A 72,089-nucleotide genomic window follows, 5' to 3' on the forward strand; every position below is an offset into this window, starting at 1 on the left:
CGTGCTCCCGTGACTCAGATTCAGTGGTGGTGTATTTTCCAATATTGCAGATTTTTTTGACTTTATCGTTGGAAATGCATCTACTTTGAGTGTTGCAGGATATCCATACATTCTTGCCATCTCTGTCGTAGCATAGCTGTCGTCGGTAAAGTGTGCGGAACAAACGAGGGACCATTTCGTCGGCTTTCCCCACACAATCATATTTTGAACAAATTTCGTCCAATTTCTTGCCACTTTCGCATCTTTTGGGCACTGTTGCAACTTGAATCCGTCCCTGATCGTGTTGTTACACCCTCTGACAACACACCGCCGAAGGCATGCTGTCTCCAAGGTACGGAAAACAGTCGAAAAAACGGAAAAAAACAGAGCTGATTTGACTTGGTGTGTGTAATGGGACTGAGAAAACGGCGGATTGTTTCCTGTTGTGACGTCACGGGTCAAACGTCATCGCGCTGATAGGCTATCAATTGAAAGGCGTTTAATTCGCCAAATTCACCCTTTTAGAGTTCGGAAATCGGTCAAAAAAACATATGGTCTATTTTCTGCACCATCAAGGTATATATTGACGCTTACATAGGTCTGGTGATAATGTTCCCCTTTAATCTATTGAGGAAACTTGCCCACAGAAACCCATTCCCAAATGAAATATGGGAATGTGTGTATTACTTAAAATTGTATTAATTAAAGATATTTGTTTAAAATAAAAATCATCGATAAATGTCCATCCAAAACGTAACGCTGAGTTGATGGACACTTGAATTGTGCAATGTTTATTATTGTGGTTTTAGTTTGCATCGTATACCAAGCAGTGGTGTGCCGTCAGGGCCAGCCTAACATAACCAGAAATCATGATCATAATTAATCAATCAATCAATCAATCAATGTTTATTTATAGAGACCTAAATCACAAGTGTCTCAAAGGGCTGCACAAGCCACATCGACATCCTCGGTTCAGATCCCACATAAGGGAAAGGGAAAAACTCACAACCCAGTGGGATGTCAATGTGAATGACTATGAGAAACCTTGGAGAGGACCGCAGATGTGGGTGACCCCACCCCTCCTCTAGGGGAAACCGGATGCAATGGACGTCGAGTGGGTCTAGCATAATATTGTGAAAGTCCAGTCCGTAGTGGATCTAACGTAACAGTGAGAGTCCAGTCCATAGTGGATCTAACATAATAGTGAGAGTCCAGTCAATAGTGGATCTAACATAACAGTGAGAGTCCAGTCCATAGTGGATCTAACATAACAGTGAGAATCCAGTCCATAGTGGATCTAACATGATAGTGAGAGTCCAGTCCATAGTGGATCTAACATAATAGTGAGAGTCCAGTCTATAGTGGATCTAACATAATAGTGAGAGTCCAGTCCATAGTGGATCTAACATAACAGTGAGAGTCCAGTCCCTAGTGGATCTAACATAACAGTGAGAGTCCAGTCTATAGTGGATCTAACATAATAGTGAGAGTCCAGTCCATAGTGGATCTAACATAATAGTGAGAGTCCAGTCCATAGTGAATCTAACATAATAGTGAGAGTCCAGTCCGTAGTGGATCTAACATAACAGTGAGAGTCCAGTCCGTAGTGGATCTAACATAACAGTGAGAGTCCAGTCCATAGTGGATCTAACATAGTAGTGAGAGTCCAGTCCATAGTGGATCCAACATAACAGTGAGAGTCCAGTCCATAGTGGATCTAACATAACAATGAGAGTCCAGTCCATAGTGGATCTAACATATTAGTGAGAGTCCAGTCCATAGTGGAATCTAACATAGTAGTGAGAGTCCAGTCCACAGTGGATCTAACATAACAGTGAGAGTCCAGTCCATAGTGGATCTAACAGTGAGAGTCCAGTCCATAGTGGATCTAACATAGTAAATAAATGGGTTGTACTTGTATGGCGCTTTTCTACCTTCAAGGTACTCAAAGCGCTTTGACACTACTTCCACATTTACCCATTCACACACACATTCACACACTGATGGAGGGAGCTGCCATGCAAGGCGCCAACCAGCACCCATCAGGAGCAAGGGTGAAGTGTCTTGCTCAGGACACAACAGGCGTGGCGAGGTTGGTAGAAGGTGGGGATTGAACCAGGGACCCTCGGGTTGCGCACGGCAACTCTCCCACTGTAGTGAGAGTCCAGTCCATAGTGGATCTAACATAACAGTGAGAGTCCAGTCCATAGTGGATCTAACATAGTAGTGAGAGTCCAGTCCATAGTGGATCTAACATAATAGTGAGAGTCCAGTCCATAGTGCGATCTAACATAATAGTGAGAGTCCAGTCCATAGTGGATCTAACATAATAGTGAGAGTCCAGTCCATAGTGGATCTAACATAATAGTGAGAGTAGAGTCCATAGTGGATCTAACATAATAGTGGGAGTACAGTCCATAGTGGATCCAACATAATAGTAGGAGTCCAGTCCATAGGGGATCGAACATAATAGTGAGAGTCCAGTCCATTGTGGATCTAACATAATAGTGAGAGTAGAGTCCATAGTGGATCTAACATAATAGTGGGAGTACAGTCCATAGTGGATCTAACATAATAGCGAGAGTCCAGTCCATAGGGGATCGAACATAATAGTGAGAGGCCAGTCCTTAGTGGATCTGACATAATATTGTGAGAGTCCAGTCCATAGTGGATCAAACATAATAGTGAGAGTCCAGTCCATAGTGGATTTGACATTATAGTCAGAGTCCAGTCCATAGTGGATCCAACATAATAGTGAGAGTCCAGTCCATAGTGGATTTAACATAATAGTGAGAGTCCAGTCCATAGTGGATCTAACATAATAGTGAGAGTCCAGTCCATAGTGGATCTAACATAATAGTGTGAGAGTCCAGTCCATAGTGGATCTAACAGAACAGTGAGAGTTCAGTCCATAGTGGATCTAACATAATAGTGAGAGTCCAGTCCATAGTGGATCTAACATAATAGTGAGAGTCCAGTCCATAGTGGATCTAACATAATAGTGAGAGTCCAGTCCATAGTGGATCCAACATAATAGTGAGAGTCCAGTCCATAGTGCGATCTAACATAATAGTGAGAGTCCAGTCCATAGTGGATCTAACATAATAGTGAGAGTCCAGTCCATAGTGGATCTAACATAATAGTGAGAGTCCAGTCCATAGTGGATCTAACAGAACAGTGAGAGTCCAGTCCATAGTGGATCCAACATAATAGTGAGAGTCCAGTCCATAGTGGATCTAACATAATAGTGAGAGTAGAGTCCATAGTGGATCAAACATAATAGTGGGACTACAGTCCATAGTGGATCTAACATAATAGTGAGAGTCCAGTCCATAGTGGATCTAACATAATAGTGAGAGTCCAGTCCATAGTGGATCTAACATAATAGTGAGAGTCCAGTCCATAGTGGATCTAACATAATAGTGAGAGTCCAGTCCATGGTGGATCTAACATAATAGTGAGAGTCCAGTCCATAGTGGATCCAACAGAACAGTGAGAGTCCAGTCCATAGTGGATCTAACATAATAGTGAGAGTCCAGTCCATAGTGGATCTAACAGAACAGTGAGAGTCCAGTCCATAGTGGATCTAACATAATAGTGAGAGTCCACTCCATAGTGGATCTAACATAATAGTGAGAGTCCAGTCCATAGTGGATCTAACATAATAGTGAGAGTCCAGTCCATAGTGGATCTAAAATAATAGTGAGAGTCCAGTCCATAGTGGATCTAACATAATAGTGAGAGTCCAGTCCATAGTGGATCTAACATAATAGTGAGAGTCCACTCCATAGTGGATCTAACATAATAGTGAGAGTCCAGTCCATAGTGGATCTAACATAATAGTGGGAGTCCAGTCCATAGTGGATCTAACATAATAGTGAGAGTCCACTCCATAGTGGATCTAACATAATAGTGAGACTCCAGTCCATAGTGGATCAAACATATTAGTGAGAACACATAGGGTTGATAGACAATTGCGATAGCCAATCAGATCTTAAGTTGTTGACAGTAGCCTATGTATTCAAGTAGCCTGATGTTAACAAGACTGTGATTGGATACTCACTTGTCATTCACAAGTTGCAATTTAGCAGGAAGCAGGAAGTGCTGTGCCGTAACCCACAAAGAAGGAGAACAAAACGTAGAAAAGGTGGCAGATATATATTTGCAAGGCCATTTTCAAGAAGGATATTTAAAGAGAAACTACATCTTGTGAGACGGTGTCGGCCAACCCCGGAAGCTAGCTCAGCTGTTCCGACGATGAAATGGGGAAATGCTCGCCATTTTCACGGTATCATTTCCTCATACGGCGTCGAATGGATGCTACAGATTCGAAGTTCAAATATTGTATTTCTTAATTTTTTTCACGTTTAATATGTTTTGTGCAATTTTATTTTTTACAGTACCACGTTTTAATTGTTGATGCGGATTTATTGATTTTTAAATGGGCATTAAAATAACCCGTTTTGTCACCTGTTTATGTGCTTCAATGCCCAGTAGTGCATAAATGTATTTCTTTTTTTGTATTTCTCCAGCAATGGTCATGTGGTGACATCAATGATGGTATTTTGGGAGGTAATCTTTGAAGTTGGACATCACTGAATGCCTAGGTGGGAAATGCACGGCCCGCCACTCATACCGAGAACCTTTTTTAATTCATTTAATCCTCTTATTTAACTAAATGTATCCAAAATATTTGAGTATGATGGAGAACTAAAATAACACATTTAAATAAACAAATCAAAAAGCTATTTTTTTAGGGGTAATTATGATAAAACATTTACTAAGTTATACAAAATGGAATAAAAATTTACAAAAGTACAGAAAAAGTCCTGTATACTTTATTTAAATAATTAAAAAATGCCCCCCAAAACATTGACTTGTGCATAAAAAAAATTGCAAAAGAAAAATATAAAGTAAGCTCATAAATATCAATTGTGAATAATTAAAAGAAAATATGTGAAAATTGTGTTCTGTATTATCGTTTTTTTCAAATGTTTACATTATCGGTAGAAAATGGATGGATGTTGCATAAAAACAAAATATGCATTGACGCCAAAAAAAAAATTAACTCTGTGAATGATTGCACTTGTGACTTTAGGAGGAACTGCACTTTTTTTTGGAATTTTCTAACTAGTACAATTATAGCAATAGTAACAATTTTACATTATGTGTGTGAATGTGAGTGTGAATGTTGTCTGTGTTGGCCCTGCGATGAGGTGGCGACTTGTCCAGGGTGTACCCCGCCTTCTGCCCGATTGTAGCTGAGATAGGCGCCAGCGCCCCCCGCGACCCCGAAAGGGAATAAGCGGTAGAAAATGGATGGATGGATGGAATTTTTAAAAAAAAAGGAATTTTTATAGTGATTTTTTAAATATTTTTTTTCTCTATTGTGTTGACAGCCCTAAATAAAATTTGATTTTCTCTCTATGAAAATAGTAAATCCCAGTTAATTGTGCAAGCTTCTGTAAGATTTAAGTCCTCTTAAAATATTTCAAAAATAATTTTAAATTCATAAAAATGACAGTTGGTTTAAAAAAATTTCACAAAGCATACAATTCCTTACAAAAACTTTTCTTTCCCTTGGAATTTTCAGTTTTGTATGGCTTTTACAGCTATCAGATTGTATAATGTATATGTCCCTTCTTAAATGTAGAATATATTTATATTATTCATAAATATTATTTATCATTATTATTATTGTCTATTGTGAGTGAACTGTGGTGCTGAATTTCCGCCAGGGATCAATAAAGTACTTTCTATTCAATTTTACCCTATTCTATTATAAATAATCATAGTCAAATTAAAAATGTAAAGCTTTCGCAAAAATATTTCACTCACAAATATTTTTTGAAGTGATTGAGCAAATTCAGCTCGTTAGATCAAAGTTAACGAGCTGGTAGTAAGAAGAAAAAGACAAATTCAAAAAATCATAATTTTATTGTGACCAAAACCGTGTGAATCGCCAACAAATAAATAACAGGCCTCACTTCCTGTTTAAAGTGCATCAGTGATAACGCTGCCATTCTGACACCTGCCATGTCCATGTGCTCTCGTGTGTGCTGGCGCCACCATCAGGCCTTCAAAGGCAACTAAACAGAAGACTGTCTTCTTTCATGGTGCGTTTGTGTCCCCAACACCTGCTGAGCATCCTGGCTGCTGCAGGACGTGACACCTCACCTCACCGCACCAGCACAAAACTTCGCATGTGAAGCTCCAAAACATTCCCGTGGCCGCCGTAGACCACCTGTAGCTCCGCCCTCTCCCGCAGTCCTCCCCGTCACACGGAGGTCACGGTCCTGACCTTGGCTGACAGCGCCTGCTTGAAGCGCCTCTTCAGGTCCTGCATGTTGGGCGACTTGGGCCTGGGGATGAGTGGCGAGCGTTTCTTTTCGGCGGGGGCGGGTGGCGGCGCGGCCAGCGGCTGCTTGGCGAGCTGGCAGCACAGCCGGTGGAAGGCGCCGTGCACCTGGCTGTAGTCCTCGCTGGCCGACACCTCGTAGAAGGCGCAGTCCAGCGTGGCGGCCAGCAGGGGGCCCTCCTGGGGGTCCACACGCCTAAGGTGCAGGAGGTCGGTCTTGTTGGCCAGCAGGATGACGGGCGGGGCGCCTTCTCCCCTGCCGGTGGCGGTTTGGGCCACCAGCTGGTGCAACTGGGGCAACAAGTCGAAGCTGCGGCGGTCGGTCACGGAGTACACCAGCACCACAGCGTCGGCCCATTGGATGGACCAGGTCACGTGATCAGGAAGCACGATGCCTTGGTCGGTCAACTGGAAAACAATTGGTGAGACATTTAATCCCGTTTTTTTAATTCAGTTATTCTCAAAACTGGTACAAGTACCACTAGTGGTTCGCCAAAGATAACACTTGATTTAAGTACAGTGTTTTATATTCCCATAATCTAACTTGTTTTTAACGACTACATAGGCCAGGGGTGAGTTTAGTGTAAAAATTAGCAAACATTTTTTAATGAAAGAAACTGCTGTTCTAAATGTGTCCACTAGATGTCACAACAGCAATTTTTTGTATCTTTGTGGATTGTTACAAATGTATAAAAAACAAAAAACAAATAAGCAAACTACATAAATAACATCCTGTAATTTAATTTTGATGTTATTTTGTTATCTTGACATAGATGGAAAATTCACACATTTATTCAGAAAGTATAAATAGCGACAAATAAAGATATAATACTATTAACCGCGCCCTGCGATGAGATGGCGACTTGTCCAGGGTGTACCCTGCCTTCCGCCCGATTGTAGCTGAGATAGGCGCCAGCGCCCCCCGCGACCCCAAAAGGGAATAAGCGGTAGAAAATGGATGGATGGATGGACTATTAACCGCAATTTAAGTGTAAAAAAAAATATATATACATGATTTGTTCATTGACAGAATGTGCTTGCTCTATTTTTAAACAAAGAAAACAATCTGAAGTTGTCTTTATTTTTAAGTTATTGTGCCGTGATTTTACCACTTGGGTGTAGATTTTCTTCAATGTGGCCCCCCTGATTTAAAATGAGTTTAACTCCCTTGACATAGGCCTCCCACCGCCACCGGGGACTGTTTTCACTGCTGGACTCTAGAAAGAGGTTCCGCAGCCTCCGAAGCAAAACCTTCAGATTCTTTAACAGCTTCTTCCCTCAGGCCATAAGATTCCTGAACGTATCATAATAATCCCCTCAATTCCTCCCGAAAATGGACTAACTCGCTGGAATATAAAGACAATGTAACATACACCCATAAACCTGGATGCATATGCAAAAGTGCAATATATTTATTTGTACAGTAACGTATTTATTTATATACATCTGCACCTTATTGCTTTTTTTTTTATCCTGCACTACAATGAGCTAATGCAGCAAAGTTTTGTTATTTGTGCTGACAGTCATACCAAAGACTATAAAGATGTAACCCATTACCTCCCCTGCTTGGCACTCAGCATTAAGGGTTGGAAATGGGGGTTGAATCACCAAAAATGATTCCCGGGCATGGCCACCACTGCTGCTCACTGCTCCCCTCACCTCCCAGGGGGTGATCAAGGGTGATTGGTCAAATGCAGAGAATTATTTCGCCACATCTAGTATGTGAGACAATCATTGTTACTTTAACGTTCATATTTGAATGACAATAAAAAGTAAGTCTACTACGCTACTGCATTTTAATGTTGCCCACTAGAGCAAAGTGTTTTCTGAGTTGAGACTTGGTGGGGGAAAAAAGTAATACATTTTCCCACTTTGTCCTCATAGGGTCACTAGTAAACTGGAGCCTATCCCAGCACGAGGAGAACATGCGACCCGGAGCTGTGTAAGGTTACGCCATTAACCTAAATGGACCATTAGACTCGATTCTTCTCCCAGACACACGCTGTCTGGCTTTGGTCTTGGACCGCTTCCCGGCCCGTTTGATCCGAGCCTTCCAGACAAGCTCTGGGGAGACATTTTTCCCCACAATGTTGGATGTGTTGCATCACAGAGTGCTCTGCACAAGTCATCATGGCCAACAGACAAAAAGAAGGGGGGGGAAAAAGGGAGGATGTGAATTATTACCTCTGCACCTGGGGTGTCTTGGACCTGCAGGCTGACTTGGTTGTCTCCATCCACCTGGATGTCCCTGGAGTACAGGTTACCTACACACACACACACACTTTTTAAAAACTTGTTCCACGTTCCTACTTATGGTTCCTTGTAGTTTTAAGAGACGTTCTAGTGCAGTGGTTCTCAACCTTTTTTCAGTGATTTACCCCCTGTGAACATTTTTTTTTATTCAAGTACCCCGTAATCAGAGCAAAGCATTTTTGATTGAAGAAAATAGATAAAGAAGTAAAATACAGCACTATGTCATCAGTTTCTGATTTATTAAATTGTAAAACACTATTGCTCATTTGTAGTGGTCTTTCTTGAAGTATTTGGGGAAAAAAGATATAAAAATAACTAAGAACTTGTTGAAAAATAAACAAGTGATTCAATTATAAATAAAGATTTCTACACATAGAAGTAACTTAAAGTGCCCTCTTTGGGGATTGTAATAGAGATCCATGTGGATTCATGAACTTAATTCAAAACATTTCTTCACAAAAAAAAAATCTTTAACATCAATTTTTATGGAACATGTCCACAAAAAATCCAGCTGTCAACACTGAATATTGCATTGTTGCTTTTCTTTTCACAGTTTATGAACTTACATTCATATATTGTTGATTATTCAATAAGTATATTTATAAAGGATTTTTGAATTGTTGCTTTTTTTAGAATATTTTCAAAAAAATCTCACGTACCCCTTGGCATACCTTCAAGTACCCCCAGGGGTACGCGTACCCCCATTTGAAAACCACTGTTCTAGTGCACCTTTTTTATTGCAACACCGGCATTTTTATTTTTTTTAAATAAACTTTTGTTTACAATATGCAACATTTACTTACAAGCAAATAAATAATAATAATAATAATAATTAAACTCACCGGCATTTCTCTCATAGTCTCCAATGAAGCGCCTTGTCAGAAACCTCACCACCAGCGCTGAAAGGGAGCAAAGCAACAGGTTTAACGTCGTCCTTTCTGCACTTAAATGTTATATTTTCACTAAAAACTGGTTATTTTTTTTACCTGTTTTCCCCACTCCACTGCCCCCTATGACTGCTATCTTGATAGCCCGGTTTGCAAGCGAGAACTGCGGTGCGGCACACTCCGCAATGGTGGTCATATTCTGGATGAGACGCATTTTTTTTTCTTCTCCTTTTCGGTCCTAAAGCTAAGCTCCAAGTATTTTAAAAAGTAGCAGAGATGTGTGGGTGAAGAAAAAAACCAATCCTTTTCTTTGTGTCTTGTCTGTCTGGAGAAGCAGAGTCTTGTTCGACTGAGAGTCGAGCACGGCTTTTATAAGGCAGCAGCAGTGCCGTCTTCTGATTGGCTGAAGGCGACCTGTCTGTCCGAGCTGACCACGCCCAACAGGCTTCAGCCGCGCCTCTTCTTCCGGCAACAGGTGGGAGCTTTCTTTTACAATTATTACAATTATTTTGACTCAGGGGGCCAAATTTAGAGAAAAAAATGTGTCTATTTTAAGGAAAGCTAATAAAAAAATAATAATAATAATAATTTCTGATTGAATGCGAGGTGAAGTGAAGTGAATTATATTTTTATAGCGCTTTTTCTCTAGTGACTCAAAGCACTTTACATAGTGAAACCCAATACCTAAGTTACATTTAAACCAGTGTGGGTGGCGCTGGGAGCAGGTGGGTAAAGTGTCTTGCCCAAGGATTGATTGATTGAAACTTTTATTATTATTCCGTACAATTGACCACTAAATGGTAACACCCGAATAAGGTTTTCAACTTGTTTAAGTTGGGGTCCACGTTAATCAATTCATGGTACAAATATATCAATCAATCAATGTTTATTTATTAGGGGCGGTATAGCTCGGTTGGTAGAGTGGCCGTGCCAGCAACTTGAGGTTTGCAGGTTCGATCCCTGCTTCCGCCATCCTAGTCACTGCCGTTGTGTCCTTGGACAAGACACTTTACCCACCTGCTCCCAGTGCCACCCACACTGGTTTAAATTTAAACATTAGATATTGGGTTTCATTATGTTATGCGCTTTGAGTCACTAGAGAAAAAGCGCTATACAAATATAATTCACTTCACTTATATAGCCCTAAATCACAAGTGTCTCAAAGGGCTGCACAAACCACAACGACATCCTCGGTAGAGCCCACATAAGGGCAAGGAAAAACTCACACCCAATGGGACGTCGGTGACAGTGACAATCATGACTATGAGAAACCTTGGAGAGGATTGCATATGTGGGCAACCCTGCGGCAATTCAAGGAAATACGGTAATCATCATAGTATATACATTGATTTATTTACATTATTTACAATCCGACACAACGGCAGTGACTAGGATGGCGGAAGCGGGGATCGAACCTGGAACCCTCAAGTTGCTGGCCACTCTACCAACCGAGCAATACCGCCCCAAAATAGGTTGAAAAGGATTTGCAAATCATTGTGTGAATGTGAGTGTGAATGTTGTCTGTCTATCTGTGTTGGCCCTGCGATGAGGTAGCGACTTGTCCAGGGTGTACCCGCCTTCTGCCCGATTGTAGCTAAGATAGGCACCAGCGACCCCAAAGGGAATAAGCGGTACAAAATGGATGGATGGATGTATTTTACGCGCCAACTTTTCACTGGTTTTGGGGTTTGTACATCAGACTAAACAGCTCTACCTAGTGGTGAAGTTTGGGAATTACAATTTTCGCACGCTTCTTACACTAAATGCCATTAATTCATTCGGACCGAGACTAGAGTACGGTTATAAACACAGAAAATGTTCAGAATAAACTGACTCGCCTGCTCTTAGACCGAAGTAGCGGATATACGCGTTTGACAATGACCTTCTTTGTTACACAGCAGCACCTACATGAGTTAAAATAGAGCCATCAAAACAAAATGTAACAAAAATGGCAGTTAAATAAATAACAGTAGCAATATTTTTTTTGTATAAATACCCATTCCTCGTTTTGCATGACCCAAACCTCCCTAGGTGACACGTTCAACTCAATCGATCCAGCTGTGAGTCACAGGAGGACATTGTCATTGGCATTATCTTGCTGAAATAAGCAGGGGCGTCCATGAAAAAGACCTTGCTTGGATGGCAACATATGTTGCTCCAAAACCTGCATATACCTTTCAATATTAGGGGGGAAACCAAAAAAAAGTGTTTTTTCTCAGTACCTGTAATATGATTTCCCTATCAAATGAATAAATAAATATTATGGAAAAAAAACAAAAAACATAGTGGTGAACTTCGCTCCATCATGATGTGTGAATGACTGAGCATTTCATAGAAGCTTCTTTTATACCCAATCATGGCACCCACCTGTTCCCAATTAGCCTGTTTACCTGTGGGATTTTCAAAACAACTTGAAATGTGGACTCTTCAGACCACAAAACACTATTTCACTTTGCATAAGTTCATCTTAAATGAGCTCGGGCCCAGTGAAGCCGGCAGCATTTCTGGGTGTTGTTGATAAATGGCTTTCGCTTTGCATAGTAGAGTTTTAACTTGCACTTACAGATGTGGCGACAAACTGTAATTATTGATAGTGGTGATATCCCTTACACACCGATTTCGATTTTTGATGCAGTACCGCCTAAGGGATTGAAGTTCCGTAATATCATCGCTTACGTGCAGTGATTTCTCCAGATTCTCTGAACCTTTTGATGATTTTACGGACCGTAGATGGTGAAATCCCTAAATTCTTTGCAATAGCTTGTTGAGAAATGTTGTTCTTAAATTGTTCAACAATTTGCTCACGCATTTGTTCACAGAAGTGGTGACCCTCGCCCCATCCTTGTTTGTGAATGACTGAAGATTTCATGGCAGCTGCTTTTATACCCAATCATGGCACCCACCTGTTCACATGTGGGATGTTCCAAATACGTTTTTGAAGAGTATTCCTCAAATTTCTCAGTATTTTTTGCTACTTGTGCCAGCTTTTTTGAAACATGTTGCAGGCATCAAATTCCAAATCAGCTACTATTTGCAAAAAATAACAAAGTTTACCAGTTTGGATGTTAAGTATCTTGTCTTTGCAGTCTATTCAATTGAATATAGGTTGAAAAGGATTTGCAAATCATTGTAATCTGTTTTTATTTACGATTTACTAAATGTGCCAACTTCACTGGTTTGGGGTTTTGTACATAGAGGGTTGTCATCCAACATATAAAAGAAGACAATACACCAAACTAAATCGTAATTGACGTATTTGAATTACATTTTAACTATTTACATTGTAGGACTTATACATTGTACCGTAGGTGTTTTGCACTGTGATTGTACTTCATCTATGTATATTCTGCTGCAAAATATGTATGCTATATCATCTATTATTAGTAGTATTATAGTCTACATGATAAAATATGCATTGCCAAATTCCGTAGGTTTCACTGTTGATGATGTTCGCTTTATATGCAAAACCCAAAACCAGTAAACTTGGCACGTTGTGTAAATGGTAAATAAAAACAGAATACAATAATTTACAAATCCTTTTCAACCTATATTCAGTTAAATAGACAGCAAAAAACAAGATATTTAATGTTCAAACTGGAAAACATTTGTTATTTTTTGCAAATAGTAGCTCATTTGGAATAAAATGCCTGCAACATGTTTCAAAAAAGCTGGCACGAGTGGCAAAAAAGACTGAGAAAGTTGAGGAATGCTCTTCAAAAACGTATTTGGAACATCCCACAGGTGAACAGGTGGGTGCCATGATTGGGTATAAAAGCAGCTGCCATTAAAATGCTCAGTCATTCACAAACAAGGATGGGGCGAGGGTCACCAATTTGTGAACAAATGTGCGAGCAAATTGTTGAACAGTTTAAGAACAATATTTCTCAACAAGCTATTGCAAAGAATTTAGGGATATTACCATCTACGGTCCGTAAAATAATCAAAAGGTTCAGAGAATCTGGAGAAATCACTGCACGTAAGCGATGATATTACGGAACTTCAATCCCTCAGGCGGTACTGCATCAAAAATCGACATCAATGTGTAAAGGATAACACCACATGGGCTCAGTAACTACAGTTTGTCGCCACAACTGTAAGTGCAAGTTAAACATCTACTATGTAAAGCATAACACATTTATCAACAACACCCAGAAATGCTGCCGGCTTCGGTGGGCCCGAGCTCATCTAATATGGACTGATGCAAAGTGGAAAAGTGTTTTGTGGTCTGAAGAGTCCACATTTCAAATAGTTTTTGGAAAATGTGGACCTCGTGTCCTCTGTACCAAAGAGGAAAAGAACCATCCAGATTGTTCCAGGCGCAAAGTTCAAAAGCCAGCATCTGTGATGGTATGGGGGTGTATTAGTGCCCAAGGCATGGGTAACTTACACATCTGTGAAGGCACCATTAATGCTGAAAGGTCCATACAGGTTATGGAGCAACATATGTTACCATTCAAGCAACGTTATCTTGGACTCCCCTGCTTATTTCAGCGGGACGTGTTACAACATGTTTGTAATCCGCTTTTCTCATTATACAGACTCACAGGTCACATCATTAGGTAAACCTGTTTTGGCGCATTTTGCCACATAAAAAACAAATAAAGCCAATGCTAAAATTTAATGAAAAATGATACTTTATCGTACCTTCTCTGTCTTTCCTCAAACCAAGTAGTTATATCGCAATGGCGGTCCATGTTGAAAAATATACCGCGGACAAATGAACACATGATTAAACATTTTTTCATTGACATCAGAACAGACGGAAAGCATGAAACGAGAAGAAAATGACATGGCAGGCAGATGAGCAGGTTAGCCGATAGCATATCGGGACGGCGTGGCGCAGTGGGAGAGTGGCCGTGCGCAACCCAAGGATCCCTGGTTCAATCGCCACCTAGTACCAACCTCGTCGCGTCCGTTGTGTCCTGAGCAAGACACTTCACCCTTGCTCCTGATGGGTGCTGGTTAGCGCCTTGAATGGCAGCTCCCTCCATCAGTGTGTGAATGTGTGTGTGAATGAGTGAATGTGGAAATAGTGTCAAAGTGCTTTGAGTACCTTGAAGGTAGAAAAGCACTATACAAGTATAACCCATTTATCATTTATCATATAGTATAAATGCCCACATAAGTACGTCAGACGCACTTCAGAAAACCATTGTAACTACAGTTTGTTGCTACATTTTAAGTGCAAGTTGAAACTCCATTTATCCATCCATTTTCGACCGCTTTTACCTTTGGGATCGCGGGGGGCGCTGGTGCCTATCTCAGCTACAATCGGGCGGAAGGCGGGGTACACCCTGGACTAGTCGCCACAAGTTAAAACTCTACTATGCAAAGTGAAAGCCATTTATCAACAACACCCAGAAATGTTGCCGGCTTCAGTGAGCCCGAGCTCACTGTGACATCACACTGTACCCACTGTTAGAAGAAAAAAAAAGACTGTTGTTGTTGTTATTGTTATTGTTGTGTTTGTTGTTGTTGTTGTTGTTGTTGTTGTCTGTCTTATCCACCACTTGTCCCTGCAATTTCCCCCTCTTTGTATCCCCTCCTGCTCCGGTCCGACTGCGCCAAACATTTATAAAAATTCATTTAATAAAGGTAAATACAAATAAGGCGACAAGAGAAGTATCCCATACTTCTCTTTTGCAAAGTAAATCTGTATAGCAAATATGGGCATCTACATCAACGATATGATTTCCCTGAATAGCTGGACAGGAAATAAATTGAAAAAAAAAGACTGCAAAACACAGGGTTAGGGATCCAAAATTGCGTGAAGTGCATGAGCCTTTTACCTAATGGAGACAAAATCTGCGGTGCAACACACGGTAAGGTAACGTTTTTAGTGTAATTCCATGTGTGGCATGTTATTCTACCTTTTCTTTCCTTCTTCTTAAGCGTGCCCTTGTTGTGTTGCTGCAGGCGACTTGTCCTGACAAGTCCTTCCACACGGGGGGTTGCATAGGAAGGGGGTTAACGGCTGCTTAATACCCCCCCTTCCTAAAGCATCCAAACATGCCGCACATGAGCTGATGAGTGACACTGCATGTGTTCATGTCACCCATGACCAGCTAATTCTTATTTAACCTCAGCCTGTGTCCCACTTTTTCATTTTTTTTTTCTTGGCCTGCGCGGTCAACCTCCGCATGCCTGCGTAGGCCATCTTTCGTTGGAGCTCTGAGCTATGTTGGCATCTTTCGTTGGAGCTCTGAGCTATGTTGGCATGCCCGTCGTCACTCATTACGCTCTGGTATGTATTTCTGATAAGAGCGCTGGCGACAGCGAGCATGGAGATTTAATTTGTACGCCGCGTTGAACTCATCCACCTCGGCAGCGCTGATGACGAGGCAGGCGCGTGCACATACATGTGTAACAATAATGGATATGCAGAGTTCATTATTTACGCTTTTTATTGAGTTTTATCCAACACTCTCAAATATGACTTTGAATGCGGAATAAAAAGAAGGTTTTTATAATCAAAAATGCGTACAAAGGTACACTGATTTTCCACAAATATTTTTGTCAATATTTTTCACTTGTTATTCACTTGTAAGTATGACTGCTAATGGGGCCAATGAAAGTTGTAAGTGAGAGAGGACTTATGAGAAAAAAAACACAATCTCGTAGCAAAGTAAGAAGATGGCATCCGTTTGGTTTCTCTTCTCCCCTGCCCTCTCTGCTCATCGCCATCCTCGCCAACAAAATTTGCCATAAAAGTAACAGTTACGGTAAGATTTGATTTATCGATTTGATTTATCATATATATGTATTTAAATTAGTTTTATACATGTAAAACTATGATTATTCTCTATAAAATGTGTTGGTGTTCATTTGTTTGGGTGTCTGCAACACATTGATTGGATTTAAATCACCGTATTTATACTTGAAAAAATGGCTTCTTTTTTTTAATTTATTACAATTCAGTTTTCATTGCACCATTTTTGAAGGGTTTATTCACGAAAACGGAGGTACTACTGTACTGTTTTCTTTTTGCTTTTTATTTTTCCATCATGTTTACTTTCTGTCATTATATATATTATTTTGATAATGATAATGATCTTTTTTCCAAAAGTATTTGATTTCTTTACTGATTGTTGAGTTAAAGTTAAAGTACCAAGGATTGTCACACACAGATTAGGTGTGGTGAAATTATTCTCTGCATTTGACCCATCACCCTTGATCACCCCATGGGAGGTGAGGGGAGCAGTAAGCAGCAGCGAGAATCATTTTTGGTGATTCAACCCCCAATTCCAGCCCTTGATGCTGAGTGCCAAGCAGGGAAGTAATGGGTCCTATTTTTTATAGTCTTTGGTATGACTCAGCCGGGGTTTGAACTCACAACCTACCGATCTCAGGGCGGACACTCTAACCACTAGGCCACTGTGTGTGTTTATGATATATGTATATATAGGTATATATATATGTATATATATGTATATATATATATATATATATATATATATATATATATATATTCTCTTTTTTCTCCAAAAGAAAAATAGAAAAAAATATTTAGTTAAAATTTTTTGTCATCTTTTTCTTGTTTTAGGCAAAAATTAATGAGAAATCATTTTCTTAGTAGTTTTTTCCTCTTATTGTAATATTTTTTTGCCTTCTAAATTGAAAACTTATAATGAAAAAAATACGTGTTTCCGTGTCTTTTTTTCAAGACAGGGAAAAACATATGTGCTTTATATATATATATATATATATATATATATATATATATATATATATATATATACATATATATATATATATGTATATTTGTATGTATAGCGACCCCAAAAGTGACAAGCAGTAGGAAACGAATGGATATATATATATATATATATATATATATATATATATATATATATATATATATATATATATATATATATATATATATATATATATATATATATATATATGTAATTATGTATGTATGTTTTTCCCCCCAGTTTTCTCCAAAAGAAAAATACAAACAAAAAAAACGTTTTGTTTTAATTTTTTTTAAATCGTCTTTTTTCTTATTCAACATTTGTAAATTATAAATCAAAAACATATAAAGGAAAAAGCAATTACATTTTTCCATGTCTTTTTTTTTTTTTCTTTTTCCCCCACAAGCAACATCAAGAGAAGGACAAAAGAGGAATAAGTACATTCAATTCAACAGAATGACGGAATTACCGTGCAGAACATTTTGCTGTTGCGCGCTTGTAGTGCGGAGGGATGAAAGGCATGAAAGTGTAGCAACAGGCTGAGATAATAGTAAGTGGCTGCAGATCTTAAAAAGAAGGGATGCTTTTCAGCCTCCTGGCAGCTGAGGAATCAGTCATTTGCTGTACAAAGGACACACAAGTGACTCATCAGAGCTCGTCTGTGTCAATTAGAATAATGATAGGTTTGTACAACACAGCGGTACCTCCATTTTCTTACCCCCCACTTTCCGTGTGATTGAGTATGACTACTAAATGAGATGCTTTGTGTCCAAAGAAAGTTGCTGAAGAAGGTGAAAACACTATTGAATTCAAGAAGGAAATCGTAGCACGCACACACTAACACACATATATATATATATATATATATATATATATATATATATATATATATATATATATATATATATGTAGGTGCGCTCTACCACGGTATCGAGCACTATTCTCTGGATAATCCAATCAAGACACATATATATATACATATATATATATATATATATCCATCCATCCATTTTCTACCGCTTATTCCCTTTCGGGGTCGCAGGGGGCACTGGCGCCTATCTCAGCTACAATCGGGCGGAAGGCAGGGTACACCCTGGACAAGTCGCCACCTCATCGCAGGGCCAACACAGATAGACAGACAACATTCACACTCACATCCACACACTAGGGCCAATTTAGTGTTGCCAATCAACCTATCCCCAGGTGCATGTCTTTGGAAGTGGGAGGAAGCCGGAGTACCCGGAGGGAACCCACGCATTCACGGGGAGAACATGCAAACTCCACACAGAAAGATCCCGAGCCTGGATTTGAACCCAGGACTGCAGGACCTTCGTATTGTGAGGCAGACGCACTAACCCCTCTTCCACCGTGAAGCCCTATATATATATATATATATATATATATATATATATATATATATATATATATATATATATATATATCCATTTTCTACCGCTTGTCCCGTTCGGGGTCACGGGGGTGGGGGGTCGCTGGAGCTTATCTCAGCTGCATTCGGACGGAAGGCGGTGTACACCCTGGACAAGTTGCCATCGCATCTAAAAGAATGTGTGATTTACAAAATTAACTATGAACGATAAAACACTGAATACTGACAACATATGGATGTCACATCCCCTCTCCATCCACATATTTTACAAACAACAAAAATGCATAAAACACACTGAAATAAAAATGCGAAGGGTAAAAAAAAAAATACAGACAATCCGATATATCACTAAGCTTTAGAACTTTGTTGTAAAAATCTGCTTCCGCGTCCCTGACACACACATTTCAGGCTCTGTAAACACTGTGGAAATGCTCCCCACCCACACTGCTTAGTGCCTCGTTTGAGCTGCTTTGACTTGGATGACCATAGTAACTATTTAGATGACCACAGTGACGGTTTACATTACCATAGTAACTAGTATATCTTTGCAAAAGTGCAAATTCCAACCATTGAAATACTTTGTATAGTTCAAGACCTACGGTCATTAGGAAACAAGACTGCACATCATAATGGCAGCTACGCTTTCCAGCTTAAAGATTTAAAAAAATATTTTCCGGAATGTCCGGTGGGCCAGATTAATTTGCCCAGGTTCGGGCTAGAGCAGGGGTCCGCAACCTTTACCACTCAAAGAGCCATTTTGACCCGTTTCAAAAAATAAAGAAAACTATGGGAGCCACAAGACTCTTTTGAAATTTAAAATAAAATAAAAGCGTACAAAGTTTTTTTTTTGCTTTGTGCTATGTATTGACCAGGGTCTTAGTGCGGCCCGCGAGTTTTATTTGAATGCCGCTTGACAACATCACATTTGCCAACCATCTCAATTTATCCGGAAGACTACCGAGTTTCAGAGCAACTACTCTCTCGACTGTCTGCTGGTTGTCACCCAAACAATAATAACAAGGGCATGTTATGATGACAAAGCGTTTAGCGCCCTCTATAACCGTAACAAACAGCTTACCAGCCCATTCACATGTTGTATTAGACATCTGCAGACAAACATAAGCGACTGCAAGGCATACTTGGTCAACAGCCATACAGGTTACACTGAGGGTTGTGATATAAACAACTTTAACACTCTTACTAATATGCACCACACTGTGAAACCACACCAAACAAGAATAACAAACACATTTCGGGAGAACATCTGCACTGTAACACAACACACACACAACAGAACAAATACGCAGAATTCCATGCATCCCTAACGTGGTGGGTAGAGCGGCCGGCCAGAAAACTGAGGGTTGCAGGTTCCCATGCCACCTATTGACATCCAAAAAATCGCTGCCGTTGTGTCCTTGGGCAGGACACTTCACCCTTTGCCCCCGGTGCCGCTCACACTGGTGAATGAATGAGGAATGAATGATTGGTGGTGGTCGGAGGGGCCCTAGGCGCAAACTGGCAGCCACGCTTCCGTCAGTCTACCCTAGGGCAGCTGTGGCTATTGATGTAGCTTACCACCACTGGGTGTGAATGAATGATGAGTTACCACGTCTCTGTGAGCGCTTTGAGTGTCTGGAAAATATATAAATCTAAGTTGTTGTTTTTTTGTTTTTTAACTCTTCCGGGCTACATTATACACCCCCGCTACCACCAAACCCTGCCCCCCCCCCATCCCCGCCCACCTCAACCGATGCACGGAGGGTGGGGTGGTAGTGGGGGTGTATAATGTAGCCCGGAATAGTTAGGGATGCATGGGATTCTGGGTAATTGTTCTGTTGTGTTTATGTTGTGTTACAGCGCGGATGTTCTCCCGAAATGCGTTTGTCATTCTTGTTTGGTGTGGGTTCACAGTGTGGCGCATATTAGTACGAGTGTTAAAGTTGTTTATATCACAACCCTCAGTGTAACCTGTATGGCTGTTGAACAAGTATGCCTTGCAGTCGCTTGAACGTTGAGTCAGCAGCCGCACACTAGATGTGGCCGGCCCGCACTCAGATAGCATAGTATTAAAGCGGACGCGACGACACGATCAGGAGGACGTGTTTAAGGCATTGCCATCGCGACACACCCCCAATATTGATGTGCGGGGGAAAATCTGAGAATGTTAGCGTGGGGAGATTTTTTGGAGGGGCACTGAAATCCGGAAAACCTCCCGGATAAATGGGGGGGTCGACAAGTATGCAGCCGAGCCACATCGGAGTGATCCAAGAGCCCCATGTGGCTTCGGAGCCTCGGGTCGCCGACCACTGGGCTAGAATATACAAATTAGTTTTAGGACGGTACTTAAAGGGGAACATTATCACAATTTCAGAAGGGTTAAAACCAATAAAAATCAGTTCCCAGTTGCTGATTTAAATTTTCGAAGTTTCTTTCAAAATTTTACCCATCATGGAATATCCAGAAAAAAGGCTTAAAAGTGCCTGATTTTCGCTATCTGTAAATCCACCCGTCTATTTTCCTGTGACGTCACATAGTGACGCCAATACAAACACACATGGCGGATAGAACAGCAAGCTATAGCGAAATTAGCTTGGATTCAGACTCGGATTTCAGCGGCTTAAGCGATTCAACAGATTACACATGTATTGAAACGGATGGTTGGAGTATGGAGGCAGATAGCGAAAACGAAATTGAAGAAAAAACTGAAGCTATTGAGCGAATAGCTATTGAAGCCATTCGGCGATCGCCTTCTTACCAACGATTGCGTCTTTTGACCACTGGAGCAACTTAAATCCGTCGATTGGTAAGTGTTTGTTTGGCATTAAATGTGGGTGGAGGGAAAAGCTGGATGGAAATGTAGCTACAAATGTACATACAGCTAACCTAAATAGCATGTTGGCATTGATTAGCTGGCAGTTATGCTGCGACCAAATATGTCTGATTAGCACATAAGTCAGTAACATCCACAAAAATCACCTTTGTGATTTCGTCGACTTTATCGTTGGAAATGCATCTGCTTTGAGTGTCGCAGGATAGCCACACATTCTTGCCATTTCTGCCATGTTAGCATCGATTAACATGCCGTGCTAATCGATGCAGACTCCACGTAAGACAACTTGAATCCGTCCCTGATCGTGTTGTTACACCCTCCGACAACACACCGACGAGGCATGATGTCTCCAAGGTACGGAAAACTGTCGAAAACACGGAAAATAACAGAGCTGAATGACTTGGTGTGTGTAATGTGTTTGAGAAAATGGTGGATTGTTTCCCATTGTTTCCCATTGACAGCGAACAATTGAAAGGCATTTAAATCGCCAAATTCACCCTTTTAGAGTTTGGAAATCAGTTGAAAAAACATATGGTCTTTTTTCTGCAACGTCAAGGTATAAAATGACGCTTACATAGGTCTGGTGATAATGTTCCCCTTTAAATCCCCTCAGAAATAGTTCTGTCACGTATCAGGGACACACGCCTATAACGTCTTCTTATGTTTGCGTGACAATCCCGGCTGCTGTTTGCAAGACAGCTGCCTAGATAGAGGGCACTAACTTTTGCGGGGTACTTGGCTGGATTGAGGGCAATTGTCAGGCATCGTTGGGGGTATTCACGGCACGTGGAATGTGGGGATAATTAGGGTGAAATCCAAAGTATTCACAGAAGGATGTCCTTGTTGACACACTCGTGAGTAACTTCCCGAGGTGCCCTGGCCCACAAAAAGAGCTATACCTCTTTGCCCCCCAAGGCCGGGTTCTTTTGTAGGATCAAACCTTATGATCCGACCGTCAAAGCCTGCTCATGAGATTGGTATCATTGTCATTAATGGGGAGTCCATTGCTGGGTATGTTTGTGTACGGCCGCCATCAATTAGCATTCCCAATGAGCACTGGTATTGGCCGTCATATTGAAATGTAAACCCCAATGCACCGCATTTGCATACTTCTGAATGTCAACAATGTGTGTGTGTCTGAATGACAATAGTCCCACACACACACCTCCTCCCACCTGAGGAATGCCAGCCTTAAGCCTCCACACACACACACACACACACACACACACACACACACACACCCTCCCCTGTCCTCCGAGCCACGAGTCAAAGCTGTGAGAGAACTTGATGGAAAATATCTGAATCTAGATTCAATCTCCACTCATGTTGCTCCTGTTTACATTCCACGGCTGATCTCTGGCACGGCGTCAGGATCATTGGCCCGTGCGCTTATTTTGCACACGTGTGTGTGTGTGTGCGTGCGTGTGTGTGTGTGTGTATGTGTGTGTGTGTGTGTGTGTGTGTGTGTATGTGTGTGTGTGTGTACAGTGCCAGATTAAAAGCACTTAGTGTTGCAGACATAGACAGTGTGCATGTGACCGTGGACACGTATGTTTGCGCTAAGACGTTTAACTGCAGGATAAACCTCTTTTCACTCTCTGCTTGTGCTTCTTCTCACGTGCAGCGCTGCTCAATGAACGACTGCAGGTCTTTATTCTATTATTCTGCTCAATATGACAAAATGACAATTTTGAATTACATTTAGAATTGTCAGATCTACTCTAAATTACATTTAGATTGGTCAGTTCTAGTGTAAATCCGACTTCCATTGGACAGATGAAATCTAAATCCACCTTTGATTGGTCAAATCTAATCTAAATCCGACTTTGACTGGTCAGTTCTCGTCTAAAACAGACTTAGATTTATCAGATCTAGTCTAAATCAGATTTGAATTGGTCAGATCCGGTCAAAATCAGTCTTTTGATTGGTGAGATCTATTCTAAAGCGGACTTGGATTGGTCAGATCTATTCTAAATTAGTCTTTTGGTTGGTCAGATCTAGTCTAAATCAGATTTTGATTGGTCATATCTAGTCTAAATCAGACTTATATTAGTCAGATCCTGTCTGAATCAGACTTGGATGAGTCATTTTTAGTCTAAATCAGACTTTGATTGTCAAGATCTAGTCTAAATCAATCTTGGATTGGTCATATCTAGTCTAAATCAGACTTTGATTAGCTGGATCTAGTCTAAATCAATCTTGGATTGGTCATACAAAGTCTTAATCAGACTTGTGTTGGTCAGATCTAGTCTAAATCAATCTTGGATTGGTCAGATCTAGTCTAAATCAGACTTATATTGGTCAGATCTAGTCTAAATCAATCTTTAATTGGTCATATCTAGTCTAAATCAGACTTGGATTGGTGATACAAAGTCTTAATCAGACTTGTGTTGGTCAGATCTAGTCTAAATCAATCTTGGATTGGTCAGATCTAGTCTAAATCAGACTTATATTGGTCAGATCTAGTCTAAATCAATCTTTGATTGGTCATATCTAGTCTAAATCAGACTTGGATTTGTCACACTAAATCTTAATCAGACTTGTGTTGTTCAGATCTTGTCTAAATTAGACTTGGATTGGTCATATCTACTCTAAATCAGACTTGGATTGCCCAAATATAGTCTAAATCAGACTTTGGTTGGTCAGATCTAGTCTAAATCAGTCTTTTGATTGGTCATATCTAGTCTAAATCCGACTTGGATTGCCCAGGTATAGTCTAAATCAGACTTCGGTTGGTCAGATGTAGTCTAAATCAGACTTGGATTAGTCAGATTTAGCCTAAATCAGACTTTGATTGGCCAGATCTAGTCTAAATCAATATTGGATTGGTCATATCTTGTCTAAATCAGACTTGTGTTGGTCAGATCTAGTCTAAATCAGACTTGGATTGGTCAGACCTAGTCTAAATCAGACTTAGATTGGTCATATCTAGTCTAAATCAGATTTGGATTGCCCAGATATAGTCTAAATCAGACTTTGGTTCGTCAAATATAGTCTAAATCAGATTTGAATTGGTCATATCTAGTCTAAATCCGACTTGGATTGGTCATATCTAGTCTAAATCCGACTTGGATTGGTCATATCTAGTCTGAATCAGACTTGGATTGGCCAGATCTAGTCTAAATCAGACTTTTATTGGTCATATCTAGTCTAAATCAGACTTGGATTGGCCAGATCTTGTCTAAATCAGACTTTTATTGGTCAGACCTAGTCTAAATCAGACTTTGGTTCTAGTCTAAATCAGACTTGGATTAGCCAGATTTAGTCTGAATCAGATTTGCCTTGGTCATATCTAGTCTAAATCCGACTTGGATTGGTCATATCTAGTCTAAATCCGATTTGGATTGGTCATATCTTGTCTAAATCCGAACTGGATATGTCATATCTAGTCTAAATCAGACTTGGATTGGCCGGATCTAGTCTAAATCAGACTTGGACTGGCCAGATCTTGTTTAAATCAGACTTTTATTGGTCAGACCTAGTCTAAATCAGACTTTGGTTCGTCAGATCTAGTCTAAATCAGACTTGGATTAGCCAAATTTAGTCTAAATCAGATTTGGATTGGTCATATCTAGTCTAAATCGGACTTGGATTGGTAATATCTTGTCTAAATCAGACCTGGATTTGTCATATGTAGTCTGAATCAGACTTGGATTGACCAGATCTAGTCTAAATCAGACTTTTATTGGTCATATCTAGTCTAAATCCGACTTGGATTGGCCAGATCTTGTCTAAATCAGACTTTTATTGGTCAGACCTAGTCTAAATCAGACTTTGGTACGTCAGATCTAGTCTAAATTAGACTTGGATTTGCCAGATTTAGTCCAAATCAGACTTGGATTGGCTAGATATAGTCTAAAGCAATCTTGGATTGGTCATATCTAGTCTAAATCAGACTTCTATTAGTCAAACCTAGTCCAAATCCAATTTGGTTGGTCAGATCTAGTCTAAATCGGACTTGGATGAGCTAGATCTTGTCTAAATCAATCTTGGATTGGTCAGATCTAGTCGTTCCGTTCATTCTATTTCAAATTATTAAATGCAAGTCAAAAACACATTCCGAGCCATTTTTTTCCATTCATTTCTGAAACAAAAGTTGGACAACTATTTAATAACACTTTTTTAAACCGGCAATAGGACACTTGCTAAAATACTCAATTTGTCATCACACATGAATTGCTTAACGTGGACCCCGACTTATAGAAGTTGAAAAACTTTTTCGGGTGTTACCATTTAGTGGTCAACTGTACGGAATATGTACTGTACTGTGCAATCAACTAATAAAAGTTTCAATCAATCAAAAACAGATAACCACGCATCTTTGCATTTTGGATGAACATATATTCGATTTTTGCGTTTATCTGGAAAAATAAAAATTGATGAAAGGAAAACAGCACAAATTCCAATTTTATGACAAGATTTTAGTGAAAATCTACCCTTTTTTTGTTTGTATTAAAATCTGCCATATATAATAAAAATCAAAAAACGGCAGGAGCTTAGTTTTTTAATTTGCGTTTTAGAATTGGAAATAGAATGAACGGAAGGTATACAGACCACTTTAGCTTTGGTTTTTAGCATAACGCTAACATCTTTGTTCAGCAGGATGTCCTATTGTCGTTTTAAAATAGCCTCATTAAATAGTTGTCCAACTTTTGTTTCAGAAATGAAAATAGAAAAAAATGGCCCAAAATGTGTTTTTTTTTTTTGTTTTTTTTTTTTGATTTGCAGAATTGGAATTTAAGAATCGAAAATAGAATGAACGGAAAGTACACGGACGTGCCACAGGGGTTAGTGCATGTGCCTCACAATACGGAGGTCCTGAGTTCAAGCCCGGGCTCGGGATCTTTCTGTGTGGAGTTTGCATGTTCTCCCCGTGACTGCGTGGGTTCCCTCTGGGTACTCCGGTTCCCGGAGTATATTGTATGAATATAAAATAGTGACATACAAATAAATCAAGAATTTGTATAAATAAACGCGTATTTGTAAATATATTTTTGAGATTTGAAAATACATACAATTAAAATGTGTAAATACAAAAATGTGACATACAAATAAATCAAGAATTTGTATAAATAAAGGTGAATTTGTAAATACATTTTTGAGATTTGAATATAAATAAGCTTGATTTTTTTAAATTTGTATTTGTAATGAATTTGCATATGAGGATCACTTTTTGTGTTTTTGCGTCGATGAGACATTCCTCCCACAAACCGTATGCACAAATAAATGTGACCTACACACTCCCCTGAACAACCAGCAGAGGGCACTGCAGCCAGAGTGGTCAAATATGATACTTGTCATTGATTCGGAGTTTGCATGTTCTCCCCGTGACTGCGTGGGTTCCCTCCTGGTACTCCGGTTCTCGGAGTATATTGTATAAATATAAAAATGTGACATACAAATAAATCAAGAATTTGTATAAATAAACGCGTATTTGTAAATATATTTTTGAGATTTGAAAATATATACAGTTAAAATGTATAAATATAAAAATGTGACATACAAATAAATCAAAAATTTGTATAAATAAAGGTGAATTTGTAAATACATTTTTGAGATTTGAATATAAATAAGCTTGTTTTTTTAAATTTGTATTTGTAATATATTTGCATATGTGGATCACTTTTTTTGCTTTTGTGTCGACGAGACATTCCTCCCACAAACCGGATGCACAAATACATGTAAACCTACACACTCCCCTGAACAACCAGCAGAGGGCACTGCAGCCAGAGTGGTCGAATATGATATCGATCATTGATTCGGAGTTTGCATGTTCTCCCCGTGACAGCGTGGGTTACTCCGGCTTCCTCCCACCTCCAAAAACCTGCCCCTGGGGATAGATCGATTGGCAACACTAAATTGACCCTAGTGTTTGAGTGTGAGTGTGAATGTTGTCCGTCTATCTGTGTTGGCCCTGTGATGAGGTGGCGACTTGTCCAGGGTGTACACCGCCTTCCGCCTGAATGCAGCTGAGATAGGCTCCAGCACCCCCCGCGACGCCGAAAGGGACAAGCAGTACAAAATGGATGGATGGATAGAATTTAAGAATTGGAAATGGAATGAACGGAAGGTACACGGACCAAGGTTCACCTCCGAATGGGATATTTCTAATTTCCCAGCAGTCTTGAATGCAACATTAACACACGGCTTATGTGATGTTTTTGAATGTCAGCCGGCTTTTTAAAATGTCACTTAATTGTGTAAGTCAGCGATTACATAGTAGTGGTTACTGTTCAAACTGTGTAATGTTACCGTAGCCAAAAATATTAAATATTCTTGTTTTAATGAATACTTAGGCCTACTACGCTACTGTATTTGATCATTGGTCATTATTGTGGTACTTAAAGTATTTTCTGAGGTGGCAATTGTTGAAAAAAAGTTTGAAACCCGGACAAAAAGTTGTGAATGATGAGATCAAAGTTGAGTTTAAGCACAAGTTCTTCTTAAACAGAACACGGCGTGCTTTCTTGTGTGTGACAGGATCCAGATATCATGTTTGATGATGTCCTCTTCGCCGTCTCCTGCCGGGCGGGAGGGGGGACACGGAGGCCTGTCTTTGCGATGCAGGCTGGCCTGATACAAGACACAAACACCAGGCGATATTTATGTGTTCGTCGGCTTAATTATGTGGTTTGTTTTGACGTCGGGGTGTGCACGCTGACGGACGAGCGTGGGATTAGACACCTGTGCACACACTCCTGCACGGACACGAAATATCCCGCTAAAGTGTGTGTGTTTATTTTTTTTTCTGAAATAAAAATGTTTTAAAGCCTTACTGAAATGAGATTTTCTTATTTAAACGGAGATAGCAGGTCCATTCTATGTGTCATACTTGATCATTTGGCGATATTGCCATATTTTTGCTGAAAGGCTTTAGTAGAGAACTTTGACGATAAATTTCAAAACTTTTGGTCGCTAATAAAAAAAAGCCTTGCCTTTACCCGGAAGTAGCAGACGATGTGCGCATGACGTCACGGGTTTTAGGGCTCCTCACATCCTCACATTGTTTCTAATGTGAGGATATGAGGAGCAAGAGCTATTAGGACCGAGAAAGCGACAATTTCCCCATTAATTTGAGCGAGGATGAAAGGTTCGTGGATGAGGACGTTTAGAGTGAAGCACAAAAAAAAAAGCGACGGATCCAGGTGACGGCAGTGGGACCGTTGCAGATGTAACTAGACACATTTACTAAGATAATTCTGGAAGATCCCTTATCTGCTTATTGTTTTAATAGTGTTATAGTGAGATTGTAAAGTCATACCTGAAAGTCGGATGGCTGCGGTGAACGCCAGTGTCTCTCAGAGAAGCCGAGGAGCCAAGATCACAGCTGCCTTTTTAAACTGCAGGAGGAAGTCACATAATCCACTGAAGTCTCCGGTGAGAGCCGACTTAACATCACAATTTTCCCATCCAAAAACTAGCTGGTTGACGTAGAGAAACATGTTCGATTGACCGCTCTGTGTTAAAGCTTCACAACAAACTAAGAAACACCGGCTGTGTTTCGGTGCTAAAGGAGGCTGCAATCCACCGCTTTCCACCAACATTATTATTCTTTATAGTCTCCATTATTAATTGAACAAAATGCAGAAGATTCAGCAACACAGATGTCCAAATTACTGTGTAATTATGCGATGAAAAGAGACTACCTTTAGCCGTGTGTGGTGCTGGGCTAGTAAGTCTCCTACAAGCCGAGACGTCACAAACACGCGTCATCATTCCGCGACGTTTTCAACAAGAAACTCCGCGGGAAATTTAAAATTGCAATTTAGTAAACTAAACCGGCCGTATTGGCATGTGTTGCAATGTTAATATTTCATCATTGATATATAAACTATCAGACTGCGTGGTCGGTAGTAGTGGGTTTCAGTAGTTGCATCACAAACTTGTGTGCTTTGAGCTTTTCAGCTTGGCTCTTCTTTAGAAGCTCATTAATCCCCTCTGTGTGTGTTTTTTTGTTTTACAGAGTCAGGAGCAGCACACACACACACACACACACACACACACACACACACACGCACACACACACACACACACACACACACACACACACACACACACACACACACACACACACGTCCTCCAGGGATCACCGAGCCCAGAACGAACCGGCATCCAAGTGGCCGGCACTCACGCACGTGTTTCCACGACCTGGTGCCCAGACAAAGCTAAGTCCTCTTGCTAACCACACTGTACGTGACGCATTCAACACCGCTGGGAAATGGCAAAAGTCGAGCGCGAAATGGAAAATATAAGCTACTATTTGTTTTGACTGACAGTCAGCAGTTTCTGTCTGGCGGGACTATTGGGGAGAACCGTAAGTCTGAGTTGATGACTCTTGAGTTTTGGATTGCAGAACAGCTGATCTGAGTAAGTTCAGTCAAACCGGAGTTTGTCCACTGAGTGCTAAAAAGCCATGATCTATGAGTCGTCATCTCAGACTATACATACTCAGAATTTTCACTTAAAGGCCTACTGAAACCCACTACTACCGACCACGCAGTCTGTTAGTTTATATATCAATTATGAAATATTAACATTGCAACACATGCCAATACGGCCTTTTTAGTTCATTCAATTACAATTTTCAATTTCCCGGGGAGTCTCTTGTTGAAAACGTTGCGGAATGATGACGCGTGTTTGTGACGTCTCGGGTTGTAGCGGACATATTAGACCAGCACCACTTGCTGCTAAACGTCGTCTCTTTTTATCGCATGATTACACAGTAATTTGGACATCTGTGTTGCTGAATCTTTTGCAATTTGTTCAATTAATAATGGAGACGTCAAATAAGAATGCTGTTGGTGGAAAGCGGTGTATTGCAGCTGTCTTTAGGAAACTGAAACACCGCCGGTGTTTCTTTGTTTGTTGTGAAGCTTTAACACAGAGCGGTCAAGCTAACATGTTTCTCTACGTCAACCAGCAAGTTTTTGGATGGGAAAATTGTGATATCAAGTTGGCTCTTACCGGAGACATCAGTGGATTTTGCGTCCTCCTGCAGCAGCTATCCAAAATGCAGCTGTGATCTTGGCTCCTCCATTGGCTTCTCTCAGAGACACAGGCGTTCGCCGCAGCCATCCGACTTTGAGGTATGTCAGTATAATCTCACTAGAATACTATTGACACAATAAGCAGATAAGGGATCTTCCAGAATTATCCTTGTAAATGTGTTTAATTCCATCTGAAACGCACCCACGGAGCTGTGGTTTTTTTATTTATTTTTTTTTAAATATTTTTTTTAGTGCCTCACTCTAACTTTCCTCATCCACAAATCTTTCATGCTCGCTCAAATAATGGGGAAATCTTCGTTTTCTTGGTCCGAATACCTCTTGCTGGTGGTGGCCATGATTGTAAACAATGTGAGGATGTTTTTTATTAGCGACCAAAAGTTGCAAACTTTATTGTCGATGTTCTCTACTAAATCCTTTCAACAAAAATATGGCAATATCGCGAAATGATCAAGTATGACACACAGAATGGACCTGCTATCCCCGTTTAAATAAGAAAATCTCATTTCAGTAGGCCTTTAACCTGCTTCCTGCAACACTCTTCAGCCCGGTTAGCTAACCAATGATAAAAATAATAATAATAATAAAATAATAATAATAGATTGGATTCATCTAGAACTTCTCTGGACGTTAAAATGGGACCCTTTGTCCCCGTTCCCATGGCCCACAACTTTGAAAAGGCTGTTAAAAAACCCACCTTTTCAAAACTGCTTTGAATACTGCACAAAGTATCTCATGACACAATGTTCCCTTTCATTTTGCCCATTTTATGTTGGTTGTTTCTATTATGGTGCTGTATGGGCTTTCATGAAAGGAGCAACAAAAATGTATTCAAACACATGCAAAATGTCTAATAATGCCTGAAATAATGTATCTTTGTGGGTTTTACTAGAAACATGAGCTTTTGTAAGGTTTGCAAACACAAGAGTTAGTTTTTTACTCAATATGACAGTCTATCTGTGTTGGCCCTGTGATGAGGTGGCGACTTGTCCAGGGTGTACACCGCCTTCCGCCCTAATGCAGCTGAGATAGGCTCCAGCACCCCCTGCTACCCCGAATGGGACAAGCGGATGGATGGATGGACAGTATAACTGTCATACTACATATGAAAGTTATATAAACAGAACTTCGAAACCAAACATGCAATATGTGTAAAAATGCTTGCATTAATGTATCTATGTGACTTTTACTAGAACTTAATGCTTTTTTTAAGGTTTGCAAACACAAACATTTTTTTTTTTTTACTTAATATGACAGTTTAACTGTCATACTAAATATGAAAGTTATATAAACATAACTCCAAAATCTAACATGCAATATGTCTAAAAAAATGTTTGTATTAATGTATCTATGTGACTTTTACTAGATTCAGGTGCTTTTGTAATACAAAAAATTGTTTTTACTCAATAGGACAGTGTCCCACTCAATATGACAGTTAGTTAAACATAACTCCTAAACCAAACATGCAAAATGTCTGATGTCTGAAATAATGTATCTTTGTTAGTTTTACTATAAATGAATGCTTTTGTAAGGTTTGCAAACACAAAAAAATGTTTTTTTACTCAATATGACAGCTTAACTCTCATACTAAATATGAAAGTAATATAAGCATAACTCCAAAATCAAACATGCAATATGTCCAATAATGCTTGTATTAATGTATCTATGTGAGTTTTACTAGAATCAGGTGCTTTTGTAAGGTTTGCAAATACAAAAAATTGTTTTTACTCAACATGACAGTGTCCCACTCAATATGACAGTTAGTTAAACATAACTCCTAAACCAAACATGCACAATGTCTAATGTCTGAAATAATGTATCTTTGTTGGTTTTACTATAAATTAATGCTTTTGTAAGGTTTGCAAACACAAAAAATGTTTTTTTACTCAATATGACAGTTTAACTCTCATACTAAATATGAAAGTAATATAAACATAACTCCAAAACCAAACATGCAATATAAATGGTAAATGGGTTATACTTGTATAGCGCTTTTCTACCTTCAAGGTACTCAAAGCGCTTTGACACTATTTCCACATTCATCCATACACACACACATTCACACACTGATGGAGGGAGTTGCCATGCAAGGCCCTAACCACGAACCATCAGGAGCAAGGGTAAAGTGTCTTGCTCAAGGACACAACAGGCGTGGCGAGGTTGGTAGAAGGTGGGATTGAACCAGGAACCCTCAGGTTGCTGGCACGGCAACATGTCCAATAATGCTTGTATTAATGTATCTATGTGAGTTTTGCTAGACTCAGGTGCTTATGTAAGGTTTGCAAATACAAAAAATACATTTTACTCAATATGACAGTGTCTAGTTATACATAACTCCTAAATCAAACATGCAAAATGTCTAATAATGCCTAAAATAATGTATATTTGTGACTTTTACTAGAAACATGGGCGTTTTTAAGGTTTGTAAACACAAAAATGTATTTTCTACTCAATATGACAGTAATGTTCTTCGAATCCTGAGATAATGCGAAAAAAAGCAGTGTTTCCTTTTGATTATGTGTGCGTGTTTTTGAGTACCTTTTAAAATCGCTATGTAAATAAATTGAATTGTTATTAATATTCATTCAAACACTTGGCTGTAAGCTATTTACAAATTTGTCACATTTGTTTTGATTGACAGTCTGCAGTCATGACAACAAACTTTTTACTGTAGTTTTTTACTTTGACTTTTGACTTTAATTGATATGCCTGATAAAATGTAGTTTGATATACTCTTTTCGAGCATGTATCTATTTTTCTCAAATTTTAGTTGACATTTTTTTTTACACATTTCCTTGTTTTCCAGGTGTTCTGGATGGTGGCAATAGACGCGTCTAACACAATTGAAGTACTTTAGACATGGGTAAGTACAGAAGTTCGTCATTCACATACTAATGTCCAGCGTTGGGACTAATACGTTACAAAGTAATGCATTACTGTAACGCCGTTATTTTCGGAGGTTACTTGTAGTCTAGCGCGTTATTTTTTATATTCAGTAACTCAATTACCGTCACTACATGATGCGTTACTGTGTTATTTTACGTAATTTTTTTAATGTAGTATCGGCTAGAAACTGAGAAGATCTATGTATGTTTTACTCCACTTAGTTCTGCCTCTGCCTCTGTCAGTACGTCTCTGCAGAACCCAGCATTGTCCCACCCACAGAACCATTTGATTGCCTCTGCGTGAAACCAATCAGCAGTGCGTATCCAGAGCGCATGTAACAACCTCATTTTGCGGTGTGTGTATATGTGTGTGTGCGTGTGTGGGCCACGGACAGCAAAACCCTGTCTGTCTGAGAGAAAGACAAGCAATATTGGCCTACAGTTAACAACTAAGTTATTTTACTTTACCATTTCTGTGTTGATTGAGCTGTGTTGAAGCAGCAAAAAAGGACATTATGTTAAATGAAGAGTTTCTGTCTCTGATAGTTGATATAATAATGTAACTGCATCATAAAGCCTACATAAACTCCATGGTGTTCAGGGGTGAATAGGCTCTCCTATTAATAATAATAATAGATTTTATTAGTAAAAAAAAAAAAAAAAAGCACTTTACGTTTAGCAAACAACCTCAAAGTGCCACAGTGTAAAAAAATAGTAATAATAAAAAGATAATGAAAAAAACTAAAATACAAAACTAGAAACAGCCCAATAACTAGAACCAGCATGCATATCTATAAAAAGGATTTTTTTTTTTTTGAAAAGGGTTTTAAAGCCTTTTTAAAAGCATCCACAGTCCGAGGTGCCCTCAGGTGGTCAGGGAGAGCGTTCCACAGACTGGGAGCAGCGGAGCAGAAAGCCCGGTCTCCCATAGTTCGTAGCTTTATCCTTGGAGGTTGTAGGAGGTTAGTCTGTTTGGAACTGAGGTATTGAGCATATGTCAGCATGTTGCCCCACTTTTAACTGTTTTTTTCAAACGCTTATTGCAAATGTTTACTTACAGTAAGTCATTCATTTGACTTATTGTCGCATGCTAATGTTTTTAAACTAGCTGTCTAGATCAGAGACTCTTCACCTTCGTAACTTCTGGGCACAACTTTTCCACTACAGACGGGCTCAGGACCAACTTAAATATTGGCACTGAATTACTTTTGTTTTTAATCATATTCAATAATTATATGTAACTCACTTTCAGTTTAACAGGCTAAACATTATCAAATGATATGCAACCACGTGTTAATCACAAAGATTATTAAGGCTTAGGACAGGCTGATTACAAAAGTAAATATACTGCAAAAAAAGGATTCATAAAAATGGATGAAAAATACATTTACATACAATAATATATTTGTTTTTGTCAATTAGCTGAAAGTGCAAATAATCATAATGATAATTGTTGTACTTCTCTATGACTTTAGCTCTTCTTCTCTTTGTTTTGAGATTGTACTTACTGCCACAAGTGGTGGAAAAGTGTATTACAATTGAGTATGGGCCGCAGCTGAGAAAATATATTTTTTAGCAGCCCAAAAATGGTTAGGAAACACTGGTCTAGCTCCTTTACTACAGTCTGCATTTTTAGTCCATAACAACAAACGTTTTTATAACATTTTTCCAGTTTTATACTCAATTGTTAGTTGTTTTGATTTTTTATAATTTACCAAATTACTCTTTGTTGATTTCTACATGGGTAGATTTAAATCTAATGTACCCCAAAAATACATAATCACCCTAAATCATCTTTAAACTGACATTTTACATTATTTATGTGCACGGCCATTGTTGAATGACGTACAGTATTTCATCATCACAAACATGGTTGACCACTGCAATAAGTTAACATTTATTTTGATTTGGAGTCTGCAGTCATAACAAAAACATTTTTTTTTCACATTTTGCCATAAGTTCACAGGTACAATTTTGTTTTATAAACAGTGAAACCTCAATTTACGAACTTAAAAGGTTCATAAACAGGGTTAATAGATAGAAAAGATTGTATGTTGATGCAATTTTCGCCATAAGAAACAATGTAAACATGAATAATCGGTTCCAGTCTTGACAAAAGTCCATATCATAGTAAAAATGTGTATGCTTTGAACACAATATTAAGCAATATACAAGGGAGTGTTTGATAAACTTTCTATTCAATAGCAAAGTCTAAACAACAACAAGCTCAACTTTCCTCATATCCAGTCGCCCTGCTGACACGCACACACTGTCACTAATCCTGAGGCGCACTCACAGTTTGAAATCCTAAAAAAAAAAACCTCCTCAAATTTAAACACCCAGGTTTGCTACAATGGTTAGGAATAAAAAATCAAATCCACTTTACATTGTTGGTTAATCTTTCTGGTGTAAGGGAGGGGGGAGGTGGGATAAGGCAGTGTCGACAGCGCTGTGGATACTTCCTGAATGTTTCAAACCACACATTGCTTCTTCCTTGCTTTCTTAGGACTCATATTGAGTTAGAAAAACTAGAAAATACTGTAAAAAGGCTAAAAAAAAAAACAAAGCACATTGGCTAACGACAGAATGAGTACCGGAAATCAATTAGCCTGTCCATAATGGATGTGCTGCCGGTCACAAAATGGCACACACTGGGTGGATAAAATGTTCGTACACTGTGACAAGATTCATACACCAAAGCATTATTTTTATTCAGTCTGTGGTTTCTAAATCAAAGTTTGCATAATGAGAAGTTTGTAAATCGAAGTGAACTCTTTGGTTGTGTATCTTAGGGCAGCGTTTTTCAACCTTTTTTGACCCGAGGCACATTTTTTGCATTGGAAAAAAACCAAACACACCACCAGTGCAAATCATTAAAATATGAAACTCGATATTGACAGTAAAAAGTTGTCGGATATGACTTTAAACTGTAACCAAGCATGCATCAATATAGCTCTTGTCTCAAAGTAGGTGTACTGTCACCACCTGTCACATCACACCCTGACTTATTTTGAGTTTTTAGCTGTTTTCTTGTGTGTAGTGTTTTAGTTTTTGTCTTGCGCTACAAATTTGGTGGCTATTCCTGTTTTGTTGGTATTTTCCTGTAGCAGTTTCATGTCTTCCTTTGAAGCGCTATTCCCCGCACTTGCTTTGTTTTAGCAACCAAGACTATTTCATTTGTTTTTATCCTTCTTTGTGGGGACATTGTTGATTGTCATGTCATGTTCAAATGTACGTTGTGGACGCCGTCTTTGCTCCACAGTAAGTCTTTGCTGTCGTCCAGCATTCTGTTTTTCTTCACTTTGTCGCCAGTTCAATTTTAGTTTCGTTCTCCATAGCCTTCCCTGAGCTTCAATGCCTTTTTTTAGGGGCACTCACCTTTCGTTTATTTTTCAGTTTAAGCATTAGACACCCTTTTACACCTTTTGATCCCGACAAAGCAATTAGCTATCTGCTGCCACCTACTGATATGGAAGAGTATTACACAGTTACGCTGCCGAGCTCTAGACAGCACCGACACTTAACAACAACACATGATTTGCAGACTATAACTGCTGGTTTGCAAAAAAATATTTTTAACCCAAATAGGTGAAATGACATCATCTCCCACGGCACACCAGACGGTATCTCACTAGCGTGCCTCGGCACAGTGGTTGAAAAACAGTGTCTTAGGGTGTTGCTCGTGTTGTGTGACGCTATTTTTACATGACTTTAGTTGACATTTTACTACACTTCTCCTAGTTTTTCACAAATGCACGGCTTCTGGATTGTCCCTGCAGACCCAATTGAAGCACTTCAGACGTGGGTAAGTACACAAGTTCATTTTTTTTTACTACATGGGGTGTATTGAAGGACTGCTGGAACACAAAGGCACATGTTCCTTCACTTTAGCACATGACTGTTCCATTAGAACAGGGGTCGGCAACCCAAAATGTTTAAAGAGCCATATTGGACCAAAAATACGAAACCAAATCTGTCGAGAGCCGCAAAAAAATATTTCAAAGCCATATTACATACAGATAGTGTGTCATGAGATATACATTGAATTAAGAGGACTTAAAGGAAACTAAATGAGCTCAAATATACCTACAAATGAGGCATGATGATGCAATATATACATACAGCTAGCCTAAATAGCATGTTGGCATCGATTAGCTTGCAGTCATGCACTGACCAAATATGCCCGATTAGCATTCCACACAAGACAATAACGTCAAAAAAACTCACCTTTGTGCATTCACGCACAACATTAAAAGTGTGGTTGACAAAATGAGACGGAAAAAAAAGTGGCATAAATCACGTCCGAGAAAGTCGGACAAAGTTGTACATGCAAACAAACCACAGTGAGTTCACAGACCCCCAAAATTAGTAGGACAAAACGGCGCTCGCCAAATATTCGAATCAGTGAAGCATGTTTAATATGAACAGTGTGCTTTATGACAATTAGGGAGATTTGTCATATTTTTCCTCCTACAGAAACCATATTAAAACAAAAAATATATTTTTCCCTTCATTTTTTCCATTTTTCATACATTTTTGAAAAAGCTCCAGAGAGCCACTAGGGCGGCGCTAAAGAGCCGCGAGTTGCCGACCCCGCATTAGAAAGACCTGATGTAGAACAGGACTGCCCTTTTCAACCATGGGAAATTATGCAATTTTACCTACCGTATTTGATGGACCATAGGGCGCACCGGATTATAAGGCGCATTAAAGGAGTCATATTTTATTTTTTTTTCCCGAAATTGAAAACACTTCCTTGTGGTCTACATAACATTTAATGGTGGTCCTTTGGTCAAAATGTTGCATAGATTGTTTTACACATCAACTCCAATGGCTTTTTTTTTTCACAGTCTTTTCAGGTTGTGCGGTTTTGTGGGCGGTCTTATTTATTTCTTTGTTGCAGCGGTGTAGCGTGCAAGGACAGGAGTGGAAGAAGTGTCAAAAGATGGAGCTAACTGTTTTAATGACATTCAGACTTTACTTCAATCAATAACGGAGCAGCATCTCCTCATCCGTGGCTGGCTAGTGCAACAACGCCAGGAATGTGTCCTGTGAAAAACCGTCCGACCTTCCTTGGGTGAATAATGTAAACTCACTATACCGGTAGTTTTTAGTGCTTCCACAGCGAGGTATAAGTAAGAACTTTACGCTACTTTATATTAAAAATGGCAACAGCAGAGGATGAATGTCCCATGACAAGATAGTGAAAAAGAAGAAGCTTATCGACTACGGTATCGCCACGGACTACAGTGGCGGACAAATTTTCAGGACTGATGCATCAGCGGGTACCAGAATGTAAAAAAAAGTTGGTTTTGCATAACTTTGTGAAACAAAACACCAGATAATATGTCTGCTAATGGGTGCCATTTTGCAGTCCTTATACACACACCATAGTAATGCGTGTATCTCTGGCTACGGTAGCCGTAATGAGCCAACAATCTATCAAGCGGTGCGGCTTCAAAGTCATAATAAAACATTTTGACAGATTTTTGAACGCCGTGTGTAATGTTCTTTATTTTCAATGGAACATTTAAAGTTTTGGTGTTGTTTACTGGCATCTGTCAGGTTCAAACACTGATGACATCTTTTAAACAGACGAGAAGCAAGGAATCATGCAGAGACAGAGTTAAATTTTGCTCAATTGAGGAAAGACGTTTTTTGGGCTGTTCTCGAGTTACAGATCCAAACTACACTCCAAGGTTTAGCCCACGTGCTTCCTCTATTTATTTGGGAGGTCCCTGATTACGTCACTGAGGGAAGGGGGTAATCTCGACAGCTCCAGTTAGACACAATATATGATTATACAAAAATGCAATTGTGCTGACAGTCATGATTATCGCCCTGTCTCTGCTTTGTCTGCATTACGGCGGTGTTCGGCCTTGGCAGTCAGCAGGCCGTTCCTGGACACATACCCTGATACGAGACAACTTCCAATCTTTTGGATTTCATCTCTTTGATGGAGAAGTACTACTTCAACACAATTGATAATAACTATAGCAACGACCCTTAAGCATAAAAAAATACTGGTCACACTTATCATTACAAAATGTACCAAATAAAATTGCTACGAGGCCGGTAAGCACAACCAGAATTATTCCGTACATTTGACGCACCGGGTTTATAAGGCACACTGTCGATTTTTGAGAAAATGAAAGGATTTTAAGTGCGCCATATAGTCGGAAAAATACGGTACTTGGTCTAAAAATATTTTTTGCAAACTAATATTTATAATCCGCAAATTACATGTCGTTGTTGAGTGTCTCTGCGGTCTAGAGATGGGCAACGTAACCTTGTAATACTGTGTAATATATGTAGGGGGCAGCAGGTAGCTAATTGCTTCGTAGGCCTACTTTTTAGACAAGAGAATTAAAGTTAAAAGTACCAATGATTGTCGCTAACACACTAGGTGTGGCAAAATTATTTTCTGCATTTGACCCGTCACCCTTGATCACCCCCGGGAGTTGAGGGGAGCAGTGAGCAGCAGCGGTGGCCACGCCCGGGAATCATTTTTGGTGATTTAACCCCCAATTCCAACCCTTGATGCTGAGTGCCAAGCAGGGAGGTAATGGGTCTCTTTTTTACAGCCTTTGGTATGACTCGGCCGGGGGGTTTGAACTCACGACCCACCGATCTCAGGGATGCATGGATGGTTAAGGTTCTGGTTTGAATTCATATTGAACAATTGTGTCAGGTATTTGATGAGAACAACTTTATATTGTCATTATAGGCTACATTTTTCAGTATTTTCTGCTAGTAGTGTGCCTGGGGATTAAAAAAAAAGGTTGGAATAGGCCAGTGTTTCTCAAACTGTGGTGCAGTACGCCAAAGAATTACTTGATGAAAGTACAGTGTTTTATTTTCCTATATTCAAACACAGTGTTACTGTTTAAACTGTATGTAATTTTACAGGGGCCAAAATATTAAATATACTCGTTAAATAAAATCTCTGCCTTGTTTTTAATGAATACTTATGCCTACTACGCTCCTGTATTTGAACGTTGGTCATTAGGGTGGTACTTGGAGAGTGTAGTGTTTTCTGAGGTGGTGAAAAAAAAAGTTTGAGAACCACAGATATAGGAGCTGTGTTGTGGAAGAAGAGAGGGCCAAATTGCCCCGGGCAAGGATAGGATATGTGTTCATGAAGGGTACATGGTGTACGTGACAAACGGCGCTGAGGACAGAAAAAAAAAAGATGTGCGTCAGCCATCAAAGCGGGAAAAAGAGCTGATGCTTTTACGGCCTTTAACAACGTCCTTGAACCGTTGTCCACATGAACGCCACGCTCGTTCGTCTGCCTGAGCATGTTGAAGATTGAAACATGCGCTCCAAAAAAGAAAAGAAAAACCCATAGTTTCCTTTTCTCTGTCTTATTATTTTTCATTTTTTTGGCTGATTTGACACACACAAGCAAGTCAAGGTGACTGTGGCGGTCTTGCTGTCGGCGAGCACAACATAAAAAGCGGCGTCAGAGGAGACAGGGCCGACGGCGCTTGAGCAAAACATCCACGGTATGACTCACAACTATGGAAGTAGAATTGTCTCACATCATAATAATATTAATAGTAATAGATTTTATTTGTGGTACAGCTCGGTTGGTAGAGCGGCCGTGTCAGCAACTTGAGGGTTGCAGGTTCGATCCCCTCTTCCGCCACTCTAGTCACTGCCGTTGTGTCCTTGGGCAAGACACTTTACCCACCTGCTCCCAGTGCCACCCACACTGGTTTGAATGTAACTTAGATATTGGGTTTCACTGTGTAAACACGCTTTGAGTCACTAGAGAAAAGTGCTATATAAATATAATTCACTTCACTTCATTTGTAAAAAGGACTTTACATTGAGCAAACAACTTCTTAGTGTTACATTGTATTAAAAATAGTAATAATAATAAAAAGATAATACACATAAAGATAATAAAAACTAGAACAGCCTAATAGCTAGAACTACTATGCATATATCTATAAAAAGGCTTTTTCAAAAATAAGTTTTTTTTAAGCCTTTTTTAAAAGCATCCACCGTCTGTGGTGACCTCAGGTGGTCAGGGAGAGCGTTCCACAGACTGGGAGCGGCGGAGCAGAAATCCCCGTCTCCCATAGTTCGTAGCTTTGTCCTTGGAGGTTGGAGGAGGTTAGCCTGTTTGAAGCGTAGGTGTCGTGTGGAGGATTTGGGGGTAAGTAGTTCTTTGAGGTAGAGGGGGGCATTTCTATGAAGGCACTGGTGGGTTAGTAGGGAGACTTTGTATTCAATCCTGAGTGGAACAGGAAGCCAGTGAAGGTATTTGAGAGTTGGTTGTGACATGGTCGTATTTCCGCACTCTCATCAGGATCAACTTATATATCACAATATCATATTAATAAATATGCATATATGAAAAAGTATACAAATACAAATGTGATACACAAATAAATAATTTGTATAACTAAACGCATATTTGTAAATATATTTTTGAGATTTGAAAATATATACAATTAAAAAGTATAAATATAAAAATGTGACATTCAAATAAATCAAGAGTTTGTATAAATAAACGTGTATTTGTAAATATATTTTTGAGATTTGAAAATATATACAATTAAAATATAAAAATGTGACATACAAATAAATCTTGAACTTGTATAAATAAACGCGTATTTGTAAATACATTTTTGATATATGAAAATATATACAATTAAAATTTATAAATATAAAAATGTGACATACAAATAAATCAAGAATTTGTATGAATAAACGTGTATTTGTAAATACATTTTTGAGATTTTATTATAAACTTGCTTGATTTTTTAAAATTTGTATTTGTATTGAGTTTGCATATGTGGATCACTTTTTTAACTTTTGTGTCGATGAGACATTCCTCCCACAAACCGGATGCACAAATAAATGTGACCTACACACTCCCCTGAACAACCAGCAGAGGGCACTGCAGCCAGAGCGGTCAAATATAATTAATATTTGTCATTAATTCAGAGTTTGCATGTTCTCCCCGTGAATGCGTGGGTTCCCTCCGGCTACTCCGGATTCCTCCCACCTCCAAAGACATGCAGCTAGGGATAGGTTGATTAGCAACACTAAATTGGCCCTAGTGTGTGAATGTGAGTGTGAATGTTGTTTGTCTATCTGTGTTGGCCCTGTGATGAGGTGGCGACTTGTCCAGGGTGTACGCCGCCTTCCACCCGATTGCAGCTGAGATGGGCTCCAGCAAGAATGAATGTCCCATAATAAGAAGACAGAGAAAAAGAAGCTTATCAACTATGGCATCGCCACAGAGGGATAAGCGGTAGAAAATGGATGAATGGATAGTTTGTAATAGTTTAATAGTGTTTGGGGCATGTCCAAGGCCAAGGGAAAGACCCAGGACACGTTGGGAAGACTATTTCTCCCGGTTGGCCTAGGAAATGCCTCGGGATCCCCCGGGAAGAGCTGGACGAAGTGGCTGGGGAGAGGGAAGTCTGGGCTTCCCTGCTTAGGCTGCTGCCCCCGCGACCCGACCTCGGATAAGCGGAAGAAAATGGATGCATTGTTTGTAATATTATTTAGCAACATGTTTTGAATTAATACATTTGTAGGAGCCAAAATGCTGTTTAAGTTCATTTACATTTTATGGAAGGTGCTTTATGTTTATTCAGCCAAAACGGGACTATTTACTTTATGTGCATGCTTAGAATAATTATAAGGTAGACTTTATTTGTATGTGAGTGTGAATTTTGTCGATCTATCTGTGTTGGTCCTGCGATGAGGTGGCGACTTGTCCAGGGTGTACCCCGCCTTCCGCCCGATTGCAGCTGAAATAGTCTCTAGCAACCACAAAAAGGGACAAGCGGTAAAAAATGGATGGATGAATAAATAATTTGATGACGTAACTGTTTAAATTGCATACCGTATTTCCTTGAATTGCCACCGGGTATATAGCATGCGCCTGCCTAAAATTACTGCAGGGTCAAACTCGTTTTGCGAAATAATTAGCGCATGCTTAGTATTACCGCCGGCTCAGGATTAACGCCAGGTAGAACTCGTTTCGCTAAATAATTAGCATATGCCTAGAATTTCCACCGGGTCAAACTCGTCACGTCACGAGTGACACTTCACCTGTCATTTTCAAAATGGATGATGCTGATTTCAATAATTTGAAATCGCATAAAGGGAAGAAGATTAAGAGCTATTCAGTAGGATTTAAAGTCCAAGCTATTGATTATGCTAAAAAGAACAGTAAGCAGCTATGTTTTATTAATATACCATAGCTGCGTGTGTCAAATATGAGTCATTAAATGACTCCCGCCTCCTGGTGGTAGAGGGCGCTAGTGATCCTTCTTGCGACTACTCGGCTACAGAAGAAGTGACAGCAAGCAGCAAGAGTGAGCAGCGATCGTTTATTTTTTCCTCTAGCTTGCACTTTTAACATGGAGGATTACATATCTAAAATAAAACAGTTTTCTAAAGTGGACTTTCAATCGAAGCAGGAGACATCGAGACAGAGAGACTTTTAAAACTGAAGAAAGATAAGGAAGACTTTGATAAACAAGTTATTGATGCTTTTGATCAGAAGGAGCTGGCATGGATTACATTTATAAGTAAAGGTAAGACCATAATAACGTTTTTTTAATTAAATGTGCTTTTCATGATGGCATCCTTACATCACACTCAAATGTTTACTGCATGCCTTTGGTAAAAGCCGGAGTGAGAAGAGGTTTTAAAATAATTAGCGCATGCTTGCCTTTACCGCATGCCTTTGGTAAACGCCAGAGTGAGAAGAAGTTTTAAATTAATTAGCGCCCCGGCGGCAATTCAAGGAAATACGGTATATGGCGGAAGGATCTGTGTGGTAAGATGGTTTTGGACACAATGTATTGTGGGTAATGGCAGTCAGGTATGCTGGAATCAAGCCACCCAGTTTTTTGACTTTACTCTTTCTTACCGTAACAAACTCGCTTCGTTTTGCCATTCATTTGTTCCCACGTCGTTATTGTTTTACCTTTTTGGATGATTAAGTTCACAAGTAAACGACACAAAACGAAGAGGAGCCTCTGGAGTTTTGCTAGTTGTTGCCGCGGGAGAAATGAGGAATCTACGACATTCGTAATCAATGAAATAACACAGAAAGTACAAAGAATCAATCAGCGAGTTTTCTTCTCCCTCCCCTCGTTAACGTGCAACGTGATTAAGTGTCGATTTTATAACGCCGCTTGTTCCATCACGCCTGCAGACTGTGTCCGCGTGCTCCACGCCGCTTGGAAGTGGGTCAATCAGGCTGTTGACTTAAGGCCCTCATGCAAACTGACCTTTTGTTTGTCAGCGTGATGGCGGCTCTCAGGCTGCTTTCAAAGATGACGAATGATCTTTGATGTGTGTCATCTTTTATTGTTAGTGCTCATTTTTATGCCCCAGTGGGGAACACAACTCGTCATGAAACGAAAGACAATGTCTGTGTGTCTCGTTGTCTACTTTGACCTACATATTGTCCTGACAAAGTCTACTTTTACAATACATGCAATGTTGTGTGCATCTTAGGGCTGGGCGATATGGCCTTTTTTTAAATATCTCGATACTTTTTGGGCATATCGCAATATACGATATACATCTCGATATTTTGCCTTAGTTGAATGAACACTTGAAGCATATAATCACAGCACTATGGTGATTCTATGTGTCTACATTAAAACATTCTTCTTCATACTGCATTAATATATGCTCATTTTAAATTTTCATGCAGAGAAGGAAATCACAACTAAGCCAATAACCCAAACTATATTTATTAAACAGTTATTAAACAGTGGCACAAACATTCATGTCATTTCCAAAACAGAAAGTGACAAGAGACATTTTAAAACAATCTATTAGTGCACTTTTGTGCATGATGTCACTAGGATGACATATCAAAACAACACTAAATTAAAAGTGCACTTTTTGTACAGAACGCCACGACAATAGTTTAAAACAAATAAACAGCACTTTTGTGCATGATGTCACACAAGATATTTCAATAACTGTCAAATAATAATAAGCTGCATAATAGGAAATCAAATAGTGTATGTCCTTTGCTATGTGGTAGGTTACTGCAAACATTATCTCCTTTTGTTGTTGAGTATTTTTTTCATACGGTGTTGAACTGGAAATGTTTGCCTCTGCATTTTGACGGTGTTGGCGTGTGGCACTGAATGGAGATGTTGACATGCGGAGTAAGCACTCTTCATTCTCAAGCAGGTGACTTTTCAAGTGATGCTACATATTAGCAGTGATGGTACTTTTTGTAGCAACACTTTTGCCCCACACCTGACAAATTAAAGTTGTCTATTCGACATAGTCCCACTTGAAGCCAAACCACCGCCAGATGATGGCCCCCCTGCTGTTTTTCTTCAGAAATAATTCTGCCTTCATTTGTTACCAGATTCGCACCTTCTTTTTCTCGTATTACCACTCGCACGGCTCCACTAGGATCACAGCTAATGTTACCCATGCTGCTACCTCTCTGTATATAAGAAGGTGCGCTTGCTGTGTGTGAGAAGGAGACAAGAAAGAGTGGGAAGAGTTTGTAGTGTAATGCCCACAGCTAAAAAAGCAACTGTGTGAGAACGTATACTCGAATATCACAATATAGTCTTTTTCTATATCGCACAGAGACAAATCCGCGATGTATCGCCCAGCCCTAGTATATCTCTTATTAATTAGGACCCCTTTTTGAACGGAGTTGGTTTACTTTCACCATCACTGTGGTACTTCTTTCGCTTTTTGACTAAAACATTTTGCCTGAAAATGTCCTTTACTTGTTTTTCGTGTGCCGTTTCGGTGAGACATTGGCAATGCTCCAGTATGACCATTTCAGTCCCGAGTAATTAAGGTTGTACGATATACCGGTGGTATAGTACACAAACCTTCCCAATTGTTAGAAAGCCCACTGTTTAATATGTTTAATATGAGTATTTGGTAAACCTCGTTTTGTCCTACTAATTTTGATGGTTCTTGAACTCACCATAGTGTGGACTGTGACGCAACAATTTGTTTCCATGTAAAATCTTCCACTCCTTCTTTGTATCATTTTGTCCACCAAAAGTTTTATGCTGTGTGTGAATGCACAAAGCTGCGCTTTGTTGATGTTATTGACTTGTTGGCGTGTGAATCAGGCATATTTGGTGAGTGTAAGCAGCTAATCAATCCTAACATGCAATTTAGAATAGCTGTATGTACATATCGCATCATTATGCCTCATTTGTAGATATATTTGAGCTCCTTTAATATCCGTTACTTTTATCCTTTTTGTACATAATTTATATTAGCATGTGTCATGACACATTATGCGTATGTAACATTGGTTGCATTTCAGATAGTTGTTTGTGTGCCATGTTGTCCCAGACCACAGCAAACATTACCTAACTTGCAAATTGTAGAGGTTGCCCTCGAATGGGTTCCTCGGACCACCATACACTGCCACGAGAACTCGGATTTCTGAGTACAACACTGCTTTATTTGTATACAGATTGCTCCGCTTTTGCTTTCCAGCAAAATGCCTTTCTTTTTCCAAGTCCGTGTCCCTCTCTCTCTTTCTCTGGTTTCCACTCCAACTCCTACCCCGTGTCTCATCTTGGCTGCTGCTAATAAAGGCGACAGGTGATTTGATAACAAGATCCACCTGGGCCATCCACTCACCTGTCGTTGTCTTCGAGGCCGGTACTTGCTCACCCTGTTCTGCGGCAGGCCCGCAGACCACGCCCCCCTCCACACAAATATTGTAAGAAATCTATTAAAAGAAGGAAGCCTGTTGTTTCCTTTAACTTAGACACAAACATCTATACCTTTGGCCATTAAAAGCCAGTAATTTCCAGGAGTTATCACACCTTCCGAGAAGCCTCCATTTTACAAATGGTTTCTAATGTTGTAAAAATTTGTAAAATAAATATTACATTCCAACATTTTTGTCAGCAAAGATTTGTGTCAGCCTGCAAGACATAGTCATTTTGATAGTAGGCTATTATAGCTAATATACACACTTTCATCATGTGTTGCCTTCCGTTTAAGACTTGTATACGGATTTTAATTTTTTGCGGCTCCAGACAGATTTTTTGTTTTTATTTTCAATCCGATATGGCTCTTTCAACGTTTTGGGTTGCCGACCCCTGTTCTAGAAGTAGAGCGTAGACCTTGATAAACTTAGATTGTCCATCTGTTAGCAAGTTCATAGTTGGAGTGGTGCCATTATTGTTCCCCTGATGTCGTAATATTCTTTACCCGCACTTTTATCCAGATTTTCACCCAGAAAAGTACTGTCTCACGTCGTACAAATATGAGAAAACACCAACGCTTGTGGTGTCTTAAGACTTATACTTATACACTCTCTATGTGTATGATAGTCCAATATTATTTATTTATTATTGTCTTGACATAAACTAGTCAGTATTTACTTTATCTTGTCCCCCGACCATTGTGACTCCCTCATTGTTTATAGTTTGTGTGGCCTTCCCCGCCGTGCACATCCCTTTCTAGTTAGCGCTGATTCATGCTGGTTCATCTTTTTCTTGGCCTTGAACACGACAATGGTGACGTGTCGTCGTCAGTGTGTCACTCGCTGAGTGGGATGGAGGTCTTATCCAACAGCTGTGCTTTCAAAGGGGTTGCACGTGTGCCTAAATTAGGGCAGTGGTTCTCAAACTTTTTCCACCAAGTACCACCTCAGAAAACAGTGGGCTCCCTAAGTACCACCATAATGACCAACATTAAAACATATTAGCGTAGTAGGACTAAGTTTTTAATTCATTAAAAACAAGGCGGCGTATTTAATATTTTCGGGCACTGTAACATTCAATCAATCAATGTTTGCTTATATAGCCCTAAATCACGAGTGTCTCAAAGGGCTGCACAAGCCACAACGGCATCCTCGGCTCAGAGCCCACATCAGGGCAAGGAAAAACTCAACCCAGTGGGACAATGAGAAACCTTGGAGGGGACCGCAGATGTGGGGACTCTTCCTCCCCGGGGGTGACCGGTGCAATGGACGTCGAGTGGATCTGGCATAATATTGTGAGAGTCCAGTCCATAGTGGATCTAACATAATAGTAAGAGTCCAGTCCAAAGTGGATCCAACATAATAGTGAGAGTCCAGTCCATAGTGGATCTAACATAATATTCAGAGTCCAGTCCATAGTGGGGCCAGCAGGAGACCTTCCTGAGCGGAAACCTGTGCCCCCCCCTCCACGAAGGAGAGGGGGGCACAGGTTTGGCAGAAGAGAAACGGCAGATCAACTGGTGTAAACGGGGGGTCTATTTAAAGGCTAGAGTATATAAAGTTTTAAGATGGGACTTAAATGTATCTACTGAGGTAGCATCTCGAACTGTTACCGGGAGGGCATTCCAGAGTACTGGAGCCCGAATAGACAACGCTCTATAGCCCGCAGACTTTTTTGGGGGCTCTGAGAATCACTAATAAACCGGAGTCCTTTGAATGCAGATTTCTTGCCGGGACATATGGTACAATACAATCGGCAAGATAGGATGGAGCTAGACCTGGTAGTATTTTATACGTAAGTAGTAAAACCTTGAAGTCACATCTTAAGTGCACAGGAAGCCAGTGCAGGTGAGCCAGTACAGGCGTAATGTGATCAAACTTTCTTGTTCTTGTCAAAAGTCTAGCAGCCGCTTTTTGTACCAACTGTAATCTTTTAATGCTAGACATAGTGAGACCCGATAATAATAAGTTATAGTAATCGAGACGAGACGTAATGAACGCATAAATAATTATCTTAGCGTCGCTAGTGGACTAAATGGAACAAATTTTAGCGATATTACGGATATGAAAGAAGGCCGTTTTAGTAACATTCTTGATGTGTGACTCAAACGAGAGAGTTGGGTCGAAGATAATACCCACATTCATTACCGAGTTGCCTTGTTTAATTGTTTGGTTGTCAAATGTTAAAGTGGTATTATTAAATAGAGGTCGGTGTCTAGCAGGACCGATAATCAGCATTTCCGTTTTTTTGGCGTTGAGTTGCAAAAAGTTAGCAGACATCCATTGTTTAATTTCATTAAGACACGCCTCCAGCTGACTGCAATCCGGCGTGTTGGTCAGTTTTAGGGGCATGTAGAGTTGGCTGTCATCAGCATAGCAGTGAAAGCTAACACCGTATTTGCGTATGATGTCACCTAGCGGCAGCATGTAGATGCTGAAGAGTGCAGGGCCAAGAACCGAACCTTGGGGAACTCCACACGTTATACTCAAAATTACATACAGTTTGAACAGTGACACTGTGTTTGAATCTAGAAAAATAACACTTTGTACTTAAGTAATGAATCACATAAAAATAATTGCCTACAGAAGTTAAAGTACCACTAGATCAGGGTTCGGAAACCGAATGTGTTGAAAGAGCCATATTGGAGCAAAAATACAACAACAAAAATCTGTCTGAAAAAATTAAAAGCCTTATATAAGTTTTATAATGAAGGCAACACATGATGTAAGTGTCTATATTATCTATAATAGCCTACTATCAAAATGACTATGTGTTGTAAGCTGACGCAAATCTTTGTTGACAGAAATACTGAAATGTAATATTTATTCTACACATTTTTACAACATTAGAAACTTTTAGTAAAACGGAGGCTTTTCAGAGGGTGTGATAACTCCTGGAAATTACTGGCTTAAAATGGCCAAAGGTAAAGATGTGTGTGTTCAAGTTAAAGGAAACGGAAACTACAAATATACCTGATGCGTTACGTACATACAGCTAGCATAAATAGCATGTTAGCATTGATTAGCTTGCAGTCAGGCACTGACCAAATATTCCTGATTAGCACGCCACACAAGTCGATAACATCAACAAAGCTCACCTTTGTGTATACACGCACAGTATAAAATGTTTGATGGACAAAATGAGACAAAGAAGGAGTGGTGTAAAACACGTCTTTCTGTGGCAGCATCATGGAAATTTGTACATGTAAAAAAATTACCGTGCGTTCAGGGACTTCCGAAATTGGTAGGACAAAATGGTGTGCGTCAGTGAAGCATGTTTAATGTAAACGGTGGGATTTATAACAATTAGAAAGGTTTGTGTCATTTTTGTCCTCCTACAGAAACACAAGTAGAACTGAAAATGTATTTTTTTCCTCATCTTTTTTAATCGTCATATATTTTTGAAAAAGCTCCAGGGAGCCACTAGGGCGGCACCAAAGAGCCGCGCATTGCTGATCCCCGCACTAGATGACGGCCGTGTACCACTTTTGGTACACATACCACAGTTTGAGAATCACCGGTCAGTTTTTCAGAACTATGTTGATTAACAAGGACCCCGACTTAAACAAGTTGAAAAACTTCTTCGAGTGTTACCTTTTAGTGGTCAATTGTACAGAAAATGTGATGTACTGTGCAATCTACTAATAAGGACACAAGTAAAGGAAATTGAATGAGCTCAAATCTACCTACAAACGAGGCATAATGATGCAATATATACATACAGCTAGCCTAAATAGCATGTTAGCATCGATTAGCTTGCAGTCATGCACTGACCAAATATGCCTGATTAGCACTCCACACAAGTCAATAACATCAACAAAGCTCACCTTTGTGTATACGCGCACAGTATAAAACGTTTGATGGACAAAATGAGACAAAGAAGGAGTGGTGTAAAACACGTCTTTCTGTGGCAGCATCATGGAAAGTTGTACATGTAAACAAACTACGGTGCGTTTAGGGACTTCCGAAATTGGAGTGCGTCGGTGAAGCATGTTTAATGTAAACAGTGGGATTTCTAACAATTAGGAATGTTTGTGTCATTTTTGTCCTCCTACAGATACCAAAGTAGAATTGAAAATATATTTTTTTCCTCATCTTTTTTAATCGTCATACATTTTTGAAAAAGCTCCAGGGAGCCACTAGGGCGGCACTAAAGAGCCGCGCATTGCCGATCCCCGCACTAGATGACGGCCGTGTACCAGTTTTGGTACACATACCACAGTTTGAGAATCACCGGGCAGTTTTTCAGAACTATGTTGATTAACAAGGACCCTGACTTAAACAAGTTGAAAAACTTATTCGAGTGTTACCTTATAGTGGTCAATTGTACAGAAAATGTACTCTACTGTGCAATCTACTAATAAGTACACAAATAAAGGAAATTAAATGAGCTCAAATCTACCAACAAACGAGGCATAATGATGCAATATGTACATACAGCTAGCCTAAATAGCATGTTAGCATGGATTAGCTTGCACTGACCAAATATCAATCAATCAATCAATCAATGTTTACTTATATAGCCCTAAATCACTAGTGTCTCAAAGGGCTGCACAAACCACCACGACATCCTCGATAGGCCCACATAAGGGCAAGGAAACTCACACCCAGTGGGACATCGGTGACAATAATGACCCAGAGGGACATCGGTGACAATAATGACCCAGTGGGACGTCGGTGACAATAATGACTATGAGAACCTTAGAGAGGAGGAAAGCAATGGATGTCGAGCGGGTCTAACATGATACTGTGAAAGTTCAATCCACAATGGATCCAACACAGTCGCGAGAGTCCAGTCCAAAGCGGATCCAACACAGCAGCGAGAGTCCCGTTCACAGCGGAGCCAGCAGGAAACCATCCCAAGCGGAGGTGGATCAGCAGCGCAGAGATGTCCCCAGCCGATACACAGGCAAGCAGTACATGGCCACCGGATCGGACCGGACCCCCTCCACAGGGGAGAGTGGGACATAGAAGAAAAAGAAAAGAAACAGCAGATCAACTGGTCTAAAAAGGGAGTCTATTTAAAGGCTAGAGTATACAAATGAGTTTTAAGGTGAGACTTAAATGCTTCTACTGAGGTGGCATCTCGAACTGTTACCGGGAGGGCATTCCAGAGTACTGGAGCCCGAACGGAAAACGCTCTATAGCCCGCAGACTTTTTTTGGGCTTTGGGAATCACTAACAAGCCGGAGTCCTTTGAACGCAGATTTCTTGCCGGGACATATGGTACAATACAATCGGCAAGATAGGATGGAGCTAGACCGTGTAGTATTTTATACGTAAGTAGTAAAACCTTAAAGTCACATCTTAAGTGCACAGGAAGCCAGTGCAGGTGAGCCAGTACAGGCGTAATGTGATCAAACTTTCTTGTTCTTGTCAAAAGTCTAGCAGCCGCATTTTGTACCAACTGTAATCTTTTAATGCTAGACATGGGGAGACCCGAAAATAATACGTTACAGTAGTCGAGGCGAGACGTAACAAACGCATGGATAATGATCTCAGCGTCTTTAGTGGACAGAATGGAGCGAATTTTAGCGATATTACGGAGATGAAAGAAGGCCGTTTTAGTAACGCTTTTAATGTGTGCCTCAAAGGAGAGAGTTGGGTCGAAGATAATACCCAGATTCTTTACCGTGTCGCCTTGTTTAATTGTTTGGTTGTCAAATGTTAGAGTTGCATTATTAAATAGAGTTCGGTGTCTAGCAGGACCGATAATCAGCATTTCCGTTTTTTTGGCATTAAGTTGCAAAAAGTTAGCGGACATCCATTGTTTAATTTCATTAAGACACGCCTCCAGCTGACTAGAATCCGGCGTGTTGGTCAGCTTTAGGGGCATGTAGAGTTGGGTGTCATCAGCATAACAGTGAAAGCTAACACCGTATTTGCGTATAATGTCACCTAGCGGCAGCATGTAGATGCTGAAGAGTGCAGGGCCAAGGACCGAACCCTGGGGAACTCCACACGTTACCTTAACGTAGTCCGAGGTCACATTGTTATGGGAGACACACTGCATCCTATCAGTAAGATAAGAGTTAAACCAAGACAGGGCTAAGTCTGACATACCAATTCGTGTTTTGACACGTTCTAATCAAATATATGCCTGATAAGCACTCCACACAAGTCAATAACACCAACAAAGCTCACTTTTGTGTATTCACGCACAGCATAAAATGTTTGGTGGACAAAACGAGACAAATAAGGAGTGGCATGAAACCAATTTTCTGTGGCAGCGTCCGAGACTGTTGTACACGTAAACAAACTACGGTGAGTTCAAGGTTCGCTGAAATTAGGACAAAACGGCGCTCACCAAATACTCTCATCAGTGAAGTATGTTTAATACAAACAGTGGGATTTCTAACAATTTATGTTTGTAGCATGTTTGTCCTACATAGTAAAACTTTTTGCATTTTCACACATCTCTGAAAAGAGAGCCACTAGGGCGGCGCTAAAGAGCTAACTACTTTGTGTTCAAGAAAGTCGCATTCCAGCAAACATTCTCATGTCTCTTATTTTGAAGGAAGGGACTTTTTGCCCTTTGAGCCACAACGGAACAAATTCAACCTGCCCCAGAATTTCAGGAAGAAAAAAAAGCCCAACCTTGCTAACTTCACTGAACACTTTTATACCCAATCTGTGACAATTTAGTGCTTTATTTCTGTCGAATCCGATGTCGAGCTATTCGAAGATCATCCGCAGAGTTCCGCCGTGTACCCAGCATGCCTTGCTGCTGTGTTTAATGAAGCCCTACGAGGAGACGCGTCCACTGAGGTCCAGATGGGAACAAAGTGTACCGCAGTGTGTGTGTGTGTGTGTGTGTGCGCGCGTGTGTGTGCGCGCACATGCAGATGAAGGATGGTTAATAAAATACTCTCCATCTCTCCTCCTCCTTTGCTTAGAACAATGTCTTCTCCCTAGCCTAAGGAGGTCTTCAAGCACACGTGTGGCTTGGCAGAAAATGATGGTGAACCACTGACTTAAAAGGGGTCATGTTATGATTTTTTTTTTCTTTCTTGATGTGGTTTACGTCAGTGTTTTTCAGCCTTTTGTGACGCGAGGCACGTTTTTTTTTTCATTGAAAAAATCCGGAGGCAAACCACCAGCAGAAAACATTAAAAACATTAGACTCAGCAGTAAAAAGTCGTTCTCGCAATTATGAATTCAAACCATAGCCAAGCATGCATCAATATAGCTCTTTTCTCAAAGTAGGTGTACTGTCACCACCTGTCACATCACGCCGTGACTTAGTTTGAGTTTTTTGCTGTTTTTTTGTGTGTAGTGTTTTAGTTCTTGTCTATTGCCTATTTTGTTGTTGATTGTCATGTACGGATGTACTTTGTGGACGCTGTCTGCTGCACACCCTGTAAGTCTTTGCTGTGGTCCAGCATTCTGTTTTTGTTTACTTTGCAACAAGATCAGTTTTACTTTCATTTTGGATAGCCATCCTTGAGCTTCAATGCCTTTTGTTTATTGCTGGTTTTATCACGCCGATGGTTCATGTTTTGTTTTGGTCATGTTACGTTTAGTTTTTCGGACACTCAGTTCTGTTTTGCACTTCCCGGTTTGTTTTCGTCTCCATGCCAACTCATTGATTTTCAACTTGCCCTCAAGTCATGCCCCTGTCCTCAGCCCTCACACCTGTTTGCAATGATCACTGCTAGTATTTAAGCCACAGTTGCCTGATAGTTCAGTCTGGCAACTGTACCTTACCTACAATACCTACTATCCTACCTACCTTACCTTGCCGACCTTCATGCCTTGCCACGCTGTTTGTTGTTTTGACCACGCCACGTGAGTTTTTTTGTATTTATGCTGCAGTGCAAGTTTTTTGGTTTGTTTTGTGCCAAAGTTAGTGTTTTTTGTTCGTTTGTATAGTCATGCCCTTGTGCTGTTTTTGTTTTGAGTATAGTCTAGTTTGTTATCCGCCATTGTGCGCACCCTTTGTTTTCCTGTTTTTGTATTAAAGTGTTTAAATAAATTAAATATGTACTCACACTCTCGTCTGGCTCGTGCCAATCATCCTTTGCGTGGAAGAAGCAATACAAATACAAGTCGATGTGTGACAGGTTTAAGCGTTAGATATATTTTTACCTGCACACTGCCTCCCGCTGTCGTCTGCATATTGTGATCATGACAAACCATGTTCTCGACATATACAGAGCAATTGCTGCCACCTACCGATATGGAAGAGTATAACACGGTTACTCTGCCGATCTCTAGACAGCACCGACACTCAACAATGTGCGGATCATAAATACTGGTTTGCAAAAAATATTTTTAACCCAATTAGGTGAAATTACATAATCTTCCACGGCACACGAGACTGTAACTCACGGTACACCAGTGTGGTTGAAAAACACTGGTCGACGTAACATGTAATGGACGTACTTTTTCATGGATTATATTTTACAGCTGCTTTCTGACCGTCTTCTTAGGATGTGCCGTTTTTTGAGCGGTCTTAATTACATGCCTCCACTTCGACAATGTCTTCTCCCCGTCATTGATGTTCTGGTTTTTAGTGCTACCATGTGGAGTCTACTGACAGGCCCACCGGAAAACATGCCCCTCTTAAAAAGATAAAAAAAATTAAAATGAATACAAGTTATCTTTGCTTCTAATGAGCAAACAAATACGCCAATGGAACAAGTCAAAACTGTCTTGGTAAGATTTTGTGAAATAAATATATTTAAGCTTTAAAAACTCAAAAGTGGTCTTAAAAATTAGTAATTTAAACTAGGGTTGTACGGTATACCGGTGTTAGTATAGTACCGCGATACTAATAAATCATATTCGGTACTATACCGCCTCTGAAAAGTACCTGCCCTCCAAATCCATTAATCAATTTTTACAGTTTGTCCCTCATAATGTAGACAAAATAGTAGAATGGAAAATGACACAATATATTACTGCATACGTTAAATTAGGAGCCTTTGTTTGTTTAGTTACTAATAAAAGACAAGTTGTCTAGTATGTTCATTATTTTATTTAAGGACAAACTTGCAATAAGAAACATATGTTTAATGTAGCGGAAGATTTTTTGTTAAAATTAAGCCATTGATACAATTTTTTGTGGTCCCCTTTATTTAGAAACGTATGGATAAGTACTGAATAGTATCAAAATAATTTTGTTATCGGCACAACACTAATTGAAACTGATTAGTAACTATTCTTACTAATATTGAAGAGTTAGGTGTCTTAGAACAAACTTGTGATGCTCAAAAGTCCTTTTTTTTCCCCTTCAGAAGATCTATTGACTAAAAACAAGTTCTTATGTCACACTGAAAATTTAAATTTTCACGGAATTGGGACTTGTATTAAAGGGGTAACTGCACTTTTTGGAATTTTGCCTATGGTTTACAATCCTTATGAAGAACAACAAAACAAAAGGTTTTTGTTTTTTACTGCATCCTAACATGTAATAATCGGCTCCTTTCGGTAGGTAGCAATGCAGCTAATGGGAGCAACCAATTCTACCTCTAAATCACTTAAAAAATGCATCCAAAAATTTTCAACAAGACTTCATTTACGTTCCGTAACCTGTATAGTAACCAAACTGTAGCAACATACATGTATCTCTTATGTATGACTGCCATCTACTGGTCACACTTATCATTACAACATGTACCAAATAAAATAGCTTTGAGATTGGTAAGCACAACCAAAATTATTCCGAACATTAGGTGCACCGGGTTATAAGGCGCACTGTCGAGTTTTGAGAAAATGAAAGGATTGTAAGTGTCACATGGGGCGCGCATATTGGATGCGCGTTTTGTCACCCCAAGATGCACGAAGACCAGAAGGACAGGAATAGCAGGTAAGAGCTTGGTTTAATATATAAAATAAATAGCACTGGTACAAAAACTGGCAGGAAATAAACAAAAGAAAACGCGTGCCGAACGCACGGGAAGCTAAAGCTAAACTTAGCAGTGAGTGAAGAGTCCAAATGTACGTGCCGAGCACACGGAAGCCAAGGCGAAATTTAGCATGGAATATAGGAATGTCTAGTAAAAGTTGCTTACCGCAAACAAAGGATCCAGGTAGAATGAGGGGAGTATCCATCCATCCATCCATCCATCCATCCATCCATCCATCATCTTCCGCTTATCCGAGGTCGGGTCGCGGGGACAGCAGCCTAAGCAGGGAAGCCCAGACTTCCCTCTCCCCAGCCACTTAGTCTAGCTCTTCCCGAGGCCAGCCGGGAGACATAGTCTTCCCAACGTGTCCTGGGTCTTCCCCGTGGCCTCCTACCGGTTGGACGTGCCCTAAACACCTCTCCAGGGAGGCATTCGGGTGGCATCCTGACCAGATGCCCGAGCCACCTCATCTGGCTCCTCTCGATGTGGAGGAGCAGCAGCTTTACTTTGAGCTCCTCCCGGATGGCAGAAATTCTCACCCTATCTCTAAGGGAGGGCCCCGCCACCCGACGGAGGAAACTTATTTCTGCCCCTTGTACCCGTGATCTTATCCTTTCGGTCATGACCCAAAGCTCATGACCATAGGTGAGGATGGGAACGTAGATCGACCGGTAAATTGACAGCTTTGCCTTCCGGCTCAGCTCCTTCTTCACCACAACGGATCCATACAACGTCCGATGTAGGGGAGTAGACAGGCTTAAAGGGGAACATTATCACAATTTCAAAAGGGTTTAAAATAATAAAAATCAGTTCCCAGTGGCTTGTTGTATTTTTTTGAATTTTTTTTCAAAATTTTACCGGTCCCCGTATAGCCCTAAAAAAAAAAGATTTAAAGTGCTTGATTTTCGCTATTTGTGATGCGACTATCCATTTCCCTGTGACGTCATACAGTGCTGCCGATGTAAACAAACAATGGCAGATACCACAGCAAGATATAGCGACATTAGCTCGGATTCAGACTCGGATTTCAGCGGTTTAAGCGATTCAACAGATTACGCATGTAGTTAAACAGATGGTTGGAGTATGAAAGTATTGAAGAAGAAACTGAAGCTATTGAGCGAATAGCTATTGACGCTATTCATAGCCATAGCATGGCCGAATAGCTGCGTTAGCATCGCCGGTAAAATGTGGGGACCAAACGATCAGGACTTTCGCATCTCTTGACACTGGAGCAACTTAAATCTGTCGATTGGTAAGTGTTTTTTTCGCATTAAATGTGGGTGGAAGAAAACGTAATATAGTTGCAAATGCATCTGCAGGTTATCCATACATCTCTGTGCCATGTCTGCTTTAGCACCGCCGGTAAATAGCATGTTAGCATCGATTAGCGTAGCATGCTGGCATCCATTAGCTGGCAGTCAACATCAACAAAAATCACCTTTGTGATTTAGTTGACTTTATCGTTGCAAATGCATCTGCAGGTTATCCATACATCTCTATGCCATGTCCGCTTTAGCACGGCCGGTAAATAGCATGTTAGCGTCGATTAGCGTAGCATGCTGGCATCGATTAGCTGGCAGTCAACATCAACAAAACTCACCTTTGTGATTTCCTTGACTTTAATGTTGCGAATGCATCTGCAGGTTATCCATACATCTCTGTGCCATGTAAAATGTGGAGACACTTTGGTACATTCAATGGGGGTCTGGCGGCAGACACTTTCGCGTCTTCGGGCCAGTGGTGCAACTTGTATCCCTCCCTGTTAGTGTTGTTACACCCTCCGACAACACACCGACGAGGCATGATGTCTCCAAGGTTCCAAAAAATTGTCGAAAAAACGGAAAATAACAGAGCTGAGACCCGGTGTTTGTAATATGTTGAAAATGAAAATGGCGGCTGTATTACCTCAGAGACGTCACGTTCTGACGTCATCACCACATGAGGGATAAACAGAAAGGCGTATAATTCGCCAAAATTCACCCATTTAGAGTTCGGAAATCGGTAAAAAAAATATATGGTCTTTTTTCTGCACCATCAAGGTATATATTGACACTTACATAGGTCTGGTGATAATGTTCCCTTTTAAATAAGGAAGTAAACAATTACCACAGGTGCGCGTCAAAAAGCAGAGCAGGTGGAACAAAAGCGAAACCATGGTAACGGAACAAACAAGGAAGTGCAAAAACTAAGAATCGGGAGAGTCCAAAACCAAGAATACAAAAGGACTCAAAAACCGAAATCAAAATGTGATCCGGGAAGCGAATCACAACAATAAGTGCAGTGCGCCTTATAGTAATTATTTCCTCTGTGCAGGAATGTCATCTTTTTTGTGGTTCTTTTACAGGAAACACTCTTAATATTTTGCTTTTCTCTGTGTTTTTACCTGCAGGGAAAGTGCAAACACCGTGCTTCCCCTGCTGGCTGGCTGCCCTCGAGCGGAACGTGTTGCGTAAACAAAATTCCACAAGTAAGAAGGCGCCCACATACAAAATGAATGAACGAGAAGGTGAAAAAAAAAATCCAATTCATGCCTCCTTGTTATGTGCTACTCCAGAGGGTTTTTTTTCCGTGCCTGTTTTGGTTCTACGGCTGAAGCTGAGGGGCGTCCCTGAGTGCTTTTGTCATCTGTAAGTGCGTGGACAGCCAGGATGAAGTCCATAAAAAGCGGCGTGAGTCAGAAAATGGAGGTTCGGCAGATGCTCACGTGTGTAATTACAATCAGCGATAGAAATGGTCCGGAACATTCTGTATGAAAAAAAGCCCCTCGAGCTGCCAGTGTTTCCCAGTCAATTACATGTTGACGTGAGGTAAGCCAATAAGAGAGCAGGTTGTTGGTGCAGACCAAACATCAACAATGACAACCTCCCATCCTTCCAAGTCCAACTGTGAGCCCTGACTATTTGTTTTTCTGCCGATCCCTCCCTTGTTCTCTCCCTTCCTCTTCCTTTTGAAGTGCATTTCTTCGTATTATTTCTTGTTTTCCTTTCTTTTCTTGCCCGGATAAAAATGCTAAGGAGATAATTGCCCAGGGATTGTTGTGAAAGCACAAACAAAGCGGGTTTGTCATTCAGTGACAGCGACCTGGGGGGCCCAGCAGGAACTCTGCAGAGATGATATCTCGCTTTAATAATGTCCACCTTCAGGCTATGTCACGCAATCAGTATGCAAAACATTACCGAGTAAGAAAGTGAACAATTCAAGCCCGGAAAGCACACCTAGATGTTGTTTTGTACAATACATAAATCCTTAGTGGATGAATTAAATACAAGAGGGTTAGATTCTAACATTTAGGGCTTAAAATAAAATAAAATAATGAAGTACAAAATGAATTTTTAAAACCAACTGTTAAAAATCAGTACCAATTATAGTAAATACATTAATGCAGGCCCATTAAGCTTTTCAACCTAGCCCGCCGGACATGTTATGAACCGCTGCTGTTGTTTGGGTTTGTGCACTAATTGTAAGTGTATCTTGTGTTTTTTTATGTTGATTTGATAATAATAATAATAAAAAAAAATAAAGTACACATAATCAAATTGCACTTTTAACATGTACGTATTAATAATAATAGAAAACTTTCCGCCACACAGATCACGGCACCCACGCACCACCGCTCTCATGTACACTCTATTGCAGCGGCTATGCAAAAAATTATGTCTGCGTATTCAGGCACTCCATGGGGTTCATATTTTATACATTTTTATTTAGAAATTATTAACCTGAGACACAGAATATGAACTGAATTTATTTTCTAATCAGATGAATCGTTTTCATCAATTTTATCGTTGCTTTCCTACTGTACCTACTACTTTTTTTTTTTTTGGGATAACAATGTATTACAGAACAGTACAGAGAAAGCGAACATTATCCATCATTAATACAGCCTTTAAGAATAGTAGCAACGTGATTACAATACATATATTTAAATAACTGCAAGACTGCCGTCACTATCCATTTGGGGGAGAAAATAGAAAATATATATTATTTTAAAGATAGAATTGTACACGGGTAGGCACTGAGAAAATGTATACAAAAAAAGATAAATATTGCTTTTCAAATCAGCTTTTAAAGAAAAATGTATGGTGTTCTCTAAAATGTGATACGTTTTCTTCCTTTTTTCTTAAATTAAGTTGTTCACAATTATTGATCATTTTATTTTGTACATACAGTTTATTACATTGTAAATTTTTTTTATATTGGCCTGTACTGCATTCTCATTGAATAATAGAACACACAAACGGTATATATTAAAACTACACAGACAAATTAAAGCACTTTTAATATATTGCAATATTACAAACATTAACAAGGTTGAACCATCAACATCATTATTGAAACAAATATTTTTTATTGAAATAAAGTAAGAGACAATATAAATAAATGAATAAACAAATACATGTTTTTTTGTTTTGTTTTTAAATTACCAATGTACTGTATATAAAAATGTGGGCCTGTGTAAAACAAGTTACATTCTTCCGATAAGATAATGGTTTAAAGGCCTACTGAAATTAGATTTTCTTATTTAAACGGGGATAGCAGGTCCATTCTATGTGTCATACATGTGTCATTTCGCGATATTGCCATATTTTTGCTGAAAGGATTTAGTAGAGAACATCGACGATAAAGTTCGCAACTTTTGGTGCTGATAAAAGAGCCTTGCCTGTACCGGAAGTAGCAGACGATATCCGCGTGACGTCACGGGTTGTGGAGCTCCTCACATCTGAACACTGTTTGCAATCATGGCCACCAGCAGCGAGAGCGATTCAGACCGAGAAAGCGACGATATCCCCAATAATTTGAGCGAGGATGAAAGATTTGTGGATGAGGAAAGTCAGAGTGACGGACTAGAAAAAAAAACACTCTAGGGAAGTGGGAGGGATTCAGATGTTATTAGACAAATTTACTAGAATAATTCTGGAAAATCCCTTATCTGCTTATTGTGTTACTAGTGTTTTAGTGAGATTATATGGTCGTACCTGTACAACCTTAAGGTCGGCCCCGCACTTTTCTTCAGCACCAGTCGACAGGTGGTGGCGATGCCCATTTCTGCCCTTCGCAAGGGACCCTCTTCGAAACAGGATCTTTCGAAATGATCGCTGCATAATACACTGTACTTTGTGTGTGTGGTCCAATACAACCATGATCGCTTGACCGCTCTGTTCCATAGCAAAGCTTCACCGTCATCTTTCGGGAATGTAAACAAAGAAACACCGGCTGTGTTTGTGTTGCAAAAGGCGGCCGCAATACACCGCTTCCAACCTACTGCTTTCTTCTTTGATGTCTCCATTGTTCATTTAACAAATTGCAAAAGCTTCAGCAACACAGTCGTCCAGAATACTGTGGAATTTTGCGACGAAAACAGATAACTTAATAGCTGTGCAGGATGCTGGAACAAAATGTCCTCTACGATCCGTGATATCCCGGGCACGTGTCATCATACCGAGACGTTTCAGCAGGATATTTTGGGCAAATTTTAAAATTGCAATTTAGTAAACTAACCCGGCCGTATTGGTATGTGTTGCAATGTTAAGATTTCATCATTGATATATAAACTACCAGACTGCGTGGCCGGTAGTGGTGGGTTTCAGTAGGCCTTTAAAGCAGGGGTCCCCAAACTTTATATATATATATTTCGAGCACAATGATGTCACATTATCGATAGGAAAATGCATTTTTAGACAATATGATTTTCCTGAGTGGCTAGGAGACTCAGAGAGTAGAAAATGGATTAGAGAGGACAGATTGAAAAATGATAACAACAAATAATATATATATATTTTTTTTTCAACTTGGAACTTCCCGTGGTCCGAATTTTGGACGCTGGCGGGCTGGATCCGGCCCGCGGGCCGCAGTTTGGGTAACCCCTGGTTTAAGGGCTTTTTACATTTTACCATTTTCTAATATTATATTAATTACTTAAAATCATTCATTTTTGGTTTCACTTTAAGAAATCGACTCTGGTGTATGACAAATGTAGCTTGCAACATAATAATATTTTACAGTACTGTACTATTGTTGGGTTACCAAACCGAACGGACCCCAATTTCCGTAATCCACGTTCTTATATCCATAACAATGATTGGTTGCATGGCAGCGCTATCTAGCTCTCAATTGGCTTAAAGTGTCTGTCAATCAATTTCACGACTCTGGACCAATCATGTGTCGGAAAGATGGGCGGGACTACATGACGTTGGCGCCATAGCTTTTCCTGGTTGTTTGCTAACAGAAATGTTTCGTTAGCGCTCTGCCGACATGTTGTATTTGTATGGTATCTCTTTTAAATAAGTGTTGAGAATGAAGCCGCTTCGTCTTTGACTCCCAAGGTACCGGGCTGGCCTATGGTGGTGTGGCTCTGTGTGGCCGCCGGCAAGCAGTGCGGCCTGTGGCTGCCGCGAAGTCAACTTGTTTGCTGTCAAATCATGTTTGTTTTCCCGAAGATGGCGGACACTGTGAACTAAATGACCGTCAGAAACATCGCCTCCATTTGTAATATGGTGAGTAATGTAATGTAAATGTCATATAATGGCGTATGCTGTTGCTCGTTAGCTCGTAGCCCGTGTGCGCTAACTGCCTGTGGGTTTAATCACTGTGTTTGCTTCACCCTTAATGTTTGTCTCTAAAACACACCAATACCATTGCTGTTATGTATTTGTGCTGCTGCTAGATATAACAACCATAAACATACATATTGTGTCTCGACATGGTGTGTCTTGGGACTTAAGTTTGACAGCTGCCAAATACTTGTTGACTTGGTCATTTACTCACTGTGTGTGTAAGTTTTTTTTCTTTCCATTGAATACATAAAAGGGATATATTGAAAATACACAGACAAATTTAGGCACTTTCATTATATTACAATATTACAAAATTAACGAGGTTGAGCAGTCAACATCTTTTATATACACATGTTAAATAGTTAAGTTAGAGACAATACAAATAGATTTAAAATAAATGAATACAAATGCTGTGTGTGTATGTATGTATGTATGTATATATATATATATATATATATATATATATATATATATATATTGGTGTGGGAAAAAATCGATTCAAATACGAATCGCGATTCTCACGTGCGATTCAGAATCAGTTCTCTTTTTTTTTTAATTAATTTTTATATATATAAATATATATATATATATATATATATATATATATATATATATATATATACATTTATTTATTTTTTAATCAATCCAACAAACCAATACACAGCAATACCATAACAATGCAATTCAATATCAAAACCAAACCTGACCCAGCAACACTCAGATCTGCAATAAACAGAGCAATTGAGAGGAGACACAAACACGACACAGAACAAACCAAAAGTAGAGAAACAAAAATGAATATTATCAACAACAGTTATCAATTAGTTATAATTTCAGCATAGCATTGATTAAAAATTCCTCATTGACATTATCATTACACATTTATAAAAATTTTTAAAAAAGAACAATAGTGTCACAGTGGCGTTGCATCTCATAAGCTTGACAACACACTGTTTCCAATGTTTTCACAAAGATAAAATGTCATATTTTTGGTTCGTTCAATAGTTAAAACAAATTTACATTATTGCAATCAGTTGATAAAACATTGTCCTTTACAATTTTAAAAGCTTTTTAAAAAAAAATCTACTACTCTGCTAGCATGTCAGCAGACTGGGGTAGATCCCGCTGAAATCCTATGTATTGAATGAATACAGAATCGTTTTGAATGGGAAACATATCGTTTTTGAATCGAGAATTGCGTTGAATCGAAAAAATCGATATATTATCAAATCGTGACCCCAAGAATCGGTATTGAATCAAATCGTGGGACACCCAAAGATTCGCAGCCCTAATATACATACACACACATACACGCACAAAAAGTGGGACCCCAATTTTTTTGACTTGGTGGGGTCCCCGGGACCCCATTTTGAAGATTCCTAGCAATATACAATTTAATAATATAATACACACACACACACACACACACACACACATATATATATAAAATATTGCGAAATGGTGGCGACTTGTCCAGGGTATACCCCGCTTTCCGCCCTATTGTAGCCTAGATAGGCACCAGCGCCCCCCGCCACCCCAAAGGAAATAAGCGGTAGAAAATGGATGGATGGAAGTTGGTCGTCTTTAACAATAACCTCTTGAAAATTAAGGTGCAGCAATAAGTAATATCTAAAAATTGCTTAATAAAATGTGATAAAATAGTGCAAAGTGTAAAAAGTGTACGCTTTAAAAAGCATTAAAAAAAAGAACATTTGCAGGTCCGTCCCAGGAAATTACAGCTGTGTAACATTTAATGGTCTGCTATGTTTGTTCAAGTATGGAAAGATATTTGTTACGCAGTAATTTAAACATTTATGGACCGTTACTGTTTTTTTAAAGTGGCACATTTGTTATATTTTTGTCATTTTTATTTATACAGTCCTTCACTTGAGTTCCTACCTGTTGTTTTCATATAGCGACAAAGGAACGGATGAGGGTTGAAAAGAAAATAGTTGAGCGTGGCTAAAGACTATGGTCTGTTTTGGGAAAAAAAATCTAAAATAACGGCTCTGCTCTCAAGGTGACTTTTCCTGTTTTATTGACATTTTCTTTGTTTTCTTCCGCATTCATTTTTCATATATATGTATGGATGTATGTATGTAAATAATATTGTTTTATTGGCCAAGCCTTAAGTAGAGGTAAGAGTTAGTTGTCTCATGTTGTCGTCGTTCCTGCTTGCAGGGCATCAATGCCTCCGCTTTGGAGAAAGACATTGGCCCGGAGCAGTTCCCCATCAATGAACACTACTTTGGATTGGTCAACGTGAGCATCAACGCATCCTCTCGTACATTTTCTTCCTCGCTGTATTCAATTTTCTTTTTTCTGATGTATCCCTTGTGTTCCAGTTTGGAAACACGTGCTATTGCAACTCGGTGCTCCAGGCGCTCTACTTCTGCAGGCCCTTCCGTGAGAACGTCCTGGGCTACAAGGCGCAGCAGAAGAAAAAGGAGAACCTTCTCACCTGCCTGGCTGACCTCTTCCACTCCATCGCCACGCAGAAGAAGAAGGTGGGCGTCATCCCGCCCAAGAAGTTCATCTCTCGTCTGCGTAAGGAGAACGGTAAGGACAGATAGTCAGGAGGTGTTTGTTTTTGTTGTGGCTATTCCAAAACTGACTTTCTTCAGCCTTGTGATTGACTAAAAAGGTGTTAACTAGGACTTTTCATTAGGGGTGTACCAGAATTAAAATTATTGGCTGAAAATGAAAAAAACTTAAAACGCAGAAATAAGTTTTTACAATAAGTTATTCAATTGCATTTATGGGTATTACTGCATACTAAAATCATAAAATCAAGGGATTGCAATTGCATAAATTAATATTTCTCCTTCAAAGAACAAAATAATAACAAAATTATGAAATGATTTACCACAAATGCACATCCTGTCCTGGTCAAATACTGACTGGGGCCACAGACGGAATCTGTTGTTTTTTTGTGCGATGTTGTTCACATAATCAGAACAGCAATCGAAATGTTTGCAATCCAGTGATCAAACCCAACATGGAGAACATCTTCGCAGAAAATCCCCCTTCTTAATATTTCCTCATTGTACGTTTCGCAGATTGTTGTACATGGGTCTTTCTGGGACATACAGTGAGTGCATCCTGAAAGTATTCACTTTTCCACATTTTGTTATGTTACATACTTATTCCAAAATGGTATACATGTATTTTTGTCTTCAAAACTGTACAGACAATACCCTATAATGACAATGTCAAAAGTTTTTTTTTTTTTAGAAGTTTAAAGTTATTTAAAATAAAAATAAACTACAAAATCACATTTACATAAGTATTCACAGCCTTTGCTCAATACTTTATTGATGCACCTTTGGCAGAATTTACAGCCTCAAGTATTTTTGAATACAATGCCAAAAGCTTGGCACACTTATCTCTGCGCAGTTTCGACTCGGGAATCTGAAGTTGACTCACTTTTAAGCTTAATGGCAAAGGCTGTGAACTGTTACGTTTTCCAAAAATAAACTCTTAAAAAAAAATTTTTACATCGTCATTATGGGGTATTGTCTGTAGAATTTTGATGACAAAAATGAATTTTTCCATTTTGGAATAAGGCTGTAACATAACAAAATGTGGAAAAATTGAAGTGCTGTGTAGTTTCCTGTATTGAAGTACATCCACACTGCAAACATGTTATAAGATTCTGACAGTGTGATAACCTTAGGCAAATATATCAAATTTTTACCGTATGGTATTATAATTACAGCACTAAAATGTGTTAATTTTAAATGTCTTTATTGAAAAGAAGAAAACATAACTTTTCAGCATTTTTGAACTACAGTAGAATATGACATAAGTGGAGCATATATATGTATTTATAATATGTAATACAAAATATCTGAATTATTTGTAAATATATTTGTGAATAATACTGTTGATAAACCTACAACTCAAGATACATTAAAAAAAACAAGCATAAAATGCAATAAATGTAATCCCTAATTGACTAAAGATCACCACATAATTCATAAAAAGACACGTCTTAGTAAGATTTTAATAAATAAATAAATAAAATTGGCTGGCGCTTGAAACTAAATCTCAACAAGTTTTGAAACCTTGCTCACAATTTTTCAACAACTGTGTTTTAGAGTTAATTATTGCCAAAACTCCACAATCACACAAATGTTTTCACTCACTCCCAGTAATTCACAAGTTTAAAAAAAGTATTCAATAAAAAAACGATTTGTAAGTTAAAAAAACATCTCAAATTTAAAAAGACTTCTCGGGAGTGTAAAGGCAAATTTTTTCTTTTAATAAAAACTTTACATGATCCAGCACCCGTAATTTGCACTTGACAACAACAGGTGGTGCTGCTGAGTCAGTTTAAGGCTGTCAGAGCTACTTTTATTTGCGCATGATGTCGTCTGCCAAAAAGAAGCAGCAGGTTGGAGAATAAAATAACGGACAAAAGAGGAGGAACAAGCTCAACCTGTAAGTTAACATGTGTGTTTTATTATGGCCTCGTTGTAAATCATGCAATGTTATTTGTTAATGCCTCTGTGTTATGTTGTTATAATGTTGTGGTCAGCTGGGAAGACACTGTTGCTTACATAAACTCTGCAGCACCACTTGTTGTGGAGTGCCAATTACGGGTGCTACAAGTGCAAGGGTGTGGATCGCGCAGGTTGGACTATTACTGCCAAAAATAAATGGACATTCACTACTGTTGTAATCGTAATATGGTATTGTGAATAAACTTGAATAATATTAGCTGTTTGAGACACTTGTGATTAAGGGCCATAAAAAAAATGTTTTTTTGCTGTTAACATTCTGTATCTTCTTTAGTAACTAGTATCTGTCCCACTAATGACAAATACAAATAGGTAGTTAAGGTCAAGACAGCATTAACTATACCTTCTTAATGTAGCTTATATCGATGGTTGGTGCTCTTGTAGATGCACCATCAGTTCGGCCTTGCCTTTCTCTTGCTGCCATATCTGCAAGCATGTTTTGCACCTTGAGTGATCTTCTTTCTCCACCGTGGTAATTTGTATTTTTGTGATAATGCCGCTGCAGACAAACACGACCTGCGGGCGTGCGTGCGTGCGGGCGGGCGTGCGTGCTATAAATAAAGAAAAAAATCAAGTTGACGTTCTACAAGGCAAAACTGTCTTTTCCACAAGTCATTTTAGTGTCGTCACAGATGGAAGGTATTGATAAGACGGCAAAACTCAGACATTCCGCGGTGTTGATGTTCAACAGGCATTATGTACCTCGAATGGGCAGTAGTGACATTATTTGCTTCTGATCGTCCAGAAGGACAGAATAAACTGTCCTCTTATCACGCGCAGATTCATGAGATCTCGTAAAAGTCTGCGCTAACTTGTTGAACGGCGGGGCCGCAATGATGCTCATTAAACCGCGGTGGCGGAGACGTTCCGTAGCGGCACCAGTCCGCGTTTGAGGGTGGAGACCTCCAAGCTGCACAGACATATGGTGCTCCTCACACACACGTCAGTATTTATTAATATTAATGTTTTTGTTGCTACAAATAAACTCATAAAGGCAGATTTGGTGCTTCTGAGTTTTTAATAGAGGTGTGGCGGATGTATTTTCAATCCATTTCACACCCGTAGGTGTTCTGTGGTGGCAATTATACGACTTTGACGCTGTATTTTGCGTATGCCTTGATGGTGAAAAAGAGGAGGGTGTCTGCGCCGTGCATTTATTCACTAATCAAATACAAGCGGTCATTAAATAAAAAATAGTCCGTGTGAGTGAAAATCCTCCTTCACAGCAAGCATACAACCGCGTGCAGAATGTTATGTTGTTTCAGTGATGCAGGAACTTATTTTCAACTCTGCAGGATATTTGTTACTCGCTCCATCGCCGCTAGTACTTGAAAGGAATTTTTTTATTACTTATTCATTTTTTTTTAAGCTTTTTTCCTCTTTCGCACAGGCAGTGAAGTTATTGTGTACATTGCGTTGTGAATGAACTATCACTAAAAGCCATAAAGGGGAAAGATTAAAAAAAGGTATTTTTTTTCCCTCTTTTTTTTTTTTTTTAAAGATTTCTTAAAATGTGCAATATTTACCACGATATGTTCTTTAATGTAGTTTATTTTACACACATTAAACTAATAAGTCATAACCATAATCTAATAAATCCTGGGGATGTTCAAAGTGTGGCCTGGAAATCATTTGTGGAACATAGCTTTTTTTTGGACCTGTGTAGCACATTGTATAAATAACAAACCAATCAAAATGTAAAAAAAATAAAGGGTTGAAATGTTAAACAAATATTGGTTTTGTTTAAAATATAATGCTTTTAGCCTTTTTATTTGCCTATTTCGTTACAAACAATATATTAACGTCAGCAACCTGATTTCTCAAATAGTTTGGCTCAAAAGAAGCATCTTACAACCCGTGGAAACACCTTAATATGATCATGTTTGGCGTTTGAAAAATCTGACTAACACAACTAGATTATGCGGTTCGAAACCAGATCTCTGGAGTGTGTGTGGGCTGCCGTAGGGGACATTTTTGTATCGTGCCTGCGCCAATCTAAACATGCAAGATATAATCCAGAAGCAGATCACATTCAATCAGCAACTGTAATGAAGAGGGGACTGTTTATTTGCTTCTCAAATTAAAAGAGCGGTACATTTTTAAGTGCATGAATGGGAGAAAAATAACAAGTTATTTCCAAAGGTAGCTAAGGAAATGGAGAATGCTAGCTTCATTCGGATTACCGAAAAAATACGAGTGAGATGGAAAAGTATGAAGTAGGTCCTGTATATAACAAGACAAAGAAGATGTGTACACAAACCCCTTCACACTGCATTTGTGCACTCCAAAGTGATTAGCAATAACTTTGTATTCTGCACAACTGACAAGCTTGTATAATTTACAACAAAACCTTCTCAAAACAGGTTACAAAAGCTCCTTTTTAATCAATTCTTGAAAATTATAAAACGATTAATTGAATTTCTTCCGACACCCCTGTGCCAGTGAGCTACAATAGAATAGACCTTATTGTCATTATATTTGCATACAATGAGAAGACTCCAACTTAAGGTGCAGTTGTGGGAACAAATATGGGGTAAAATAAATAACACAATTGAAGTAACAATTGAAATAAACAGACTACTATCCACAGTGCTAACATAGCACTCACATTTTAACAGCAACGTCATGCTAGGTTAGCCTACTTGCCTAGGAAAAAAAAACAACTAAACTCACAGACAGTTTGTGGACGTTCAGTCTACATTTTAAGATATGTCGCAAAGCCTTATTAGATTTTTTTTTTTAAAGTGGTAAGCACATACATGGGGTGGGGTTAACGAGGGATCATCATAGTATATGCGAAAGGTTTTTCCTTCAAGTCATGAAATGCCGCAACTTTAAAATCGAGCGTTTAAGCAACTCTTCCCTGAAAAGTGGAGCAAACAAAAAAATGTATAGTTTGTAAAATTAAGTAATTGGTATGTTTAAGATTAACACAGTTACAGTAATAGAACACAAGCATAATGCTAAAAAATGTTGTCATAATATTTATTACTACAAACTAGGGATGCACCGAAATGAAAATTTGTGGCCGAAGCCGAATTAAATTTAAACGCTTGGCCGAAGGCCGAATACCGAATAATGAATGCAGTTTTTCACAATTTTTTGAATATTGCATAAATAGCCTAGAATAGATATTTAGACATGTTTTTCAAATAAAGTAATTTTTTATTGAATATTGACATTTTTTTAATATTCCAGTAGCCTTTGCTTTTAAAAAAAAGCGCAAAGTTTTTCATTTATATTAGGCCTTCAAACAAAACATGCATTCCAAAAAAAAATAAAGTGCATTAAAGTGGATAAACCCACAACAAATTAATTATTGTCCTTTTGGCAAAAGTCTGCTTAGCCACAGTAGATAGGCTAATAATGTAAACAGAAGGCTCAAGTAAATCTCAAAAAGTATGTGCTTGTAACCTCATACACTTATACAGGTAGCCTACACAACAGGCTAATAATGTAAACAGACGCCCCACTAAATCTCAGAGTGTGTGCTTGTAACCTCATACACTTATACAGGTACACAACATATTCCAACGTCACTGCACGTTGGTTGATTGCGTCACCGTGTCAAAAAATTGCGTCACACGCCACTATTCGGCCTTGTTTTTAACTCATTCCACCGAAGGCCGAATGTGGCTTTTTTTGCCATATTCGGCCGAATATATTCGGTTACCGATTAATCGGTGCATCCCTACTACAAACATACATTTTGAAGTGCAAAGAATTGTGTCGGGACATCCACTGTTCCAAGCAAATATACAAAAAAACTTCCAGTTGCGTGTCTTTTAAATTGAAAACTAGTGTCAAACAAGAATTTTCACTTTAGTGTCTTTCAACTATTACTTTTTGACAAGCAGTTTCCTCCACAGTGGACATGTAAATATCTCTCTGGAAAATGCTGTTTCTCTAAAAAAAAATTAACTACCAATTTAACTTTTCTTAATGTAAATACCTCACAAACTGATGTTTGGTTTCGCTAGCTTCAAGTGTCATTTCTGGATGACCGTTTATGAGCTGGCGACTTTTGTATCTTACATTCCGCTCGAGTGCCGCTCGATAGGCTCCAGCCCGCTGCGACATCGAGAGAAGCAAGCGGTGGGAAAAATAGATGGATTGAGGATTTATCACGTAGTTCTTCAGTTTTCCCATATTTCTGTCGTTGACCATTTTTTTAG

General features: G+C 39.4%; 2 protein-coding genes and 1 long non-coding RNA gene across 4 annotated transcripts in view; 2 read left to right on the forward strand and 1 right to left on the reverse strand.

Moving 5' to 3' along the window:
- Window positions 1–5,897: 5,897 nt before the first annotated feature.
- rasl11b (RAS-like, family 11, member B) lies at window positions 5,898–37,622 on the reverse strand. 2 transcript variants are annotated; one of them, XM_061888036.1, is made up of 4 exons: window positions 37,509–37,622; window positions 9,433–9,489; window positions 8,522–8,601; window positions 5,898–6,745 (listed from the first exon to the last, which is right to left on the reverse strand). In XM_061888036.1, the coding sequence occupies exons 1-4, from the start codon at window positions 37,516–37,518 to the stop codon at window positions 6,257–6,259; spliced, it is 636 nt and encodes a 211-aa protein (XP_061744020.1). In that variant the 5' UTR covers window positions 37,519–37,622; the 3' UTR covers window positions 5,898–6,256. The 2 variants fall into 2 exon arrangements, with proteins under 2 accessions (XP_061744020.1, XP_061744018.1); XM_061888034.1 differs by lacking the exon at window positions 37,509–37,622 and adding an exon at window positions 9,577–9,929.
- LOC133543465 (uncharacterized) lies at window positions 29,410–60,122 on the forward strand. The gene is made up of 5 exons (XR_009804387.1): window positions 29,410–30,477; window positions 33,203–33,259; window positions 37,023–37,086; window positions 59,227–59,304; window positions 59,392–60,122. It is a non-coding gene; the product is annotated as an uncharacterized LOC133543465 (long non-coding RNA).
- Window positions 60,123–62,974: 2,852 nt separating this feature from the next.
- Window positions 62,975–72,089, forward strand: part of usp46 (ubiquitin specific peptidase 46) — a 15,950-nt gene continuing 6,835 nt past the window's right edge. Inside the window, exons 1-3 of the mRNA XM_061888758.1 lie at window positions 62,975–63,331; window positions 65,573–65,653; window positions 65,737–65,950. Coding sequence (XP_061744742.1) covers window positions 63,296–63,331; window positions 65,573–65,653; window positions 65,737–65,950 — 331 coding nt within the window. The 5' untranslated portion in view covers window positions 62,975–63,295. The remainder of the gene's footprint in view (window positions 63,332–65,572; window positions 65,654–65,736; window positions 65,951–72,089) is intronic.

Source organism: Nerophis ophidion, linkage group LG26, assembly GCF_033978795.1.
Source record: "Nerophis ophidion isolate RoL-2023_Sa linkage group LG26, RoL_Noph_v1.0, whole genome shotgun sequence".
NCBI classification, from domain to species: domain Eukaryota; kingdom Metazoa; phylum Chordata; class Actinopteri; order Syngnathiformes; family Syngnathidae; genus Nerophis; species Nerophis ophidion.

Bases quoted from the DNA above. Each gene is read 5' to 3' on its own strand.
- rasl11b (XM_061888034.1), bottom strand. From the start codon at position 9,691: ATGCGTCTCATCCAGAATATGACCACCATTGCGGAGTGTGCCGCACCG. The intron at 9,490-9,576 runs GTAAAAAAAATA...GCTCCCTTTCAG, and splicing joins CAGTGGAGTGGGGAAAACAG to CGCTGGTGGTGAGGTTTCTG. The intron at 6,746-8,521 runs GTAATAATTCAC...ATTGTTTTCCAG, and splicing joins AAGACACCCCAGGTGCAGAG to TTGACCGACCAAGGCATCGT.